At 40.2% G+C, this 62,985-nt stretch overlaps 2 protein-coding genes across 4 annotated transcripts; one reads left to right on the forward strand and one right to left on the reverse strand.

The window, feature by feature from the left end:
- Positions 1-47,160: 47,160 nt before the first annotated feature.
- On the forward strand, positions 47,161-51,332 carry LOC109212735 (nucleosome assembly protein 1;4). Of its 3 annotated transcripts, none has more exons than XM_019376407.1 (12): positions 47,161-47,367; positions 47,488-47,531; positions 47,626-47,721; positions 49,205-49,297; positions 49,470-49,557; positions 49,680-49,741; positions 49,819-50,003; positions 50,087-50,270; positions 50,364-50,407; positions 50,553-50,724; positions 50,833-50,881; positions 50,949-51,332. In XM_019376407.1, exons 1-11 carry the CDS (start codon positions 47,298-47,300, stop codon positions 50,854-50,856), a joined length of 1,062 nt encoding a protein of 353 aa, XP_019231952.1. In that variant the 5' UTR covers positions 47,161-47,297; the 3' UTR covers positions 50,857-50,881; positions 50,949-51,332. The 3 variants fall into 3 exon arrangements, with proteins under 3 accessions (XP_019231952.1, XP_019231950.1, XP_019231951.1); XM_019376405.1 differs by having other exon boundaries at positions 50,833-50,847; XM_019376406.1 differs by lacking the exon at positions 50,833-50,881.
- A 3,953-nt stretch (positions 51,333-55,285) lies between these two features.
- Positions 55,286-59,878, reverse strand: LOC109212739 (beta-fructofuranosidase, insoluble isoenzyme CWINV1-like). Its single transcript, XM_019376412.1, has 7 exons — positions 59,593-59,878; positions 59,427-59,435; positions 58,835-59,008; positions 57,510-58,360; positions 56,273-56,514; positions 56,091-56,190; positions 55,286-55,692 (listed from the first exon to the last, which is right to left on the reverse strand). The coding sequence occupies exons 1-7, from the start codon at positions 59,750-59,752 to the stop codon at positions 55,510-55,512; spliced, it is 1,719 nt and encodes a 572-aa protein (XP_019231957.1). The 5' UTR covers positions 59,753-59,878; the 3' UTR covers positions 55,286-55,509.
- Positions 59,879-62,985: the final 3,107 nt, after the last annotated feature.

The raw sequence follows: 62,985 nt of genomic DNA on the forward strand, positions 1-62,985 counted from the left end.
AAAGAATAGTAGCCTTATGCAATGCAGGTGATGCAGATGGAGACAGTGCTTAGTCTCGGAAGGCAGAATAGTAGCCTTATGCAAGAGATAAATGGTAAAAGTTTTCTTAGATGATTGCGATATTACGGCTGCTGGGGATATTTTGTGCGGATAGCAACTGTGAATAGGTGCGATGGTTCTGAGAGTTGTGTTCCTGAATAATATGAGTGTATAATATGTTTGATGATTTTGCGACTCGGGTGCCTGCATTAAAGAAAATTGTGAGTTTTGTAAAGGGGAAAGGTTAGTTTTTATCCCTGCTGACTTTGCTTGACCTGCTCGGCTCTGTCTCGGTGATATCGGTATGTATCATTGGGGTAGTGTTGCTGAACAAAGCGATTTCGATAATAAACATGCATGAGTTTGTAAAAGATATGACATAAGTATATAGTTAAGAAATAGCTTTTTAGATGAACCGACGATTGTGACGTGGTTCAGGACATTGCCACCTCTCCTGCTACGGAATTTTGAGGGCCCTCCTCAAAATTCTACCCCAGTTTAATGGGTTGACTTTTCTGACTGCTGCTCGCGATGATCGGCTGAAATTACTTTAGAATTTTGAGGGTCCTCCTCAAAATTCTGCCCTAGTTTTCAATTTCGGGGGAAATGAAAATTTTATTAAATTGTGACCGAACCCATAAGGCTGCCTACGTATCCCCTCTTAAACGGGAATCAGGTCAGACGTAGTTCAAATTACATCATATAGGAAAACATAAGATTACACATAGTAGCGCTTGACTGCATCTGAATTGATCGGTTTTGGCCAAACTTCTCCGTCCATTTCTGCAAGTATAAGGGCTCCTCCTGTTAGAACCCGGTGAACCATGTATGGACCCTGCCAGTTAGGAGAGAATTTCCCTTTGGCTTCATCTTGATGCGGGAAAATTTTCTTTAACACCAGCTGCCCCGGTGTGAACTGTCTCGGCTTGACTCTCTTGTTGAAGGCTCTGGACATTCTGTTCTGATAAAGCTGACCGTGGCAAACTGCATTCATTCTCTTCCCATCTATAAGAGCTAGCTGCTCGTAACGACTTTTCACCCACTCTGCATCGTCGAGTTCTGCTTCCTGTATGATCCTTAAGGAGGGAATTTCCACCTCGGCGGGAATGACTGCCTACGTACCATAAACCAGCATATAGGGGGTTGCCCCGATTGATGTGCAGACTGTGGTGCGGTACCCCAATAAAGCAAATGATAGCTTCTCGTGCCACTGCTTATGCTTTTCTATCATTTTCCTTAGTATTTTCTTAATATTCTTGTTGGCGGCCTCTACGGCTCCGTTCATCTGAGGTCTGTAGGCTATAGAATTCTTCTATTTGATCTTGAAGGTTTCACACATGGCCTTCATTAGGTCACTGTTGAGGTTGGAGCCATTATCAGTGATGATTGACTCTGGAATCCCGAATCGACAAACGATGCGGTCGCGGACAAAGTCTGCCACGACCTTCTTGGTTACTGCTTTGTAAGAAGCTGCTTTGACCCATTTGGTGAAAATATCAATTGCCACTAGGATAAACCTATGTCCGTTTGATGCGGCATGTTCGATTGGTCCGATAACATCCATTCCCCAGGCGGCGAACGGCCATGGTGAGCTTGTTGCATTAAGCTCGTTTGGGGTACTTTGATCATGTCTGTATGTATCTGACAGCGATGGCATTTCCGGACATGCTGGATGCAGTCTGTTTCCATAGTCATCCAAAAGTAACCAGCCCGGGGTATCTTCTTTGCTAAAACAAAACCGTTCATATGTGGACCGCAGGTCCCGGCATGAATTTCCTCTAACAGCCTGGATGCTTTCTTTTGCGTCGACACACCTTAATAATCCCAAATCAGGAGTCCTCCTATATAGGATTCCTCCGCTGTGAAAGAAATTATTGGACAACCTTCGAAGTGTGCGCTTCTGAGTAGTGTTTGCAAGTTCTGGGTATTCTCCTTTTGCCAAATATTCCTTGATATAATGAAACCAAGGTTTTCCGTCTGCCTCTTCCTCGACATGAGCACAGTAAGCTGGCTGATCATGGATTTTTACTGGAATGGGATCAATAAAGTTTTTGTCCGGATGTTGTATCATAGATGACAGGGTAGCCAATGCATCGGCAAACTCATTCTGGACTCTGGGAACATGCTGGAACTCTGTCTTTGTGAACCTCTTTCTCAACTCCTGTACATGATGCAGATAAGGGAGTATCTTGGAGTTCTTGGTTGCCCATTCTTCTCGAACCTGATGTATAAGCAAATCTGAATCTCCAATTACTAGCAATTCTTGAATGTTCATGTCAATAGCCATCTTGAGCCCAAGGATGTAGACTTCATACTTGGCCATATTGTTGGTGCACGGGAACCTGAGTTTGGCAGACACCGGATAGTGCTGACCGGTTTCTGATACTAGGACTGCTCCTATGCCAACTCCTTTGAAATTTGGTGCTCCGCCGAAAACATTCTCCAACCATCATAGGATTTTGCAATGTCTTCTCCTATGAATGATACCTCTTCGTCAGGAAAATACGTCTTCAGGGGTTCGTATTCTCCATCCACGGGGTTTTCGGCAAGGTGATCTGCTAGTGCCTGTCCCTTGACTGCTTTCTGAGTTACGTAGACAATGTCGAATTCACTCAACAGGATTTGCCACTTGGCTAGCTTGCCGGTGGGCATGGGCTTCTGAAAGATGTATTTCAAAGGATCCATCCTTGATATGAGGTATGTAGAATAGGCACAGAAGTAGTGCCTCAACTTCTGAGCCACCCAAGTTAGAGCGCAACAGGTGCGTTCTAGCAGAGAATACCGGGCCTCGTACGGAGTGAACTTCTTGCTGAGATAATAGATGGCCTGTTCTTTCTTTCCTGTTTCATCATGCTGCCCCAGGACGCAACCAAAGGCACCATCTAACACTGCGATGTAGAGTAACAGAGGTCTACCTGGTTCAGGCGGGACTAAAACTGGTGGTGTTGACAAGTATTCCTTGATTCTGTCGAAAGCTTTCTGGCAGTCATCAGTCCATTCGGTGGCGGCATCCTTCTTCAACATCTTGAAGATTGGCTCGCAGATAACTGTAGATTGTGCTATGAACCGACTGATGTAGTTCAGTCTCCCCAAGAAACTCATTACGTCCTTCTTGTTCTTTGGCGGTGGCAATTCTTGAATGGCTTTGATCTTTGATGGATCCAGTTCTATTCCCCGGCGACTCACAATAAACCCAAGCAATTTTCCAGCTGGAACCCCAAATGCACACTTTGCGGGATTCAGCTTTAGGTTGTACCTTCGCAGTCTATTGAAGAATTTCCTCAAATCTTCCATATGATCGGTGGCCTTCTTTGACTTAATGATGACGTCGTCTACGTACACCTCAATCTCCTTGTGTATCATATCGTATAAAATGGTAGTCATGGCCCTCATGTAGGTGGCCCCTGCGTTCTTAAGGCCAAACGACATCATCTTGTAGCAGTACATTCCCCACGGCGTAATGAAAGTCGTTTTCTCAACATCTTCTTCATCCATCAGATCTGATGATACCCAACGAAATTATCTACAAATGATTGCAACTCGTGTTTGGCGCAATTGTCAATCAGGATGTGTATGTTCGGCAAGGGGAAATCGTCTTTTAGACTGGCCCGGTTGAGATCCCGGTAGTCGACACAGATTCTGACCTTCCCGTCTTTCTTTGGCACTGGCACAATGTTGGCTAACCATATTGGATATTCCACCACCCTGAGAACTTTGGCTTTGACCTGCTTGGTGACTTCTTCCTTGATTTTCAAACTCATATCAGGTTTGAACTTTCTGAGCTTCTATTTTACCGGTGGACATGTCGGATCAGTTGGTAGTTTGTGTGCCACAATAGATGTACTCAGACCAGTCATGTCGTCGTACGACCAGGCGAATACGTCCTCATATTCTCTTAGAAACTCTGTGTATTCCTTCTTTTCTGATGACAATAGGTGAATGCTGATTCGTGTTTCTTTGACGTTTTTTGCATCTCCCAGGTTAATAATCTCGGTACCGTCCAAGTTGGACTTTGGCCTATTTTCAAAATTCTCGATTTCCTTAACGATCTCTTCCGGTATGTCATCTTCCTCTGAGTCTATGTCTATTTGTTGCGTTGTCTCATTGCATGTCACAGTCATTGGTTCATCGAGGTAAGTAATAGTAATGCTGTAGAAGTACAGTAATGAGAGAAAATAATAAGAGTAAGATTTATAAGAAAACCGAAATGCTTTGGTAAATTCCATAACTGTTTTTGAACATCGGAGCTCTTTCTTGCGAAATTTAAAATGTGAAAGGAAAGTCAACTAGTAAAATAAAAGAAAATAGTGCATGACGCTTGTTCAGCCTTGNTTTCTCGTATCACAACGAGTCATCGAGATCAACCCAGATCAGATCAAGGCAATAGACGCAATACCCGAGATGTTGAACAGCAAAAAACAGGTGCAAAAGCTGACGGGGCGAATAGCCGCCCTATCCAGGTTCATCTCACGATCCTCCGACAAGTGCCATAAATTTTTCAATGTGCTGAGAATGGACAATGGGTTACAGTGGAAGAGGAATGCGTCGAAGCCTTGAGAAAATTGAAAGCATACCTATCTTCGCCACCACTGCTGGCCAAAGCAAGTCCAGGCGAGCCCCCGCTGGTATATTTGGCCGTATCCGAGGTCGCCGTCAGCGCAGTCTTGGTTCGTGGAAACGAAGGTACGCAATCTCCTATTTACTATATTAGCAAAACCTTAGTGGACGCCTAAACACGGTATCCGCACCTCGAAAAATTAGCTTTGGCATTGGTCGTAGCTTCACGGAAGCTCCGACCCTATTTTCAGTGCCATCCCATAAAAGTAGTGACGACCTTCCCCTTAAGAAGCATCCTACATAAGCCTGAGTTATCAGGCAGGCTCGCCAGATGGGCCATAGAGCTCAGCGAGCACGATATCTCATATCACCCAAGAAACGCCATCAAGTCGCAAGTACTTGCCGACTTTATAGCCGACTTCAGCGCAGAGATACTACCAAAGGCGGAACTAGAGGCACGTCATGCCCCCTCCAACACCGACCTATGGACTCTTTACACTGATGGCGCCGCTAATGCCTCGGGATCGGGACTGGGACTCGTTCTCGAGGTCCCCACGGGCGAAATAATTCTCCAGTCCATACGATGCCCCGAGATGACTAACAACGAGGCCGAGTACGAGGTTGTTATTGCAGGTATAAAACTAGCCATCAAGTATGGAGCTCGACGACTCATTCTCCATTGCGACTCCCAACTCGTGGTGAATCAGGTCACTAGGACTTACCAAATCAAGGAGCAGAGTGCAAAAATACCAGTCAGAAATCCACAGATTAATGACGGAGTTCGACGAGTGCCGCTTCGAACAAGTTCCGAGGGCACGGAACGTTGAAGCAGACGGTCTAGCAATATTAGCCGCAGCCACTAAATACTTCAACAAAGACAGCGTGGTCACCCTCCTCCATTCAGCCATTGATCACACTGAGGTACTCTCCTTAAATTTGACTTGGGACTGGCGCAACCAGTTTGTATCCTATCTTCAGGATGGAACACTGCCACCCGACAAAAAAGAAGCCAAGAAGCTCCGCGTACAGGCCGCCCGGTATTGCCTGATAAACCACGAGCTCTACAAAAGAACGTTTGGCGGACCCCTGGCCAAGTGCCTAGGGCCGCACCAAACGAGGCCAGTGCTCGAAGAGGTACACGAAGGTCACTGCGGCGCCCACACAGGTAACCGCGCCCTCGTGCACTGCATAATATGGGCCGGCTATTATTGGCCAACTATGAAGAAAGACGCAACAGAATATGTTCGCCGATGCGAACAGTGCCAAAAGTATGCCCCCATGATACACCAACCAGGAGAACCACTCCACTCAGTCACTTCCCCATGGCCTTTCATCAAATGGGGAATGGACGTAGTCGGTCCACTACCAGCGGGACGAGGAAAGGTACGGTTTCTATTAGTTTTAACTGACTATTTTTCCAAGTGGGTGGAAGCAGGTGCGTACGCCCAAATACGCGAACAGGAAGTCATCACCTTCATATGGAAGAATATCATCTGCCGTTTCGGCATCCCCAAGGAAATCAGCTGCGACAATGGGCGACAGTTCATCGGCCAGAAAACAACAGAGTTCTTCGACAAATGGCATATTAAGCGAATACTCTCCATGCCATATCACCCCGCCGCCAACGGCCAAGCAGAGTCTTCCAATAAAACCATACTGAACATACTGAAGAAGAAACTCGAGGAAGCCAAAGGGCTATGGCCCGAGCTACTGCCGGAAGTGCTGTGGGCGCACCAGACCTTACTAAAATCCTCCACAGGAGAAACATCGTACTCACTGGTCTATGGAACCGACACGGTCATACCAGTCGAAATCGGCGAACCAAGCTTGAGGTATTCACATACCAGCGGAGCAGAGAACGACATAAACAGACTTCAAGACCTCGATGAGGCCGAGGAAAGAAGAGAAATGGCGCACATAAGAATGGTGGCTCAGAAACAACAAGTCGAAAGATACTACAACAAGAGAGCCAAAATAAGACCACTCAAAGTGGGAGACTACGTCCTCAAAGCCAAAACATTGGCATCAAAAGACCCAAGCGAAGGAAAACTAGGCACCAACTGGGACGGACCCTACAAATCACAGCAACAGCAAGTAAAGGAGCTTTTAAATTGGAAACAATGGAAGGAAAAACGCTCCAAAACAATTGGAACGTCGCCCACCTCAAGTATTTCCATTTCTGAAAGGCGTCTCCCGAGTCGCACTCTTTTTCCCTTACCCGAGTTTTGTCCCAATTAGGTTTTCTCGGGGAGGTTTTTAACGAGGCGGCAGAGGGGGCACCCAGAGATATTTGCGGAACAAGTTTATCATACCAGCCACTCCATACGCTCTCCTGACTGACATGACAAAGGGACTGAACTAGCATGATCTCCAATGTATGAACGACTAAGGCCATATCCAATGTATAAATGGCTAAGGCCATCTCCAATGTATAAACGGCTAAGGCCATCTCCAATGTATAAACGGCTAAGGCCATCTCCAATGTATGAACGGCTAAGACCATCTCTAATGTATAAACGGCTAAGGCCATCTCCAATGTATGAACGGCTAAGGCCATCTCCAATGTATGAACGGCTAAGGCCATCTCCAATGTATGAACGGCTAAGGCCATCGACAGTATTATGGCTAAGGCCATCGTCGTCAACAAGTCGACCCAGCTCGACTACGACAAACAAGTAATTCGACGACAGTCGAAGTTACGTACATGGCTAAGGCCATCGATAGTATTATGGCTAAGGCCATCGTCGCCAACAAGTCGACCCAGCTCGACTACGACAAACAAGTAATTTGACGACAGTCGAAGTTACGTACATGGCTAAGGCCATCGACAGTATTATGGCTAAGACCATTGTCGTCAATAAATCGACCCAGCTCGACCACTACAAACAAGTAATTCGACGACAGTCGAAGTTACGTACATGGATAAGGCCATCGATAGTATTATAGCTAAGGCCAATTGGACCTAACAGTCGCCAATCCTGTCTGACTACGACGAAAGGCACTCAACTAACAATTGAAGTGATGCCATTATTAGCTAAAGCTACCACTATTTAGCATCAAAGCCGCATCCTATCGGCGGATAACACAGACAACGTTCGAGAAATACACTGAAAATCCTACAAATGAGCATCCGCTCTGCGGAGACGAGGTACCGAAAATAAAAGATACAAAAGGAAAAGAATGGCAACAAAAGTACGGCTTTCATTATCATTCAAAAAATGCATGTACACCTGACCTTACAAAAGGTCCCATTTACATTCCAAAATACAACAAAATAAAATATATACAAGTCCTAAGAGGCTTCGCCACTTCGCCCGTCACCCCCAGCGTGACCGCCATTCTGCTCTTCGTCCCCCGCCTGACCGACATCTTTTTCATCGCTGCCCCCGGGTTGATAAGTTGCAGAGATCCAAGAGCCGGATTCTAGACGGTTGACGTCTTCGGAGTTATAGCCCGCCCGGTCTTGGGAATCAGAACTATACCCACAAGTTTCACGGGCGACGCGGGCTATGCGCCGTTGCTCCTGAACCTCCGCCTCAGTGGCTGGACCAGCAGCTAAGAACTCCTCGAATACGACCAATCTAGCCTCGGTGTATACCCACATATCATGCGCCTCACGATGCGATCCTCATCAGGCCTTGGTGCAGCAGTCCGCTTAAGGACTTCAATCTCAGCCGCCTTGGCATCGAGTTCGGCGATCAAAGCGGCGACCTTGATCCGCAAATCAGCAGCTTCCGCCGCTACCCCACGGCCAACCTCCAACTCTTCTTCCTTAGACTGGAGAAGAGTCTCCAGCTCAATGTTCCGAGCCAGAGCAGTCATCAGCTGCTCGTCGACCTGCTCCAGCTCGGCCACCCTCCGTTTCAATTGGGCCTCCGACTGTTCGAGCCCCTCACAAAACACCCGAAATTCCGGGTCCTGCTTGAGCAGGTCCGCCAGCGCCCGATGCTTGGTGCGGCACCGTTGGTATTTCTTCGCCATCTTGTTGAAAGTGGCTGCCTTCTTGTGCGCCTGCCGCCTCCTCTCCACCTCCAAAATGAGAGTCTAAAAAGGATAAGAAAAAGAGAAAAGGCAGGTTAGTATGCATCACAGTTAGCCCTACGGCACACAGAGAAAACTGAAAGCTACCTGCAAGGCCGCGCCAGCGACCCTCCGTGATAGGTCCCCGTCGCTAACACCCTCCAACATTTCACGCTCAGCGGCCGCACATAACAGGGTCATATCCGCTGTAGCCTGCTCGCTGTGTTGCAACAGGTTATACCCTCCTGGGATCATAATTCGGCGGTTAGACCTACCCGCCGTCATCTCCACGTGGGCTGGACCCCTCGTCAACCCATCTGCATCTCCACGGGCGGCCTCAGTATCCGCCCTCGCGACACCATCGCCCACTTCTTCAACAGCGGCCGACGAACCGCTCTCCGGAACACGGGCTGGGCTGGCATCGGCAACAGCTCTCCTTTGTGGAGCCGACCTCCCAGAATGGATAGCATCGGCCATAAAAATCAGCCTCGATACTTGACGAGGTTCACTTACCCTCTCGTCTTCAATCGCTATCCCCTTGCCCGTTATCAACCGTCGACTCTTTCTCTCTGGCGGCTCCTCACCTTCGGAAGTCTCCTCCGTAAGCCGCGGGGATGGCACTGAAGGAGTCGCTTCACTTGCAGACGCCGCCATAGGCGCAACCTCCTGCTGAGGAACCTCTGGAGCGCCCTCGCCGAACGAGCCGCAGGGTATGTCTTCGCCATCAGAGTCGGTCTCCGCCCTAGGCGAGGCAACAACGGCCTTCTTCTTCTTGGGGGCGCTCCGACCTGCCAACACGAGTAGGTTAGGTAACAAAATCTAAGGGAGTTTCCAAACCAAGGCCGAAGAATTACCTGACGGGCCATACTGTTGAAGAAATGCAGCCCAGGTACGGCATTCCCCCGCGTAAGGTAGTAATCTTTCCACCCATGATTTAATATCATCAATAAACTGGGGTGGAGAAGCCCTCGCTACAAAAAAAAAAGAGAAAAGAATGAAATCACAGTGGCCAAATGGTCAAGGTCGCGAATAGTCATGAATCCTGCAAATAAAGGTACTCACGATCTGGGTTCCACCTTTCCGAGAATCCTTCAGGCTTAGACACCAGGTGCTCCGTCCTGATGTAGAAGTACCTACGCCAGAAGAGGCGGTTGGCCTTGTCGTCAGCCCTAACTACCAAACCCTTCGTACCACGGCTTTTCAATTGCAACATGGTACCCCTCAGGTAACCAGGGCTGAATAACTGTAAGAGATGGTGAACTGAGACGCCGCACTCAGCCTTAGCCGCGTACGTGGTCAGAATCCTGCACACCTTCAAGGTGTAAGGAGTAAGCTGAGCCGGGCACACATTGTAAAAGCGGCAAAGCTCCTCCGCTAGAGGGAAGATCGGGAGACTATTAGCCAATCAAAAACGGGTACTCGTAAAATGTGCAGTACCCAGGCCTGTGCACATTGGCGTAGTCCATCCCAGCCGGAGCCATTTCCACATGGTCCAGAATGTTGTGTGTCACTCGAAGGTCGTCTAGATGAGATTGCAGTAAAACGCTACGCTTCCCAGAAGGGCTGGACTTTTCGTTTGAAAATCCCTTCGAATATGCATGTCCTTTGGGAGACGTTGTCCACAGAAAGGGGAACGAGGGTCTTTTTTACTTCCTCCCCCTCACCGCCAGAGGAAAGCGGAACCTAGATGGGTCAGTGTCCTTGGTCTTTTTTCCACCTGACTACGTTTTACATGATGATTCTGGTTTGGGAAATAATGCACTAACGACGAGAAATATGACTCCAAAAGAAGTGGAGGAATCCCACACGAAATAACGGTTACAAGAAAGAAAGACAAAGGAGTAAATCAGAAAATGCTTTCCGAAGGTTTGAAAGTTAAATCGAATCGAACCTCTCTCCTATTTATAGGGATAAGTTGCGCAGAAATCGAATAGTCATGATTCAAAACGTGCGCGGGAAACCAAAATGTCACATCATCCTCTGAACCGCCTCGGGGGCAAATATAATGATGACGCATACAGGCGATGACGTCATCCCAAAAAGAAAGCCACGCGTCAGTGGCTCAACAACGTCATACATTTTACCTCATTCATGTTGCCGCCCCTGGTCGAGGTCAAATTCTCCTAAGCCGAGGTTTGCATTTCCGCCCATTGAAGACGCCCACCGAATGCGTCTCCAACGAGCGGAGGGACTAACTGTATATGGTCAAATTTGACCGTCAGCGTCTCTACGCCAATGGGTACGCCCAGTGAGTATACGCCGACTAACGTAAGGGTACGACTCGGACGTGGGGACAAAAGCGACATCGTTTAGGACTCAGTGTCTTCACTAGGAAAACGTTACCTATTTTTGTAACTTTTTGATTATTTCGAGGAAGGTCTCTTATTATATAAGGGAGACCTTCGCATTGTAAAAGGGGGATGATTTTGAAATAATACAACTCTCTCATTTTCTCATACTCTCTCTCCATCGCTATCTCTAACGAATACTTTCTCTTGAGTTCATATTATCACTATTAGATCTACAACAACAACTTCATTTTTCATCTCTAGGTCTATTATATTTGATTACGATTTACCCTTTCTTACTTTTGATTGTTTTTAAGCTTGCAAAGTATATCGATAAATTTTGAGCCAAACAATTTGGATTTTCAGCTTTGAAAATAATGTAATTAAACGTTTTAAATCTTAAGCTTGCAGTGGCTACAGTCAAATAGTCCTTTGCACTTTGCAGCAGCTGTGTTTCCGTTCTCTTCTATAAATACGAAGCTTCGTTTCTCAACGTACCTCCTGACTAATTTCTTTCATTAAATTCTTTTTATGGTAACTACGACTTTCTTTCATTTCCATATTTGTTTTAGTAATATCGTCTTACATTAGAAGTAACTCGATTTGTTATTCTTGGCCTAAAATCGGTGACATACTTTTATTACATTAGACTAAGTCACTAATTACCCTTTAGATTCATTTCATGTACGTATCATGACCTTGCCATTCGAATTAAAGGTGGACACAACAACAAAAGTTGAATTTCAAATTAAAGAGTCCACAAGATCCGAATAAGGCCACTTCGTTCATGGTAATCTCATATTAAATCCAGCTATTATATGCCAAATCCAAATTAAGTGTCGACATTCATAATTAAAAAGAATAATAGTAAGGGAGTCTTTTTTTTTTTTTTTTTCTATTCAGAAAAATGATTTAAGTAGAACCCACAATTTGGAAAAGTTATAAACGCAATCTACGAAAACATATCTCAAATAAAATAATGAACACGTATCAAAGACAAATACAAAGTTACCAAAATTTAGGCAAAATCATAAAGAAATAATTAGCAATCCTTCTTTTAAGGAGAATTTAAACCTATATTTATTATCTTAAAATACGGAAATATTGCAGAAAGTGTCAACCATACAATTGTTTAAAAATTGTGGGATCATGATGCTACGTTTTAACTGACAAATAAATTGTCAGCATATCATAGCGGGACAAACATGCAAAGATACTGTCCTACTTTTATTTGGATTGAATGGAAGCTCCGTTTAAATTCTTCCAATAATGTTAGATTAATTATAATAATCAGCTTATACTTATTGCTGATGTGATTTCCATAATGTAGTAAGAGACTTATGACACTAACACCAGTTGCAAAACTCCGCCCCTCACCCTTTGTATATTTTAACATACAATATGTATCTCTTTTTAACAGTTTAAAACTTTTAAATGAAGCAATTCATAAAATTTAATATGGGATCCTCGGTTCGAGTCTCACGACTATCTATCAATAAAAAATGGAATTTTTACCTTCTATAGTAAAGGTTGATGCCTTATTTATTTTAAATAAATACCTTTTTAAAAAATTATATTCTATAGATACCTTTTGATTTTTATAGCCAAATATCTATTTATGGTTACCTCCTACTCTTAAGCCATAAAATACTCTTTGTATTATTTTTCTCTCTCATTCTTTCAGATTTTTCTCCGCCCTCTCTCTCTCTCTCTCTCAATGCCACTATTTCTCCATGGTTATCTCCTCTCTCTCAACAAATCTGTATGCATTAAAGGGAAAAAACAGATACTGATTCTGATCGGAAAACGAAGTTGGATTTGGTTCAAAATCAAGAAACGGAAAAAAAGTTGGAAATTGATAAAAGACCTGCAAATAGAACTCGTACGGACATCCATCCAAACAATGGCGTTGTAAAGAGGTAGCCCTGTGGATTTGTTCCACACAACAGTGATCTCACGCTGATTTGTAAGCCCAATAGCTTTGAGTCCACTATCCACGTTATGTCCATTAGCAGTAGCCTTATCAAGAGCCTTTGCCATACAGATCCTCACACTCTCCACAATCTCCATTGGGTTGTGTTTTTACTACCGGCTTCCGGTGAACGACGGATTCGCCGGGAATTAGGGTTTGTTCTTGAACAAAGACGACGGAGTTTGGGGCTGAGCAACTTGATTTTCTGTTAATATATTTCAATGTATTTTCATGTATTTCATTGTATTCATTATTTTTTTTCATTGTAATTCAATGTATCTCTTTGTATTCCATGTATTTCATTGTATTCACTGTCTTTTTTTCCATTGTATTTCAATATATCCCGCTGTATTATATGTATTTCATTATATTCACTGTCTCGCTATATGGCATGAATGTATTCATATGTTTTTTTAATTAATATAATTTATGTATTCAGATGTATTATATAATTTCTCTAAAGATTGCTATGTTTTTGGGGTATTTTTTGGTTGAGAATCTTTTTTATAACTGAAAATACAAAATTTGTGTGTTATAATTGAGTTTGTTGAGTTATATTAGGAGTCTATTATGTTAATTGATTCACTTTCCGTTTTAAAAATAGTGTAATCCCCTATTTCACGCCGTGAATACAGTCGAATACAGTCGAATACAATAATTTGTCCAACTGTAATCCCATGTTTCACTCCGTGAATACAGTCAAATACACTCGAATACAACAACTGATTAGCTGGACTTCCCTGATTCATGCCTATTTTTGCTACTGTATTCATGAATACAATAGCTTAAATACATCAAATACATCTTATAACCACACAAAAGGTATCTATAATCCGTAATATAGTAAATGGTATCTATAGATGGCTAATTACTACCAAAAGATAATGCTTTATGAAAATTTCTCATAAAAGATTTATCCGTGTTTAACCCCAAAAAATAGAGTTGTTTCGCACAAAAGGACGCCTTGCAAAAAAGGGGAGGAACAGGTGCACGAAGCATATATCCCGCGTTCATGCGGGGTTCGGAGAAGTGCTATCCACTAAGGATGTGATGTAAGCAGCCTACCCTGATGCAACCAGTCGTGACTGATTCCACGGTTCAAACCCATGACCTATATATTACACGAAGACAAATTTATCATTACTCCAAAACTCCCTTCAAGGGATGTGTTGCAAATAAATAAAAATAAATGAAAATGGTTTCGCTGACAGTTTAATTTTTGAGTCATTCACAAAATTTCTTATACATGTACTTGAAAATTTATATATTTACTTTTAAAAGAAGTGAATAAAATCACAAGCTTAAAAAGGTGAGGCAGTACGGGGAGATTTGGTTAGTTTGATTGACCAAACTTAGGATATGGTATTGAAAATGTTGTTGATGTCATATCAAAATCACATGATTTATACTCTTCAGTTTGATTCTCTGCATATGGAACAAAATAGATTAGAATTAAATCATTAAATAGTTCAAGTCTGCTAAAGTTCTCAGCATGCATCCCAGTGGTCACGTTAATTTCCCACCGCTCAATCGTTCAGCCCACCTACTTTATAATTCGGCAAAAATCTGCTGATGGTTATGGGCCGTTACTCTTCGTAACGAAGCAGCAACTTTGAGGGAAAATAATAGTGAGAAAGGAAATAACGAGAAATTTTAATATTTTTATTCTTCCCTTTTAGTGTTTTATGCTAATGGATTAAGATTTGGAAGTATAGAAGTAGCAAAGTCTGAAATTATTAATATGATTATTTCTATATACACTTTGTAGACCTAAATCACGTAAAGAACTTTCTTGTGAAATCACGGTGAATAAAGGTATTAAAAGGGATGATTATGAACTGTGATAATTCATATAGTCCATCCCAATTTGCTGGGGATTGAGGGGCAATCGATATTGTTACTATTGTTGTTAAACCTTGTAAATCTAAGCGCCATTAATTATTATGTTTTTGGTGACAACAAAATAAAAATGAAGAAAATAAGAGTTGTAACAGAAATTTTTACATTCCTATACACTATATGAAACTATATTATCCCCCTACTCAAGTTTTACTATAATTACATTTTATATACCCAATTGCTATTTATGTACATTTTAAGGGAATTAATGATAATAATTAGTGTTCTAAAATTACTCTATATCTTCCACTCCCCCCACGTTTCTCTCTCCACATCCCACCCCCCCTCCCCCACGTATCTTGCACAAGAGAGCAGCAATTCCACCATTGACAACCATTAAAAAGTTTTGAAGCTTTGAATTCGAATTTGGGTTTTCAAAAAATATTATTTGTTTCAATTGGGTGTTGTTGCAAAGAATTGGGAATTCTCTCTACGTCTCTCTCTATCTCTCAATCCCTAATTTCAGTAATGTAAATCAAAGGAAAAGAGAGCAGCAATTCCACCATTGACAACCATTAAAAAGCTTTGAATTCGAATTTGGGTTTTCAAAAACCATTATTTGTTTGGATTGAGTGTTGTTGCAAACAATTGGGAATATGATTTGGAGTTTTTATCTCAATTTTGAGGGTGTTTTGGTGAAGATTAGACTTGATTTTGGCTGAATTTCTGATTGAAACTCGTCGAAGAAGAAGAAGAAGAAGACATGATATACATTATATTTACGAAATTATAGTAAAATTGTATTCTGTTGTTTATATATATATATATATATATATATATAATTATATATATATATATATATATATATAATATATATATATACTATATAGTTGTATGAAAGTTGAACAATATTGATATAAATTTGTATTTAAGTTGTATGTTATTGTACTGATATTTAACTGGGAGAAATAATGTATGAAAAATGTAGATAAGTAATATAACTATATAATTAGTTGTATGAAATTTATTTTTACTATTTATAAATCAGATACAAAATATACAAAAGACATATTGTTATAAAAATTGTATTTGAGTGGTATGATATTGTAAGATGTATAAACTGGGTAAAAATAATGTGGATAAGTTGTATAAATCTCATCCATATTTGGAATATTATTTCCTCTTAAGAAGAAGCCACATTTATGAGATTTAACACCTCTCTTTGTAGAAGAAGAAAAATCACCTTTGAATCTGTAAAACTTGCCATTATTTTTATTTTCTGCACCACAACAATATGGAACTTTGAGATGCAAAAGCCCCTGAAGTACAATAACACATAAAAATGAAACTCAACTGTTTCTGGCTAAAAACCCAAGTCATGGCTCATGGGAATTTTCAAGAAAAGATCTATATTTTTCCTGACCTATATTTTTCCATCTTTTCTTGAACCTATAAATTGGTCAGTATTTGACAACCATGGAACGTTATGCATTTGACTATGGGTGTCAAACGGGCCGGGTCAGCCCATTTTCGGACCGGCCTAGACCGGTTTAAACCAGAATCGGCCTGGACCGGTACAAGGGGCCGGGTAGGGCTGGGTTATAGGGGTAGGGCTGTTTGTTCCGTTCACATTTGAACCACCGGTTAGCCGGACCGGTCAAACCCGATCAACGAACAACACTGTTCATCCGATTAACCGGCCCGGCCCGGACCGGCCTAGACCGGTTTAACGGTAACAATTTTTTTTTTGTGGGCCTAAATCTGACCGTTGGCAACGGTCCGTTTCCCATTATGCCGTTGCCCAACGCTGAATTGCACAAATAACCCATTTTTTTTTTTTTTTTTTAAATTAACACCCTTTGAAAAACTATAAATAACCCCCATCTTCTTCATTTCTTCACTCATATCTCATTTCTCAATTTCAAATTCTCAATTCAAGTTAAATCATGCCTCGTACTTTTAAAGTTGCGGTCATATGTTTGGGACACTTTGAACGCTGCTGTCACTCTGTGTCATTTAGCCGCGTCGTAGAAAATGAAGAAGTTCAGAAAGTAAAGTGCAAGAACTGTGGTCGAGTCTTAAATCTTCGTCCAAAGTGTGGCACAGGCAGTTTAAGGAGGCATATGTAGAGTTGTCTTGAGCGTCCTCCGGAAATTCGTATTTAAGTTGATTTGAGACAATTTGTGTTATTTTAAAATTATTAGACGTATTTATGCTTAATGTTTTAGTTTGTTAGATTAATTTGAAGTATTATTATGCATGAAAATTTAGTTTTACTATTTTTTTGTTAATTTACTTGTTAAATGCAAACTTCAATTTTGTAATTTTGAAATAAATGTAGCACTTGCAATTTATAAGTGCAATTTTTTTCCATTTTCATTGTATTCTTTATATTTTTACTTTATATTAATATAACTTACAATAGTTATACAAAATACAAAAAAAAAAAAAATTAAAAATTACACTAACCCGGCCCGGCCCCTTGAACCCATAACCCTTACGGTTCAGTTTTACCCGGATGAACCCGAACCCGTTAAACCCGGTATGCCCCAACCCGTAACCGGCCCGGACCACAACCCGTACGGGTACTAAATTTTCCTACCCAGTCCGGCCCGGCCCACCCGTTAGACACCCATACATTTGACTTAATACGTCAGTCCAAACTTAATGCATAAATTAAGTCCCAAATGGGATGAAATTGGTCAGTATTAAACAGCGTGGTGCACATTCAATTGCATCTGGAGAGAAGAGGGGAGAGAAGAGAGAAAAAAGGAAAAGGGTGTAACTAAATCCCTTGATTGAAGGCACAAATAATGAATTTGGGAGCCTTTTAAGATGGATTGTATATATTTTGTAAATAAAACTTGTTTATGCCATGTAATTAATTAAACATAGACATTCAGGGTAATAAAGTTTCTGGATATAAAAATGAAAAAATCCCTTCTTTTTACGTGTATGCACCAAAGAAATGAACAATAAAGCCCGAGAACATAAGTTAATGAACAAAAAAGAAGGGTCAAGTCCGTTTGAAAATGCATCTATCTAAAGAGAGGGCTGTAGTTGCAAATAGAAGCAGAAAACATATCATGGGCCAGACATTGATATTGGGAGATTTGAAGCCCATAAATATTGAACCTTCACGAATAAGTTGAAGAATTTGACAAGATTGAAAAAGACATTAAGAGTCTGTTTGGAAAGTCATCCTGTAACTAGAATTGATGTAATTACTAGGATAGTAATTATACAATTGTGTAATTACGACGATAATTTATTTGTCATAGTGTAATTACATGTTTACTGTTTGGTTGCACCAATGTAATTACACAGTTAGATTAAATTTTAAATTAAATAATTATCAAGACTTAAAAGTTAATATAATAAATATATACCTATAAATTTTTATAAGTATAAATGATATTATATTTTATATTTAAGATGTATATTTTTTCGTGAATATACATTAATTTAGTAATCATGTATTTATAACTAATATTGTAAAATAATTTATATTTAGATACTTACAAAAATAAAATATACGTTTTGTAAGAACATCATGGAATTCATGTTTGATAAAATAAATTAATATTGACAAATATACTATCATAACATTATTCAAATGTTTGACAAAACTAATCTATCTTTCTAACTAAAAAATGAACAACATGCAATGTGAGCCAATGCTACTAAAATAAGTAAATTGAAACCATGAATATAACACAATTTCAAAATTCAAAATTCAAAAAAAAAAAAGTTTAACATATGTCAAATTCCAACATAATAATAGTAGGTTCCATTGCAACTTAATAATTAGAAAACATGATAAGTTTATAATCACATTCAACAACGAAATTTCACTTTAATTGCATCACTCATTATATGTCAAGTTTGTTAATGACTCATTATTTCTAATATTAGGAGGTGTAGTTTAAAAAAATAGAATAATAAAATATATAAAAAATAAAATATAAGCAATTACATGGAATCACAAGAAGTAAATATGGAGAAATAAAAGATAAATAATGTACAAAGAAAAATATATTTAAAATTTCAAAAGAAATTAAAAAGTAAAAATAAAATAAAAAATTAAAATAATAGAAATAAAAATTTATAAAAAAATAAATTAAAATAAAAACAAAAAGGAAAGAAACTAAAAAGCAACCTTGCAATCACACAGTGTAATTACCACCAATTCTCACCTTCCCTTGAAAATTGGAGAGTGTAATTACACCCCTCCAATTACATCCAATTTCACGCTGATAAAGTAATTACTTGGCCAAACAAATATACCAAACTATATAATTACACTCAATTAATCCATTTCCAAGGTGGCTTTCCAAACGAGCTCTAATTAACACTTGATCAAGAGCTAACACTTTTTATGGAGTCTTTACACTATTAACCGGAGGTTTGGAATTCGAACTTTAAAAATATAGAACACCTTTTTGGGAGCGTTTTATCTATACGCAATAAGAATCTGAATTGATTGGTTTCGACTCTAACAGTGTGGATATATCACATCGAGCGAGTAGCACCGTAAATTGTTGCCTCAATTCTTTTAAATTGTCTTCCTTTTCTGTTGTTCTTTTTATGTTATGAATTTATGTCTCTCAACTCGAAATCTTAATATGCTGCATTTCTAGTAATTTTCTGATTTTGTAGTTTATTATTTCTCGCCAATATCCTGTACCTATCATTCTATTATCAACGCTATCTGATTCTTTATGTGAGGTTATGTCACGACCCGGATTTCCCACCCTCGGGGTCGTGATGGCGCCTACTCGTAGAAGCTAGGCAAGCCACAAATCATAAACTTCTAACTCCTTCATTTTAAATCCTTTTATCAATCATAGCAACAAGCATTAAATATTTAAATAACAGCGGAATATGAAATTTAAAGCGGAAGACTTAAATTAAATAAACTGAACAATAATGCGGAAATCGACATGTGCCTCTACCCGAGAACTGGTGTCACAACATCCACGGACTACTAAGAGTGCTACATACAAGTGTCTGAACAACGAAATAAAATCTGTCTCGAGTACAAAAAGGAGACAGTGCATCAAAGTAGATAGAAGAGATGCCGGGCCTGCGGACGCCTGCAGGACTACCTCGGGATCTCGTGGACTGAAGGCTGGTTCCCGAACTACTGCTACGCACCGTATGCTGCTCCGGTATCTGTACATAAGTACAGAGTGTAGTATCAGCACAACCGACCCCATGTGCTGGTATGTGTCTGGCCTAACCCCGGCGAGGTAGTGACGAGGCTAGGACCAGACTCCAGATAAACCTGTGCAGTTATATAATATATGGCGGAAAAATAAACAAGTAATAAACAGTTAAAAGGGAGGGGGTACATGCTTCAGAGAAACAAGTCAATTTAGCAGAAACTAATTAAATATGAAGGAACAGTACCGTATCAAAAACAATATAATAATAATACTGTTGCGGCGTGCAACCCGATCCATATGTATATATATAACTGTTGCGGCGTGCAACCCGATCCAATCAATATAATATATCTGTTGCGGCGTGCAACCCGATCCAACATAATATCTGTTGCGGCGTGCAACCCGATCCAATATATATAATATCTGTTGCGGCGCGCAACCCGTTCCAAACATATAGCTTACAGTGTTCACAACAACAATCCCGGCAAGGGATTAACTATAGATTACACCATCCCGGCAAGGGACAATCAGCTATAACCAATCGCAATTCAACTTCTAATCATCTCTAATACCATCATTCTAACTCATAATTAACTTCCACGCTAAGCCTTTGCTCAATACTACCGATTTACTCATCATAGCATCATTCAAGAATTCAACAAGTATCAATTTAAGACTCACGGTCATGCTCGACTCCAACGTATAGATACTCGTCACCATGCCTATACGTCGTACTCAACAAGAAGCACATAGCAAATATGACTCAACTCCTAATCCCTCAAGCTAGGGTTAGATCGAACACTTACCTCAAACTTTCACGGCTAATTCAATCCTCAATAACCGCCTTTCCTTTCGAATTCGGCTCCAAATTGATGGTATCTATACATAAATGACTTCAATACATCAATAAATGCTAAACAATGCGAACCCAATGCCTAATTATAGCTTTTCCATCATTCTTCCCAAAAACTCAAAACTCGACCCCGGGCCCGCTTGGTCAAAACACAAGGTTCGGACCAAAATCAAATCACCCATTCACCCACGAGCCCAAATATATAATTATTTCCAAATTCGACCCCAAAACAAGGTCTAAATCAAGAAAAATCAAAAAGCCCTAACTCTACCCAAATCCCTAATTTTCTACCCTTAATCATATGTTTTAGGCCTAGAAATTCATTAGATGTTGATGAAAATGGAAGAAAATGAGTTGGAGATTACTTACCCAAGAAGTTTTGATGAAAGAATGCTTCAAAAGTCGCCCTAGAACTTTGGAGAAGAAAGAGTTTGTGAAATTTTGGTGAAACTCCCGTAACGGTTCTGTTTTGGGACTTTAAAATAACTGGGCAAAATTACCCGTTGCGTTCGCGATGGGTCAACTGGGCAGCCTACGCGTTCGCGGACATGGATCGCGTTCGCGAAGTAGGCTCCTCGAGCCTAGCATTCGCGGACCAGTGGTCGCATTCGCGATACACAACTGGTGACCCCTCCCCCACAACCTTACGCGTTCACGTCACACGGCCGCGTTCGCGAAGAGCAACCCCCCTAAGCTCCGCGTTCGCGACAATGCTCGCGTTCGCGAAGAAGAAACTAGGCACCTGGGATCTTTGCCTTACGCGTTCGCGAGTGAGACCACGCGAACGCGTAGAACAAATTCCCTGTGCACTGACTGCAGAAAACCTGCAACTTTTTAAACGCAAAACTTCTGAAACACATCCGAAACACTCCCGAGCCCTCGGGGCTCCTAACCAAATACATGCACCAACTTAACAACATAATACGAACTTATCCGTGCGATCAAATCGCCTAAATAACAAAGACAATGAATCAAACCTCAAAATCAGGAATTTTCCTCAAACTTCATCAAGTTTTAAATTTAGGATTTCAAGTCCGAATCACGTCAAACGACGTCCGTTTTCACCAAATTTTACAGAAGGACTTAAAACATATATAAGACCCGTACCGGGCACCGGAACCAAAATACGGGCCCGATACCATCGCTTTCTAATCAGATTTTATTTCTATTTTCTTAACATTTCAGAAAATATTTTTCAAAAAAAATCATTTCTCGGGGTCGGGACCTCGGAATTCGATTCCGGGCATATACCCAAGTCCCATATTTTTCTACGGACCCTCCAGGACCGTCAAATCAGGGGTCCGGGTCCGTTTACCCAAAACATTGACCAAGGTCAAATTTATTCATTTTAACATCAAAACTTAGCATTTATCACAGAATTTCATATTTAAGCTTTCCGGCTACGCGCCCGGACTGTGCACGCAAATCGAGGCAACTCTAAATGAGGTTTTCAAGGCCTGGGAGTCATAGAATTTAATTTAAAACAAGTGATGACCGTTTGGGTCATGACATTCTCCGCCTCCAAAACAACCGTTCATCCTCGAACGGACAAAAGAAGGAAGTACCTGAGTCGGGGAAAAGATGGGGATAACGGCTCCGCATATCAGACTCGGACTCCCAGGTCGATGCCTCAGGAGGCTGACCTCTCCACTGAACACGAACAGAAGGAAAACTCTTCGATCTCAACCGACGAATCTGCCGGTCTAGAATATCTACCGGTCCTCCTCATAAGACAAGTCCTTGTCCAACTAGACAGTGCTGAAATCTAACACGTAGGCCGGGTCGCCGTGATACCTCCGAAGCATGGACACATGAAACACTGGATGTACGGCTGATAAGCTCGGCGACAAAGCAAGTCTATAAGCCACCTCTCCCACTCGATCAAGAATCTCAAACGGACCAATGAACCTAGGGCTAAGCTTGCCCTTCTTCCCAAACATCATCACGCCCTTCATAGGCGACATCGGAGCAATACCCGCTCACCAACCATAAAAGCCACATCTCGAACCTTGCGTTCTTCATGGCTCTTTTGCCTAGATTGAGCTAAACGAAGCCTATCCTGAATGATCCTGACCTTGTCCAAGGCCTCCTGAACAAGATCCGTACCCAACAACCGAGCCTCTCCCAGCTCAAACCATCCAACCGGAGACCGACACCGCCTACCATATAAAGCCTCATAAGGAGCCATCTGGATGCTCGACTGGTAGCTGTTGTTGTAGGCAAACTCCACTAAAGGCAAAAACTGATCCCACGAGCCTCCAAAGTCAATAACACAAGCTCGGAGCATATCCTCCAAAATCTGAATAGTCCGCTCGGACTGACCGTCCGTCTGGGGATGAAATGATGTGCGCAACTCCACCCGTATGCCCAACTCTCGCTGAACTGCTCTCTAGAAACGCGGTAAACTGCGTACCTTGGTCCGAAATGATAGATACGGGCACACCATGAAGGCGAACAACTTCCCGAATGTAGATCTCAGCTAACCTCTCAGAAGAATAGGAGACTGCCACAGGAATGAAATGCGCTGACTTGGTCAGCCTATCAACAATGAACCATACTGCGTCGAACTTCTTCCGAGTCAGCGGAAGTCCAGTAACAAAGTCCATAGTGATACGCTCCCACTTCCACTCGGGAAGCTCAATCCTCTGAAATAAACCACCGGGCCTCTGATGCTCGTACTTAACCTGCTGACAATTCAAACAACGAGCCACATATGCCACGATATCCTTCTTCATTCTACGCCACCAATAATGCTGCCGCAAATCCTGATACATTTTTGCGGCGCCCAGATGAATAGAGTACCGGGAGCTATGGGCCTCCTCCAAAATAAACTCTCGGAGCCCATCCACATTAGGCACACATACTCGACCCTGCAATCTCAAAACTCCATCATCATCTAAGGTAATCTGCCTGGCACCTCCGCGCTGCACCGTGTCTCTAAGGACACAGGGGATCATCATACTGCCGATCACGGATACGCTCCAATAATGAAGAACGAGCGACCGTGAAAGCTAACACACAACTGGGCTCAAACATCCAGTCTCGAGAACTGATTGGCCAAAGCCTGAACATCCGAAGAAAGCGGCCTCTCACCGACCGGAATATAAGCAAGACTGCCCATACTACCTGACTTCCTACTCAAAGCATCGGCCACCACATTGGCCTTTCCCGGATGATATAAAATGGTGATATCATAATCCTTCAACAACTCCAACCACCTCCTCTGCCTCAGATTCAACTCTTATTGCTTGCATAAGTACTGAAGAGTATTGTGATCCGTGAACACCTCACATGCCACGCCATATAGATAATGCCTCCAAATCTTCAATGCGTGAACTATGACTGCCAACTCCAAATCGTGAACCGGATAGTTCTTCTCATGAATCTTCAACTGCCTCGAAGCATAGGCAATGACTTTGCCATCCTGCATCAACACTGCTCCAAGCCCAACACGGGAAGCATCACAATAGAATGTATAAGGCCCTGAACTTGTGGGCAAAACCAACACCGGTGCCGTAGTCAGAGCTGTCTTGAGCTTCTGAAAGCTCGCCTCACACTCATCCGACCATCTGAATTGGGCACCCTTCTGGGTCAATCTGGTCATCGGGGCTGCAATAGATGAAAACCCCTCCACGAACCGTCGATAGTAGCCTGCCAACCCCAAGAAACTCTGAATCTCTGTAGCTAATGCTGGTCTATGCCAGTTCTTGACTGCCTCAATCTTCTTTGGGTCCACCTGAATACCCTCTGCTGATACAACATGACCCAGAAATGCAACTGAACTCAGTCAGAACTCACACTTAGAGAACTTGGCATATAACCGACTATCCCCTAGAGTTTGAAGAACCACTCTAAGGTGATGCTCGTGCTCCTCCTGGCTGCGGGAATATATCAATATATCGTCAATGAAGACTATCACGAACGAGTCCAAATAAGGCCTGAACACTCGGTTCATCAAGTCCGTGAAAGATGCTGGGGCATTTGTCAACCCGAATGACATAACCAAGAACTCATAATGCCCGTACCGAGTGCGGAAAGCTGTCTTAGGGACATCGGATGCCCTAATCCTCAACTGATGGTAGCCAGATCGCAAGTCAATCTTGGAAAATACCCTGGCACCCTGAAGCTGGTCGAACAAATCATCAATCCTCGGCAGCGGATACTTATTCTTGACTGTAACCTTGTTCAATTGCCGGTAATCAATACACATTCTCATTGACCCATCCTTTTTCTTGACAAATAACACCGACGCACCCCAAGGCGAAACACTAGGTCTAATGAAACCCTTCTCAAGCAAATCCTGCAACTGTTCCTTTAGCTCTTTCAACTCGGGCGGTGCCATACGATACGGCGGGATAGAAATTGGTTGAGTGCCCGGTGCCAGATCTATGCAAAAGTCAATATCCCTGTCGGGTGGAATACCCGGCAGGTCTGAAGGGATAACATCAGGAAACTCACAAACAACGGGCACAGAATCAATAGAGGGAACCTCATCACTAGAATCACGAACATAGGCTAAATAGGCCAAACACCCCTTCTCAACCATACGCCGAGCCTCACATACGATATAACATTGCGGGTAGAATGACCAGGAGTCCCTCTCCACTCTAAACGAGGCATACCCGGTAAAGCTAAGGTCACAATCTTGGCATGACAATCCAAGATAGCGTGGTAAGGTGATACCCAGTCCATCCCCAATATAATATCGAAGTCAACCATGTCTAGAAGCAACAAATCTACGCGAGTCTCAAGACCCCCAATCACCACAACACAAGAACGGTGGACTCGATCTACCACGATAGAATCACCTACCAGTGTAGACACATAAATAGGAATACCCAATGCATCACTAGGCATGACCAAATACGGGGCAAAATAAGATGACACATATGAATACGTAGACCCCGAATCAAACAAAACTGAAGCATCCCTATCACAAACCAGAATCGTACCAATAATAACCGTATCTGAAGCCTCTACCTCGGGTCTGGCCTGAAGAGCATAACATCGGAGCTGGGCCCTACCACTCTGATCTACCACTCTGGGACGGCCTGCTACTGGCTGGCCTCCACCTCTGGCGGTCTAAGCTCCACCTCTAAATCCTCTACCTCCCCCTCTAACACCTCTACCCCCGCCTCTAGCTGGCTGGGCGGCATGTGGAACATCTGGTGCCTGAATCATAGCACGGGGACCCTGCTGCTGCGACTGAGTACCTACCAACCTCGGACAAGCCCTCCGAATATGACCATACTCACCACACTCATAACATCCACCTGAATGTTGCGGCTAAAGAAACTGAGACTAACCCAGGCGGCCTGAATGACCACCCCGAAAGCTTTGGAGCGGCGGTGCACTAATAGGAGCTGGTGGTGCACTGTAAGTCTGCTGATCTGAATACTGCCCGCGAGAACCACGGCCACCTGAAACGTCGTGAGAAACCTGGAGAGCCGATTGAAAAGGCCTGGGAGGATGGCCTCTACCATATGAATCTCTACCTCCAGACGAGGTACCACTGAATCTGCCTGAATGATGGGGCCTCTTGTCTGCCCCGTGACCACTCTCCTGTGATAGTACCATCTCAATCCTCCAGGCCACATTGGCCGTCTCCTGAAAGGTGATATCACTCCCAGCCTCCCTAGCCATCTGAAGACGAATCGGCTGGATAAGGCCGTCAATAAACCTCCTAACCCTCTCTCTCTCGGTAGGGAGTATAACCAGAGCATGGCAAGCCAAGTCAATGAACATGGCCTCATACTGGGTGACCGTCATAGAACCCTGCTGGAGGCGCTCAAACTGCCTCCGATAGGCCTCTCTCTGAGTAATGGGGAGAAACTTCTCTAGAAATAGCTGTGTGAACTGCTCCCATGTCAAGGCTTGTGATCCCGCTGGCCTAGCTAAGCAATAATCCCTCCACCAAGTCTTGGCGGATCCAGACAAACGAAATGTAGCGAAATCAACCCCATTGGTCTCAACAATACCCATGTTCCGAAGAACCTCATGGCAACTATCCAGATAATCCTGGGGATCCTCAGTCGATGCACCGCTGAATGTAGAAGTGAAGAGCTTGGTGAACCTGTCCAATCTCCACAAAGCATCGGCATACATAGCTGCTCCATCACCGGCCTGGGCTACCACGCCTGGCTGAACTGCTGGAGTCTGAGTCTGGGGAGCTACCTGCTCCGGAGTACGAGTAGCATGAGTTTGGGCTCCTCCTCCAGCCTGAGAAGTGGCAGGTGCTACAGGAAGCAAGCCTGCCCGGGTGACACTCTCCATGAGGCCCACTAATCGGACCAGATCATCCTGAAGAACTGGGGTAGAAATAAACCCCTCTGGGACCTGAGCTGGGCCCACCGGAACTGCTGGGGCCGGAACCTCCTCGTCAAAATCAACCTGAGGCTCCGCCACTGGTGCTGCCGCTCGGGGCTGAGCTCTGCCCCTACCTCGGCCTCTAGCACGGCCTCGGCCTCGCCCTCTGCACCTCGTGGGAGCTGCTGCTGGGGGCTCGGGCTGTTGAGCGGTAGATGAGGAAGCGCGTGTTCTCGCCATCTGCGAAAGAACAGAGTAGGAATTCAATTAGCATATGAGAAACAAAATCGCACGACAAGAAAGAACAAATGTGAAGTTTTCCTAACTCCGTAGCCTCTGGGGGATAAATACAGACGTCTCCATACCGATCCCTCAGACTCTACCGAGCTCGTCCGTGAATTGTGAGACCTATGCAACCTAGAGCTCTGATACCAACTTGTCACAACCCGGATTTCCCACCCTCGGGGTCGTGATGGCGCCTACTCGTAGAAGCTAGGCAAGCCACAAATCATAAACTTCTAACTCCTTTATTTTAAATCCTTTTATCAATCATAGCAACAAGCATTAAATATTTTAATAACAGCGGAATATGAAATTAAAGCGGAAGACTTAAATTAAATTAACTGAACAATAATGTGGAAAGCGACATGTGCCTCTACCTAAGAACTGGTGTCACAACATCCACGAACTACTAAGAGTGCTACATACAAGTGTCTGAACAAGGAAATAAAATCTGTCTCGAGTACAAAAGGGAGACAGTGCATCAAAGTAGATAGAAGAGATGCCGGGCCTATGGACGCCCGCAGGACTACCTCGGGATCTCGTGGACTGAAGGCTGGCTCCCGAACTACTGTTGCGCACCGTATGCTGCTCCGGTATCTGTACATAAGTACAGAGTGTAGTATCAGCACAACCGACCCCATGTGCTGGTAAGTGTCTGGCCTAACCCCGGCGAGGTAGTGACGAGGCTAGGACCAGACTCCAGATAAACCTGTGCAGTTATATAATATATGGCAGAAAAATAAAAAAGTAATAAGCAATTAAAAGAGAGGGGGTACATGCTTTGGGGAAACAAGTCAATTTAGCAGAAACTAATTAAATATGAAGGAACAATACGGTATCTAAAACAATATAATAATATTACTGTTGCGGCGCACAACCCGATCCATATGTATATATATAACTATTGCGGCATGCAACCCGATCCAATCTATATAATATATCTGTTGCGGCATGTAACCCGATCCAATATATATAATATTTGTTGCGGCGTGCAACCCGATCCAATATATATAATATCTGTTGCGGCGTGCAACCCGATCCAATATATATAATATATTCATTAATAACAATGTTGCGGCGCGCAACCCGTCCCAAGCATATAGCTTACAGTGTTCACAACAACAATCCCGGCAAGGGATTAACTATAGATTACACTACCCCGGCAAGGGACAATCAGCTATAACCAATCGCAATTCAACTTCTAACCATCTCTAATACCATCATTCTAACTCATAATTAACTTCCACGGGAATAAACTAAGCCTTTGCTCAATACTACCGATTTACTCATTATTTCAACCATAACATCATTCAAGAATTCAACAAGTATCAATTTAAGACTCTCGGTCATGCTCGACTCCAACGTATAGATACTCGTCGCCATGCCTATACGCTGTACTCAACAAGAAGTGCATAGCAAATATGACTCAACTCCTAATCCCTCAAGCTAGGGTTAGACCGAACACTTACCTCAAACTTCCACGACCAATTCAATCCTCAATAACCGCCTTTTCTTTCGAATTCGGCTCCAAATCGATGGTATCTATACACAAATAACTTCAATACATCAATAAATGCTAAACAATGCGAACCCGATGCCTAATTATAGCTTTTCCATCACTCTTCCCAAAAACTCAAAAATCGACCTCGAGCCCGCTTGGTCAAAACACGAGGTTCGGACCAAAATCAAATCACCCATTCATCCACGAGCCTGAATATATAATTTGTTTTCAAATTCGACCCCAAAACGAGGTCTAAATCAAGAAAAATCAAAAAGCCCTAACTCTACCCAAACCCCTAATTTTCTACCCTTAATCATATGTTTTAGGCCTAGAAATTCATTAGATGTTGATGAAAATGGAAGAAAACGAGTTGGAGATTACTTACCCAAGAAGTTTTGATGAAAGAATGCTTCAAAAGTCGCCCTAGAACTTTGGAGAAGAAAGAGTTTGTGAAATTTTGGTGAACTCCCGTAATGGTTCTGTTTTGGGGTTTTAAAAACAACTGGGCGGATTAACTCTACGCGTTCGCGATAGGACCCCCGCGTTCGCGATGGTTCGGTTGGTTAAGCCTACGCGTTCGCATGCATAGGCTCGCGTTCGCGAAGCGTCCACTTCTCGTGCCTCGCGTTCGTGGACCAGTGGTCGCATTCGCGATACACTAACTGGTGACCTCTCCCTCTCAACCTTACGCGTTCGCGATTAGAGGGCTGCGTTCGCGAAGGGTCTCCCCCCTCAGCTTCGTGTTCGCGTCCCAATGCTCGCGTTCGCGATGAAGAAACTGGGCACCTGGGATCTTTGCCTTACGCGTTCGCGAGTGAGACAACGCGAACGCGAAGAACAAATTCCATGTGCACTGACTGCAGAAAACCTGCAACTTTTTACAAGGCTAAAACCATTCCAAAACACCTCCGAAACACTCCCGAGCCCTCGGGGCTCCTAACCAAACACATGCACTAACTCAACAACATCATACGAACTTATCTGTGCGATCAAATCGCCTAAATAACCTCAAAAACAATGAATCAAACCTCAAAATCAAGAATTTTCCTCAAACTTCATCAAGTTTCAAATTTAGGATTTCAAGTTCGAATCACGTCAAACGAAGCCCGTTTTCAACCAAATTTTACAGGAAGGACTTAAAACATATATAAGACCTGTACCGGGCACCGAAACCAAAATACGGGCCCGATATCATTGCTTTCTAATTAGATTTCATTTCCAATTTTCTTAAACATTTCCAGAAAATAATTTTTCAAAAAAATTCATTTCTCGAGCTCGGGACCTCGGAATTCGATTCCGGACATACGGCCAAGTCCCATATTTTCCTACGGACCCTCCGGGACCATTAAATCACAAGTCCGGGTCCGTTTACCCAAAACATTGACCAAGGTCAAATTTATTCATTTTAACATCAAAACTTAGCATTTTTCACAGAATTTCATATTTAAGCTTTCTGGCTATGCGCCCGGACTGCGCACGCAAATTGAGGCAACTCTAAATGAGGTTTTCAAGGCCTCGAAATCATAGAATTTAATTTAAAACAAGTGATGACCGTTTGGGTCACCACAGTATGGAATGGTGTTACTGCCGACATTGCCACTGGAATTGGCGTGGCTATCTTTACTTCGAACGGAGCTTGCACCTTGGGCGGTAAAACTACAATCTCGAATGATATAGGTGCCTTTGCTGGAGACACGAATTCAACCTCAATTGGTGCTGGCGTCTTTGTAGATGGTGGTGCTTCAAACTCAAGTGGCATGGACATATTTACCTCGGCGTCCCCAGAAGGCTGAATCTGGACCACAATCGGATTAAGGGTGACTACTGGCTTCTTTGGATCGTCGCCTTCTGTGATCAAACTGATCGATCCCTTGGGGTCCCAATCATCCTCTATTTCAATCATGTGAACGCCTCCACCCTTGTGGTCTGGCAGAGGGTTATTGCGGACATTCGGAGCAGGCTCCTTTGCTACAATAATCTTGTTATCAATCAAAGTCTGGATCTTATCTTTTAAAGAGCGGCATTCATCAATGGTATGTCCTTTCATGCCGGAATCGTATGCATAGGATTTATTTGGATTGACCCACTGAGAAGGGTTTTCGGGGGTTATAGCAGGGATAGGGGTGACATAACCAGCAGCTTTGAGCCTTTCGTACAGCTGGTCAATTGGTTCAGCAATGGCGGTATACTGTTTGGGAGGCCTGCGGTCAAAATTTGGTCGAGGTATAGGGAAGTTTTGACGTGGGGGGGTGATTGATAGTGGGATGGTTGGGTGTTGTAGGCTTGGTAAACATATGCTGGTTGGGAGTATTTGGGTGAAGTGGGCTGATATGCGGGAGGTAGGGATGACTGATAAGTGGGTGGTGGAGTATGGTAAGAGGGTGAGGGTGCTTGGTAATTCGGAGTAGGTTGATAGGTGAGTGGAGGCACTGGATATGTTTGGTATTTGATAGGAGATTTGGTCCTCTGTGCAACCATTACAACACTTACGTCCCTTATCTTGGACGTACCACCAGACTTTAAAGCCTTATTGGTAGCTTGCAAGGCTTCAAAGTTCGTAACCATACCACTCTTGATGCCTTCCTCGATCCTTTCTCCTAGCTTGATAATGTCAGAAAATTTGTGGCCTTCGATCATCATCAGTCTCTCATAATACTATGGGTCTTAGGCCCGAACGAAGAATTTATTCATTTGCTCTTCTTCCACAGCAGGCCTAACCTTAGGAGCTTCTGATCTCCATCAAGTAGCATACTCATGGAAGGTCTCTGTGGGTTTTTTCTTCAAGTTTTGAATATAGAACACATTTGGTGCATTCTCTGTGTTGAACCTGAATCTGTCCATAAAATCAGACGCCATGCTTACCCAGTTCGACCACTTCTTTGGATCTTGGCTAATGTACCAAGATAAAGCATCTCCCTTCAGGCTCCTCATGAAAAGCTTCATGCGGATTTTCTCGTCTCTTCCCACTCCAACCAGCTTGTCACAGTATGTTCTCAAATGGACCCTTGGATTCCCTGTACCATCAAACATCTCGAACTTAGGAGGTTTGTACCCCTTGGGCAGTTCGACATCGGGCTGTATGCAAAGATCTTCATAGTTTAGCCCCTCAATTCCCCTACTACCTTCAACGCCTTGAATTCTGCCAGTCAACCTTTTAAGCTCTTCGGCCAGATTTTTGATGAGCAAGTCCTTATCATCGGACTCCGGTGTGCTTGAAATGGGCTGGGTGGAGTGTGGCACAGTCTCCACGTAGATGGGGGTATTATGTTGGGCGCAGTAGTGGTCATTTATGGAGTTATGGAGTTATGGAGTTCTGGGATGAGCAGTGGGGTGTTATTTGAGGTGTGGCAGGTATTGCAGTGGTGGCGAGGAGCGGGATGGTTTTATTGCTTTGGGATGTTTTGCGGAGGTACATGATTCTGAGTATTTGGGAAAGTAACCTCTGGAGTAGTGAGGGAAAATAACAGATTTGCCAGATTTCGGACTTGATCAAGTTCTTCCTGAAACTTCAACAGCTTTTGTTCTAGTTGGGATGCATTTTCCTTGGGGACCAGAGTACCATGAGTGACTTCAACCCGTTCAGTTGAGTTGTTCGAATCTTCCATTTTTCCTTTGTTTTTGTGTCTGACAAGACTGGGAGGAGGAGTAGGTGGAGGGCCCCTGGATCTCGTAAAATATGATGATGTTGCCAGAGTTCACGAACTAACCTTTAGGGAGGAGAATAAATAAACAAAAAGTAAAAACAAAAAGGTAACAAGTTAGTGCGGATCATAAGAAGATGTTGCAATATTTAAACACATAGTGCGGAAAAATAATGCGTGTCCTAATTTGGGGGCCTCGTTGTGCCCGAGGTAGGCCTAGCGACAAGTTAATTCGGAGAACTTAGTATGTTAAACGCCTCATTTTATTGATAAAAGTAGACGAATCCCAAAACGACACTAAATAACATGAAATAAAAATGTCACTAGTGGCCATAGACCTTATTACATTTTATAAAGCAGAAATGAAAACTCCTATCTATTTGGTCCCAGAAGGACCTTCCCCGGACTCGGCATTTTTGGCTCCATCAAACAGCTTCACCAGCTCGCAAAGTCCCAGCAACAGGTAGGCTCTGGCTAGGTGCCCGCCCTCGTTTCCTTAAGCATTCTGGCAATCCTCGATCCTTTTAAGAAATTTCCTTTCCAGCTCAACTAAACCCCGCTCCAAGTATCCCAGTCGCTTGTTGGCACTGACAGCCATGTCTTTCCACTCTTCAATCAGCCTTTGGTTGGCTTCTTGTATTTCACGGTGCTCACTTTCACATTCCCGAATCCTCTTGCACAGTTGGTTGTACTTGACCTGTGCTTCAGCCTTTTCATCGATGATCTTGTGACCTCGAACAAACCTGGGTTGACCCAGACCACTGTGATTATCCTCCAACCAACCGGAATGGTAAGGAGTCCAACCAGTGTGGTATCTATCCGGTTCGATTGTATCTCTTCCCATGACGATCTTGCAGTGCCACATATGCTGAGCTTGGCACTTGTAAGGACTATCGTCAGCCCGAAAATGATTCATCTTGTCGACCCTAGGTACAACCTGCTTCCTACCAGCTTGCCTCATAACTCGGAGAGGGACGTAAGGGTACGTTCCTCTCAGACTGATCAATATCAGAAAAGGTGCGTCTCGGGATCGGGCGATGAATTCTTCGGTTGGAAACCATTCGAACATCCATTGTACTTGCTCCTCGGTCAGATTATCAAATAGCTCGAACCATCCTTTGGCATCCTCTGGCTGAGCAAACATATCAGGGATATAATTCATTCGCTTTGGGTGATGGAAAGCGATATGATCGTCCCAGTCCCTTCATTGGATCTCTTGTCAGTATTCACCCTTTTGTAGATGCTCCATGAGCCACAGCTGAAGTAGCAAATTGCAACCCTCGAAGTGACTAGCTCCCCGTTGACATTTCTCTAGGGCTCGGTATATTTCTGCGACGAACATGGGCACAATGCTGAATGGTTGCCCTCCAATTCCTTCCATTAAAGTTTTAGTGACCATGGCTAGTCGGATATGGATTCTTGCTTTCTTCATTGGAAACACAATCATCCCCAGAAAACAGAACATAAATACAAAGACTCTTCGATGGATATGACCCAATGAGGTAATGGCAAACTAATCAGGATAAGTACGGTAAGATTTTCTGTGACCGTACCTTTCGTACAAATAGTCAAAGGGAATGTATGACTCTTTCAAGCATGTCAAGTCTGGATTCTTCTTTAAACCATCATTTTGAGAAAACCTCTACCCTTGCGGTTTTTCGGCATTAACAAACCCGGAGTTTCCCACGGTATACCAGCCAGTCCTCCTATTTCCTCGAGCAGGGGTGTCATCTCAATGTCTCCGAAGCGGAACACAGACCTATCACAATCCCAGAATAGAGTGGCAGCTTCTATGATTTTGTTGTTGGGTTGGATTTCCAGGAGAGAAGGTGGATTTCCTAGGTATTTCCGAACAAGAGTCTGATCGCTGGAATGAAGATCCTCCCACCAGCTTAGCAATTTTGGGTGGATGTTGGTGACGATGCCGAATCTGGGGACTTCGTGCCTCATGTTACTGCAAGACAAAAGGGTTAGGCCCTTACCCCCACCAGACTCGACTATTAAATATCAATAATTGGCATAAAAGCATTTAGTTCTCCAAATAAATGCACAAAACGTGGTAGTGTCTGTTTGGGTTTTAGGGAAACCCAGTGAACTTTGGACAAGGCTGTCTTAAAGAGTCATTATGCGGACAACATAACTGACTTGGCTAGGTTTGACCATGATACATGCACAATTAAACGAAGTAAGGTTTCTATGGGGTATTAGACTGGTACCCTTGAGCGGACAACTCAAGAGGGAAATGCGCGGAACCGTCGACTACACCGTTGATCGACTGGTTTCACCGCAAATATGCCTTTGCCGGATATAGGGGGTGATATATCGGAAGAGCGCAACCACTCATTATAAGCGTTGTTATGGTATTTTGTTTGGCACGAGTGGAATATGATGTTGAAAACATGCAGTTGCAATAATTTAAACAAGTTGTCACGTATTTGCACGTTCATAAAGCAATAATTACAATAATTTAAAACAGTAATAAAGGGAGGCAGTAAAGGAAAGTAGTAAAAGAAATAAGAGAAAGAAACAAAAAGACAAGTTGGTTTTGTAGTAGAAGAAGGAATTAAATACTTGAAGGCATTGAGCAAATAAAGACGTATAAAGAAGCGTAAAGTCACAATAATAGCCTGAAATGGTAAAAGCCTAAAAGAAATCCCCAGCAGAGTCGCCATGCTGTCTCGCCCCCTTTTTCTCGCGAAATCGGGTTTATGACATTTGGGAAGACAACTCGTTCCCTTTTGGGAATTGGGTTTTGAATTGAAGAGTCGTCACCTAATGATTTAAGTACATTAGGACACTAAGAAGGGTTTGATTTAAGTAACCAGAGAATGGGTAAGGGCTTGAAATTATCCCGAAGGGAAGGTGTTAGGCACCCCTCAGGATCCACTAGTGTGGTTCCCGACCAAACTATTGTTGTGAATTAAGTGCAAATAACACATAGGCAAATAAAACTTCAAGTAAGAGGGGATTTTCACATAATGGTTACAAATAAACAAAGTTAGAAAGAACGAAAGGGATACTGGTTTTAGACTTATAGGCGAGTGAAGCGATTCAGACTTGATTAATATCTCCTATAGACATGCTTTCTATGCGTTGTTGACTTTAAACCCTTTTATAGACACTGTAAAATGCAGAAACCCTATAAACATGATATCTAGGTGCTGAATTTTATTTAAAGCCTATGGACATGATATCTAATTGCAGTTGATTAAGACCTATAAATATGATTGCCTAATGAAGAATGGATATACAAGATTCAGAAAGACCTATAGGTATATTCTTTATATGCATATGCAGAATTCAGATTGCCAGGTAATTATGGACATGGTATCTATATGAGAGAATGCAGAATTCATACAGACATGGTATCTATATAAGAGAATGCAGAATTCCTACAGACATGGTATCTATGTGAGAAATGCAGAATCCAGGAATGTCTATAGGCATGTTATCTATGTGAGAGTGCAGAAATTCAGAAGTGACCTATAGGCAGGATATCTGTATAAGAGTGCAGAAATTCAAAAATACACCTATAGACAAGTTATCTACCCTTCGCATACATAGCTATCCCTCCCTTTTTCACTAGCCATCCCCAAGAGTTTATTACAAAATTATTACAGCCCAGAATGAAGATAAAAAAAATACACCAAAAATTAAAAAAAATACAACCAAGGAGAGCCTGATTCAGGCTTCCTGTCTGAAGTGTGAAGTAAACCAACTTCAAAAGATCATGTTCCAAAGCCTTTCTCCCATTTGGATGTGTCAAAGTTCCCTAAGAGCCTCGAAAAGGACTCCGGGCAATGCTCACACCCAAATGCATCACCAGATTAAGACATAGTGCAGTGTGGAAGGGCCAGCCCTCAGGTGTCCAAGTTCAGAGGGAACTCAAGGTCCCAAGGCAAGGCTCACAAGAGGGGGGCAGAACTTAAGGACTAAGAGAGAGTGCAAGTGCAGAAGCAAAATTCTAAAAGGGGAAAGGGAAAAGGAAAACAGCTTAAATCAGTACACATAAGGGTATAGGGGAATGGGGGAGTTGCAAGAGCAAAAACGCAGGCTGATGGGCATACCCAGCGATGGGAGATGTTGGCACACCCTTAGGCATGTTAGAACATATTGTTTAGAGGTTAAGACCCCTATTGGATCAAACTTAATTCATGGACAACAACTTACATTGCCATGCCTTAAGCCATAACTCAAAACACATATGGGGTAATAGGGGAATGGGGGTTCATAACAAACAAACAGAAGGAAATCAGCATGCCACTTTAAGTGCTGAGATATACAGAAATAGCAAGTAAACATGGACACACAAGCAGTAAATACACGTTGTTGTAGTGCTAAAAATTAAATTCGGACATACCAGTTTCAGAGAAACAAACAAAGACAAAGCAGTAGGTCTTGTGAACGGGCCACAGTGAAGACAAGAAGAGAATATTATTGTGTGTGAGTATGAGTTCAGAAGGATTCTCCATTCTCTTGAGTTTGTGAAAGAGTCGTGCATTTATAATGTTGAAAACCATGCAGAAATAAGGTAAGAAAATAGTTAAGAAACTGAGTATCAATTAAGCATTAATTACACAAGACTTCCCTTAATTAAGGGATTTCAATTCAAACGGGTAAAACAATTTAAGGCAAGAATTTGAATAAGCACTTTGTGCACAACATGCAATTAGGGGCGAATACATAAAAGGTTATTTAAGGACAGGGTTTTGAAGTACATGGTTGTACAAATAAGGTAAGAAAAATCAGTAAATAGCCAGTAAATCAATGGTCAGGGATCTTGTAATTACTGATCCATGAATGAACCAAGTCATAAAAACTGAGAAGGGTTTTAACTTAAGTCGAATCATAGGGAAATCATCAAACAAGGAAAGAAAATCAATCAGGCCTATACAGAAGGAAGTCTGAAAACCATTTTAGAGGGGAAGTTCAGCGCATATAAAGAGCATACAAACATGTTAAGAAGAAGTCGTGTTAATGCAAAATCAGTAGATAATATACTATAGGAGCATGGTAGTCACATAGGTTAGCAATGTAGAAGAGAAGTAGCATCTAGTAGCATACAAAAGATCCAGTGTAAAAGACCTTAGAAAAGTTTTAGTGGAAAATCAGAATTGCTTAAAGAGACAGAGGTTGAGACAAAGAATTTCGAGACTCAGTTGAGAAACAAGTTCAGAACCTCGAAATAGTTAGGGTTTCTGAAATCAGACAACTTTAAAGATGAAGAATAAACATATCACATAGCCAATGTTCTCAAACTCGGATGAACCCCTAAATTTTAGGGTTTTACCATCAATCGAGTGCCGAGATGAGAGGGCAAGTAATCAAGAAAGCAAAAGATACTAGTCGAAACAAGTTCAAAGGTCTCATAAAGGAACTGGGACCTTCGACATGTTTTTTTTCAATAACAGAAACTCATGAGAAACAAAGTAAAAGAGTAACATGCGACCCATAGTAGAAGAACTGGTAGAAGAAACAAATAAGAACATGGTAGGAGAAATTTTAACAAGAGCACAGTAGGAGCAATATAATAGAAAAACATGATAGAAGAGTTTTAACAAGAACACAATAGGAGCAATATAATAGAAAAACATGGTAGAAGAGTTTTAACAAGAACACAGTAGGAGCAATATAATAGAAAAATATGGTAGAAGAGATTTAACAAGAACATAGTAGAAAAACACACAAGAGAAGAAGAAAATAAGAGAAACACACAAGAAAATCAGAGAAGCATAACTCAAAACCCTAAATCGGAGAACAAAGGTTTTGAAAGTATAATTTTTGAAAAAATATCAGAAAATCGTTTAAAAGCTTAGGGAAAGCATAAATCTGGAACAAATCTAAAGAGATCAGAAAAACCTCAAAGCTAGGGTTTTCAGAGGAACCCAAACGGTGAGAAAGGCTAGGATCTAAACAGGAGGAGTTGAGGCCAGGCTCGAACAGACACGGCTTGCCGGAGCAAGGCCGGAGATGGCCGTGGAACTTGAATCGACAAAAGTCTGGACCCAACTCTTCGTGGTCGAGTCATGAAGCTTTAGTAACCAAATATGAGGAGCCATAAGTGGCTTTGTGGGTGGTGAAACCACCATGGATTCAGGTCAGAAGGTGACCGGAGAAGATGAAGGGAACTCATCGGAGAGGAGGGGAAGGGGGGAAGGTTCTAGAGAGAACCAGAGGTTAGAGAGATAGAGACGAGTGAGGCAAATAAGGGGTTTGGGGGGGGGTCGTTTGGCTTAATTAGGTAAGCATAAATCTGGACCGTTGATCAAAAATGATCAATGGCCAGGATTTGATCCGAGTTTGGTCGGGTAGATTTAGGATTGGGCTTGGGTATTGGGTTGGTTCAATATGGGCTGGGTATAATTAAGCCAAATTAAGAGGCCAAATGTGGCTATAAGTTAAATAGCCCCTTTTTCCCTATTTAATTTATAAGAAATAGTAAATGAATTTCTAAAAACTAATTAAAAGCAATAAAATGATTTATAATATATAATTATCAATTTAAAAATATAAAATCACATTTTATAAATATGAGACGGATTTAAACCTAAAAATGGCTAATATTGCAATTTTGCAATTTTGTCCTTAAAAATACCAAATAATTTTTAAAAATATGTGAAAAATATCTTAGCTATATTTTAGTATATATAAAAATACAATAAATGAATCACCAAAAATGATAATTTTGGTGACAATTATTGGGTTTTTTTTCCCTGATAAATAGGACAGTAAATTGATTTTAAAAACCCTTGAAAATTAAGAAAAATAGTGCAACCCTGGGATATACTTATATATTCCTATATAGTCTATTTTGAAGGTATTTTGCATATTTAAAATACAGGGAAAAATTGGGTTTCAACACCAACAGTAACCGGTATCATGACGTCAGTCCTGTAGACTAGTGAGTATGGCGTTTCTCCTGTGCTTGTTTTCGGCATGGTGCGGTATGCCCACAGTATCTCTGGAAGTAATTCCGGTCATAGTCCCTTGGCATCCTCAAGTTTTTTCTTCAAGATATTCAGTATTGTTTTGTTGGAGAATTCGGCCTGACCGTTACCGGCAGAGTGATATGGCGTGGAGAGTATTCGCTTGATGTGCCATTTTTCAAAGAACTCGGCGATCGTCTTTCCCATGAATTGGGGTCCAATGCCGAAGCAGCATATGATGTTTCTTCATATGAATGTGATAACTTCCTGTTCGCGTATTTGGGTGAACGCACCTACTTCTACCCATTTGGAGAAATAGTCAGTTAAAACTAAAAGAAAACGTACATTACCTCACCCTGATGGGAGGGGTCCGACGATGTCCATTCCCCATTTGATGAACGGCCTGGCGATAACAAAATAGAGGTGCTCGCCCGCTTGGTGTATCATAGGGGCATATTTTTGGCACTGTTCGCATTTCTTGACATAATCGGCGGCTTCATTCTTCATTGTGGGCCAATAATATCTTGCTCGAATGAGGCAACTGACGAGGGCCCGATTGCCGGTATGGGCACCATAGTGGCCTTTGTTTACTTCCTCGAGTACGTGCCTTGTTTGATTCGACCCTTTCGCTAAGAGGCCTCCAAACATTCTTTTGTATAACTCGTTATTTATGAGGTTGTACCTGGCCGCCTGCATTCGAAACTTTTTGGCTTCTTTTTTGTCTGCTGGGAGTGCTCCTTCCTGCAAATATGTTATAATACGGTTGCGCCAGTCCCAAGTCAAATTTACGGAGTGTACCTCGAGTTAGTCTATCGATGAACTGAGGAGGGTGACCACATTTTCCTTAGTGATGTTCTTGGTGGCCGCTGCTAACTTGGCAAGGCCGTCTGCTTTGATATTTTGTGCTCGAGGTATCTGGTCGAGTTGACATTCGTCGAATTCTGGTAGCAGTTTATGAATTTCTGCCTGGTACCTTTGTAGCCTCTACTCTTTGATTTGGAAAGTCCCCGTGACTTGGTTGACGACGAGCTGTGAGTCGCATCTAAGGACGACTCGTCGTGCTCCGTATTTGAGAGCTAGCTTTAATCCTGCAATTACGGCCTCATTGTTAGTCATATCGGGATGCCGTATGGACTGGCGAATGACTTCGCCCGTTAGGACCTCGAGTACGAGTACGAGTCCAGATCCTGACGCGTTGGATGCGCCGTCAGTATTTAGGACCCATAGGTCGGGTAGACTGGGTGAGGTGTGAGAAGTTTCTTGTTCAACCTCAGTCATTATTTTGGCACTGAAATAGGCGATGAAGTCGGTGAGTACCTGTGATTTTATTGCCGTTCGCGACTGGTATGTTATATCATGTTCGCTTAACTGTATGGACCATTTGGCCAATCTCCCCGATAGCTCGGGTTTATGCAAGATACCTCGTAGGGGAAAGGTTGTCACCACCGATATGGGGTGGCATTGAAAATATGGCCTAAGCTTCCGTGAAGCTATAAGTAACGCCAAGTCCAATTTTTCGACGTGAGGGTACCCCGTTTCGGCGTCGACAAGAGTTTTGCTAATATAATATATCAGAGATTGCGTACCTTTATCTTCGTAGACCAACACTGCGCTTACCGCGACTTCTGATATGGCCAAATATATGAGGAGGCATTCACCGGGTTCTGCCTTGGCGAGTAGCGGGGGAGATGACAAATATGACTTTAGTTCTCTTAAGGCTTTGATTAATTCTTCATTCCATTGGAGACCGTTGTCCTTTTTAAGCACGTTAAAGAACTTGTGACATCTGTCGGAGGATCGTGAGATGAACCTCGATAGGGCAGCTATGCGGCCCGTCAATTTTTGCACCTGTTTCTTGCTAGTTAATATTTCAGGTATTCCCTCAATGGCCTTGATTTGGTCGGGGTTGACTTCGATGCCTCTTTATGAAACCAAGAAACCAATGAGCTTGCTTGAAGTTACGCCGAAGGCGCATTTTTTGGGGTTCAGCTTCATCGTGTATTGCCTCAGCATTCCGAAGGCCTCTATCAGGTGATCGATGTGATATTCCTTCCTTTTCGACTTGACCAACATATCGTCTATGTAAACTTCCATAGTTTTTTCGAGTTGATCCTTGAATATTTTGGTTACTAATATTTGATAAGTCGCCCCTGCGTTCTTTAAGCCAAATGGTATGACTCGATAACAACACATTCCTTGATGGGTGATGAAGGTAGTCTTCTCCTTGTCCTCTTCCTCCATGAGGATTTGGTTGTAACCTGAATAGGCGTCCAAGGAACCTCAACAACTCGTGCCCTACTGTTGCGTCAATTAGCTGATCTATATGAGGCAACGGAAAGGAGTCTTTCGGGCAGGCCTTGTTCAGGTCCGTGAAATCTACGCACATTCGCCATTTCCTGTTTTTCTTTTTTACCATGACTACGTTGCCGACCCATTGATGATATTTTGATTCTCGGATGGAGCCGTTAGCGAGTAATTTACCCACTTTTTCGCTGACGGCCTCGTTGATTGCGGTGTTGAATTTTCTTCTCACTTGTCGTACTGGGGGTAGAAGGGATCGACGTTTAACTTGTGTGTGGCAATGTCTTTTGGAATTCCTAGCATATCTGCGTGGGAAAAGGCAAACAGATCGGCGTTATCAATAAGAAATTTATGAAATATACCTGGCTCGGAGAGCTTATAGCCTATATAAGCCTTTTTTTTGTTGTTGTTGTTGTCTAATTGGACGGGATCAAGGTCTTCTATTGTTGACCCCGTTGCTTCCACAAAGTAAGATACAGTAGGTAAGCTCATTCTCACCTTGTTAAACCGAGCGAGGAAGTCCCTAAGTCCTTTGCGAGGTGATTGCCTAACGACGAATATGTCGTTTACCCTGGCCTCCGCTTTCTTAGCTCCAACGTGGGCGGTGACGAACTTGTCTGCCATTTCCTCGAACGTTGCTATAGACCGGGCTGGTAGCTGTGAGTACCAAGTTAGGACTCCTCTGGTTAAGGTTTCTCCAAACTTTTTTAGTAGTACTAACAGTACTTGCTCCTTTGATAGGTCGTTGTCTTTTACTGCTGTAACGTATTGAATGATGCGATCTTCTAGGTCTGTGGTGCCGTCGTATGTCTTTAAATATGATGGCATTTTGAAGGTCTTGGGTATGGCATGTGGGGCTGCCTCCTCGCTATATGGTTGTTCGACGAATCGGCCGACATCCCGCTTTGGTAGCTGTTTCGGGGCGCCCGGTATCTTATTGACCCTTTCTTGATGTTCTCTCATCTGGTCGCGGAGTGATTTATTTTCGTTTTCCATTTCTTCTATTTTCTTTAAAATGGCTGTCAGTGATTTATTGCCTGCATCAATAATGGTGTGAGTGTTACCTGTTGGGAGAGATGGTTGCTAACTGGTGGTCGTTATGACATCTGCCGGCACGACATTTCGGTTCGTCCTTTGAACGGGTTTGTCGAGTATGTCATTGAGGGTACTTGTCAGCCACTCCTCCAATAACTTCTTCATTGCTGGTGGTGCCTCCTCAGCCGTGGATGTGGAAGCTCCCATTTCGCGTGAGGCAGTTACACTTGCATGAGGGGGAGGTGAATCACTCCGCCTAGGTGTGGTAGTTGGTGTTACATTCCCATCGCCTCCTCTGTTATCCTCGTTGATGGTGTCTAAGATGTTGATAGTTACACTTATTATTGCTTTCTGTCTTTCATCTCCTTTCCCTATCATTGTTAATTTGTGCAAACGAGGAAAAGATGGTTGTCTTTTTTTTTTATCTAGAAGAAACTAAAATTTTAACTAAAAAGTCCCCACAGACGGCGCCAAATTGTTTGACCAAAAAGTATTGAGCCTTTCAGTTAAATCAATTAATAATGAGATGAAGGGTGAATCTAAGTTAAGAATAATAAAATCTAGACCAAATATTATGTGAAGGCGATAAGATAGACAATGTTAATCAGTAAGTTCGTACTGATTAAATGCTCATGAATGCAATATCATAAATGTGCAATAAATGTAGATAATGACAATGAATATAACAAAAAGGAATCTACCACCCAATTATTGTAAGACTTTGGATGGCTCTTTTCCCTGACAGCAGCGTGAAAAGAAGAGAAATAAAGATGGTAGAGGAATCTTTGGATCTTGTGAACAAAGAATAAAAAACGTGTGCTTGGATAAGGTAATCAATGAACAAGACAACCTTTGTATATTCTCTCAAGTCAACCTTTTACAATGTGTTTTTCTCATAAAGTGCAGATCCCCTTTTTTATTCTCTATCTCTTCTTATTTATAAGGGATATTTCCCAGAAACTCTAAAAAAAGTACAAAATAAGGAATATCCAAAGGAATATTCCTTGTGTCCATATCTGAACCTATGCTACCGTTATTTCATCTCAGGTGCCCGTCAGTGGCATCAGTCTTCAGAGAAGGCCTTCAGTTATTACACTGTGGTCGACCCCGTCCTTGGTCTCGCTTATCCATTACTGCCAAGTCGCCAAATTTAGACCAATACAGTTGGCACTTAAAGTTGTACCTAATTGTCATGCCGTTATATAAATTTCTAAATTTCCACATGAATACTTCAACTTGAGCATAAATGAACTAATAAACACCTCCAACTGTTGACTCAATCTACGTGGCATCAGTTATTCCTAGTCAGTTGTTGTGCATGTAAGTCACGCCTGGCAAAAGCGTGAATAAACTTTTTTCAATGCCCATTAGTAATAAACCCAATGCCCCATCTATTTAGAGGGATTCTTCTTCTTCGTTTGGCCTACAACCTCTGTTGTTGACGTATACAAGCTCCGTAGCACATCTTCTCTTCAAATCATTAACAGATTCGAGTCAATTCTTTTCTTCTCTTGGTCGATATTTTATTCTTCAAGTCAAGAATGCGATGGAAAGTCGTGTATTTTATCGTTGTGGAGTTGACATTGTTGTGTGCATAACCTGCAAGCCCACCAATCCAGGTAGAAGGTTCTTAGGATGCTCAAAGATGGTAAAATTAGTTGTTGTATTTTTCCAGGTGGGTGACCCACCTCTTCCGGATCATTACAAACAAGTGATTTCGGGACTGCTATCAAGAATTTGCGTCAATGAGCAGCGAAGGAGTAGGGAAAACAATGTGTAATTGTATTTGTTGTTGTTGCACTGCTCTTTGTAGTATTATTCCTAGCTTAGGATCTTTGTATTGTATGTTTATTCTTAACAAACAATGACAATGTCAAGTGTATGAAGTATTTTGTTGCAATGAAAAATGATGCTTGGTATTAACATCTGAAAATATATTAAACAAGTTCAAAACAACCATCTTGATTGTCAAAAGTAGGCCATCAAATATGCACACTAGCAGAAACCAGTTTATTACCGTGCCTAAACCAAACAAAACAACATTACTTAACTAAGTTCTGAATATTTCAAACTAAATCTTCCACAAAATAACCTACGATTAAGCTCTGATACTAATAGACTTAAACTATCACAAAAAGAAATATTTCTTCAAATCATTATAATTGAGATTGGTTGAAATTGGACTGAGATTGGCTCAGGTTTGATTGAGTTGAAGAAGGGGCTTCAGATTGGCTTAGGGTTGCATGAGTTTGTCACCTTCTAGCCTGTTGTTGAAGCTGCATTTCTGTTACTGCATTTGTTCCTTTCCGCCTTAGTCTAGGTGCTTTGTATCCAAGATCAATATTGCTCTGGCTAACATCAATTATTTGTCTAGGATCATGGGTGACTCTGTCCCTTGACCCAAACTACATTCCAATAGAAATATAATTTCAGAACTTAGTGTAGTAATTAGACACAACTGTTGGACATAATTTCACATACTTACCCTCTCTATGACTGTCCCTGATTCACCAAACAGTATTCCAAATCCAGCAGTCATAAGCCTTCCACATAAAGTTCTAAGAATTTGTTGAGGAGTCCTTGATCTTTCTTCTGTAGTTCCAAATTGTTGTGTTCCTGATCCACCATCAGTAGTAGTTACATGATTCCTTTATGTTGTAGATCTAGTTGTTGTAGTAGTACCAGATTATTGTGCTGCAGATCCACCACCAGCAATAGTACCAGAATGACCTCCCGATGCAGCTGTAGTAGCCCGGGCATTTGCAGTACTACTCCCAGCACTAGCAGTTGACCTTTGGCCTTTCTAAAACATCCAGAATATAAAAAATTCAGCAAAAGACTAAACAACACTTATAGCATAAGGAGTATTTGTTTCTTACCAGGATCACACATCCTTTTTTGTTATGCCCTACTGTCTTGCAATGAGAATATGTCATTGGTGTCCCCTTCCTTGATCTCCTACCAAATTTCTTTGTAGGTTCATCTTGAGCCTTCATTCTACGTTTCTTATGTCTACCAGGCATCTTAGTAATTACAAGAGGCTTAACAATGGGGTTTTGAGTTGGAGGCCACATCTCCATGTTGGTCATAGATTGAATGTAACAATTGAATGCCTTGAGGTATGTTTCCTTCTTATACCAATGCTCAATATACTCAGTAGTGTCATATCTTTTAAAAAATATTACACAAAGCGTATGGGAGTAGGGTATGCCTTTCAGCTGCCACATTTTACATGTGCACTCTTTCTTTACAAAATCAACTATGTGTTTGCAAATTTCATCTTGGATCTCAATTCCAATGTCCCCATCCCATTTATATTCATGCTTGGTGGATCTTATAGATTGCTCTTCAATATACCCCATTGTCATAGGAGATACATCAGAATTCCACTTTGTAGCAAATTCTCTCATATTAGTCATCCTCTCTATTACCTTCACTCTGATCTCTTCCAACATAATTATGATTGACTTGTGCCTAAAAGTAAGTATCCAACTGTTGAAGGTCTCACACATGTTGTTCTCCACAACATCACACTTACTACAGTTTTTCAAAAAGGCCCTGCACCATGACTGTTTGGGATATCTAAGCAAGTATTCTATTATCTTATTCCCATCCAATTTTGGCAACTCATCTAGTTTAACCTTCATAAATGCTTTAAATGAAGCTTTTGCACAACCCCGAAGTTTCTTCCTTCTTTCCTCACCACTTCAGGTTTTCTTCCAGTTGCTCCATATGTGCCCTTGCACACATTCTATGCTTAGTATTGGCATCAATTCATTTACGTGTATTAGAGTGGGTTAATTTTACCAATTGCCATTGTATAAGTGTTATAGTTATCTTATTTCTAAACCTCGGAAAATTATGTGAGAGGAGTTCGAAAAATAAATTTCACTACCTTGAGTAAAAATTTACTCATATCTATATTAAATAAATACACATAATATATGTCTTGTACATAGGCATTTATTACTTAACTACAATTAATTATTATATATTTTTACTAGAATATAGACTTAAATTTTTTAACTAATATTATTTAAAGTAAACATCGAATATGAGTAAGTTTTTTAGTAAATTTTCTTATTGCTATTCTAGTATTGTATGAGCAAGAGGTGCATTGAATCAAAATTCAATACAATCTTGAGAATGATTTTTTTTAACAAAAAAGGTTAGTTTTCAATGAACATTTACTATACACTGAATCAAAGTTTAATACGATCTTAAAAATGGAAATTTTGTTAATAGAAGAGCTTTTTTCCCGACAAACACTATGCTATACGAATTTGCATTAGTCTTATTGTCCGAATATTTTCCAAGAGTTTCAAAATCCAATGATTAATATAGTAAAAAAAAAAAAGGAATATCCGATGACCCACTTGAGATTGAGACGCACGAGCGGGGCACCGCCCGAGGTGGCTTTACAAACTTGGGAATTTACTTATACCAATCAAAACTGCTCGCACCAAAAACCCTTACTATTTCCCTCCTCCCCGCTTCGCTTCTCTCACTTCAAAACGCCTATTGAAATTATTCAATCTTTCTCCAGCTAGGGTTTCTAATCCGTCCGCTATGAGTAATTCCAATAAAGATCAGTTTGACATGTCCGATCTAGGCGCTTCTCTCCCTGCCGCTGCCGCCGGTAAAACCCCTAATCTTTCCCCTAAGCCAATTTGCTTGTTAATTGATTCCTCTTTTTCTTTTTTTGGATGAGGTAATTGATTCCTATCATTTTGTTATTGCATCTGTTGTTTCTGTATAGCTTTGAGTGCTGAAGATCGTGCTGGCTTGGTGAATGCGCTCAAGGTTCGGTTTTATCTTTATATTTATTTGTTTCACATATTTTTAATTTAATACTATCACCTGTTTTATCTTTGTCTCTTTTATGTGAAATGTGTAGAATAAGCTTCAGAATTTGGCTGGGCAGCATTCGGATATACTCGAAACTTTGACGCCACAAGTTAGGAAGCGTGTAGATGTTTTAAGAGAGCTTCAGGTGCGTTTATTCATGGCTGAGATGTTCTGGAATTTATACTTGCTTCTTCTTTTTCAAAGAATTTGCATTTGGCATAGAGATGCAATAAGAAAATTAAATAATCCTATTTTTGGTAGTTTTGTGGGTCCTATCCTGAGTTAAAGTTGCTTCATGATTCAATTTACAGTTCGAATTGTAATGTCTAGGTTGATAAATTTCATGAACAATGTGATCTAGTGATTTTGGTAGGTTTTTTTGAGTCAACTATTTTCTGAAAGCTAATGTTGTGTTTTTGGAAGCAGAGGCTAAGCCAGGATTTTGAGTTTATGGGTTCTAGATGTAAGAAAATGCAGCTTACCGGGTTTTGGATAAATTATTTATACATATTAAGTGTACTTTTAATACAAATACAGGGTCTGGGCAAAAGCTACTAGATTCTGCAGAACCCGTAAATCAAGGCTAGCTCCGCCCCCTGATTGGGAGTTTAAAATTTCCCTTTCCATGCCATTTATTGGCATTTGGAAATAAAGTTACTGTTGTATAGGGTTGCTGCTGAGTTGTTTCATCTCGTATACCCCCCCCCCCCCCCCCCCTCCCCTCTCATTTTAGTCATTTTGGACTTCTAACTTATTGCCTATGTCTTTACCATGGGAACAAGTGGCTTACTGCTTGTTGAATCAACCGAGGAAAGAGAAAAGAACAATGGGGTGATGGCTTAATTCCATGCTTGAAGCATAAGAAATTCAAAGGTGTTTCCACTGCGGGATAATGCATTATCAATCTAGTTCCAAATAGTATCTGATAAATACATTAAGATAGCGCCATGGATATCTATTGTACTTTTGTGTACCATCTTGGTACTTATTTAATGAAACCTTTACATTATCAAAAACAAAAAGCACCTTGGATATCTGTCCGATTAAAGAGTCGTTCTTTCACTAGCCATAGTTTAGGTCTTTAAAGGATTGAGTATTTCAAAAAAGGCACTCCACAATATAATACAATACCAGGCTGTTAGGGATGTCTGTATGACAGATAACAATGAAGAACATGGTGTGCTACTAGTCATGCATGATTTTTCAATTACATTTAAATTGAAGCAAGACACAGTGACATGATGAATATACCAATGTTTTTGGTGATTGTGCCCTGCTACAGCTGCTTGTTTTTATTTACATAGCTTGGTGTAAGCTGTGCCCATCAAGAAAGACATGCTGCTTTGCATGACAAATATGCTGTACTTGTGACGACCTCGCACACGTATTCCGCAATGCCTAATTTCTTTGCCAGTAATGCTTAACTTGGAGTAATATGCTCGCAGAGGAACAGTTTCTTAATTTTATGATTAATTGAGGGATCCATTCTCATTTTCTTCGACCGGAAATTTTTTTGATAGTGCATTAGCTTTTTTACTTTATGCTGGCGTACTAATATGCTTGTGTGAATTCCAATTGCTCCCCCTGTAAATGAAAGAAAAAGGCTTAACATGATTTTCTAAATATAGAGCCAACATGATGAGCTGGAATCACAGTTTTTCGAGGAGAGGGCTGCACTGGAAGCTAAATACCAGAAGCTGTATGAACCTTTGTATACAAAGGTGAGACAAATAATTCCAAGCCGTTCCACGTTTGCATGTTGCAATTGAAATTAGCCTTCCCCCCCCCCCCCCGACACCACCAACCCAAAAAAAAAAAAGAAAAAGAAAAAGAGGAAATGAGATATGGTTTTGTTATCCTTCCGTGTTATATGATTTTGTGGATGTGTTGCAGAGATATGAAATAGTAAATGGGGTTGTCGAAGTGGAGGGTGTTAAGGAAGCCCCGATGAACCAGGGAGAGGATAAAGAGGCTGAAAATGGTAAAGCTTATTCATTGGATATTTTCTTTCATCCATGCATTTTTTTTGACGAGGATCATCCATCCATGCAGATTGATCTTAACATGTGCTTTAATTTTTCATGGTGTTACATTTTGGTGCAGAGAAAGGTGTTCCCAACTTCTGGCTGACTGCAATGAAGACTAATGAAATATTGGCGGAGGAGGTAAATAACAAATGTGATAAATATTTCTTGGTTTAAAATACTGATTGTTTAACCAAGTGCAAATGATGGTGCTGTAGATCTCAGAGCGTGATGAGGAAGCTTTAAAGTACCTCAAGGATATCAAGTGCTGCAAGATTGATGATCGAAAGGGTTTTAAGCTTGAGTTCTTCTTTGATACAAACCCTTTCTTCACGAATTCTGTCTTGACTAAAACCTATCACATGATTGATGATGATGATCCTATATTGGAGAAGGCCATAGGGTAAGTTTTAACTTATATAGGTTTTGGTTTTACATATTGTGATCTTAATTTTTGTTTATTTGCTTGATGTGGGTGTCTTGTAGGACCAAGATTGATTGGTGTCCTGGTAAATGCTTGACGCAAAAGATCCTAAAAAAGAAGCCAAAGAAGGGGTCAAAAAATGCTAAACCCATAATCAAGACTGAGACCTGCGAGAGCTTTTTCAATTTCTTTAAGCCACCACAAGTACCTGAAGATGATGATGATGACGACATAGATGAAGATGCTGTAGGTTCAACAACTTTTATTTTGTTCATTTACGCTGTAATTCAGAATGTTTCGTGATCTTGTTTGGTGACTTTGTCTAATATATCTTGACAGGCTGAAGAACTTCAGAATCTAATGGAACAAGATTACGATATTGGGTCAGTTGCAGCTTTCCTCGTAGCTTTGGGATTCCTTTTGAATTGATGTTTGGATTTGCTTTGAACTTGGTCCCAACAACTTCTACATCTTCTATGAATTGAAAGAGTGAAACTGATGTTTCTTTTGGGGCTTCCATGTTTGCAGCTCGACAATTCGGGACAAAATCATCCCCCATGCTGTGTCATGGTTTACTGGTGAGGCTGCTGAAGGGGATGAATTTGAAGATATTGAAGATGCTGATGATGACGATGAAGATGAGGACGAAGAAGATGAAGAAGATGAGGATGATGAAGAAGAGGAGAAGAGCAAAAAGAAGGTAAAAATTTGTTTTGCCTTACATCTACAAAGTGATAATATTATTTCCCTTATTTTTTTGCTGATTTTTCCTTGTATGTCCATATGATTTATTCGATTGTCCTTGTAGTCTTCAGCACTAAAGGTGGAATGAGCAGCTATGATGGCAGTTATTTTAGGTGATATCGTAAATCGCCTTCCATTTTCTTTAGTGCGTGACTTTGTATTTATTTGATAAAAATGTAGAAGAGGTCGAAAGCACAAGTCGGAGAAGGTCAGCAGGGGGAACGTCCTCCAGAGTGCAAGCAGCAGTAGTTTGTTTTTTTGCCCTTAGCAGCTGATGGAACTCCTACCGTGCCATTGGTATTTAATTTTGCGTTGATCATGTTAGTATGTCTGCTCATTATTTTTTTTGTTTATTCATTTTCCGGTCTTCCGTATGTAAAATCTAGTGGGGCGTACTGTGTTTGCTTGGGTTTAGCTTTTGCTTTTCATGAAAATTTCACATTTATATCCTGACCTTATCTACCTCCCCTTTCAAGCTTTCTCTGTGGTCGTTGTGTTTCAGTTACAACCTACACTACTGCAAAAACTGAAGAGTACAAGATGCATTGAAATTTGTTTATTCTGCAATGCGTGTGAAGATAAGTTGTCAGATCCGTACACATTTTAACCACGCTTAAGAATGATGCACGTTCTATTTCCCATTTCTTCCCTGTGCTGCCAGGGCATAGGTTTTTGTAAGTTGACTAAAAGGTCACTGTTGTGTGTTTTCGTTTTATCTGACGTTACTCCCCCATTGTTATCGTGACTTTTGGTTTCATTTCCTCCATCAAAGAACTGAACGAGAACTTGGCTGAAAATGTTGCGATCGGAGACACCTTCACCAAAACGAAGCCCGCGCCTAGTTTTGCTGAAACAATTGAAACCGAAAGTATCCCATCAGCAGAACACAAAAATTACAAACAGAAAACGTAAGTTGGAGGAATTTGCCAACTTTTGAAAACTTGAGGAACGTTTCTTGTACAATGAAATAGCATAAAGCTATAATTAAATTCAAGTGACACTAGGAATGATAATGGTGAAAAACTCATCGGCTTCTGCTGTTCTCACTACTACCTTGGGCTGAGCATAGTTTTGGCAAATTCAAAATCCAAACCGATATTTGAATTTTTTGTACTTTTGGTTTGGATTTTGGATTTAATTTTGAATTGTTTGGATAATGGATTTGGTATTACGGATTTTTGGACATCCGAAAATCTGAAATTTTGTATTTTATATTTAGTCCATTATCCATATGTTGATAGTAATAAATTCAACACCTACCCATTAGTTATTATGTCATATATTTAAAATTAATTATTAAGTTACTGTTAGAATACTTTCTATTTGGACATGATTTTACTATTGTTACTTCCTATCGGCTCTGTTGTATTTTTTTAATGATAATTTTATCTCTTGAATACTTTATTTGTATGATTGTATGATTGCGGCAAGAATGAGGGACTTTTCATGCAATTTAATATGAGTATTTCATTTGGATATTCATTTTTGTATAAAGTAGAAACATCTCAACTTATACGCTCAGAACCAAATATCCGTAATATCCAATCGATTAGTCCGAAACCGAACTTAAAAAATCCGATCAAATCGAACTTGTTTGGATTGGATTTGGATTGTCATTTCTTCAATCCAAAAATTGAAAATTCAAACCGAAATTCTCACATTCAATCCAAATTGCCCGAGCGCGCACCCTACTGCCACGCGGCTTCACATATAAAGTAAGTTCTGCTCAGAAAAAAAAATCAAAATTATGTCTTATATTTTATACTGTCTAATTAATGGGTTCTCCAAGTGCGCAGTCTACTCTTAGGGGATCGTTGGTGCACTTGACAGTATAGTGAACATTTCCTAGCAAGTGAAGAACAGAAAATAAAAAGAGTTTTAAAAGGTAAGTAAGCGGATTTATACTGAAAAGCCCCGATTATTCTATTCTATTGAAGTGAGAAACGGAATGTCAAAAGCCTTATTGTAGTAGAATGTTTAAACGAATTTTTAGAATCAAATATAACACATGAATTATTATAAAATCTTTAGAAAATACACATGACAAAAGTTTGAGTGTCGTAACTAGATTATTGCCGATAAAAGGATCCCCATTATCCTTTCCGAATTAAAGCCGACTCTAAAGCCTTTCTAATAATTTAGGACTTTACTTATCCTTTTCCAACTTAAAAAGGTTTCCTTTTGCTGCCATGCACCCGTTTTAATAATTTATATATAGTACTACTAGAACTTGCCATGCAGTAATCACCCTGTAGTCCGAGCAGCAAACAACCAACAACTTAAACTTTACATCATTTTAATGGATTATGCGCCAGTGGTAGTGAATGATATTTGTTATGCCTACGAAGATGAGAGTCTCGACATAAGCTGCGTTGAACCAACACCTTACGACCAGTTCTTCATCAAGATTGAAGTTGAATTTCGGAAGTTGCCGGACAAGATGAAAATAATGGTGAACCGGTTTTCTCCCGGTTAGAGATCACAAGAAAAACCGAAATATTTCTGGAGCGATATCATGTAGCCGATTGCCATGCAACTACTTATCGTGGCACAGAGTTATAAGAATGTTGGATATAATGGGAGTGCCGTATATGATCATGAATATATGTTTTATCGTATGTGGTTATGTGCAGATAAAATTGTCAATGAACCTCACAACAGGAACAAGAAAATACTCCCAATGAAGGTTTTTATTAGTATCGCTGTCAATTACTCTTTAGAAGAACCTGACGATTCCTTTATTTGTTTTGGTTCATATGAATACAGTTGAATTCAAAGCAATTCCAGCTGGGAATAAATATGTTGAGCGTTTAGAGAAAGTGAAAATAGAAGAAACAAAGTTCGGAAGTGAATGTGTACCATGGAAATTGTTTGATGAACTGGTTAGCTGTGAAGAGGGTTTGTCCTCTTTGCCGGGTTGTGTTGCCCTATTAGCCGCGAGCAGATGCGAATTCAGAATTTAGAATAGGTGAGTTTAGAATAAGTGTGATCATCGGTATTATATATTTTGAATCTTATTTTTTAAATATATATATGCATAGTTTGTGCAAAAAGCAATTGTTCAGTTGAAATCACATATCCCTAATTCCTAGTTTGTTTAAGAAAGTACTATGATTTTTTGGTCCTTTGGTGCATCGTAGACTACTAGATCTCTGGCAAATAGTGGAAAGTTTTGAAGCTTTTTATACTGTTTAACAGTCATTAATTAAGATAATTTACTTATATTGATTAATCTCTCCAATGTTGAGTTACGTTTATCGATTGACAAATCCAAACCAATTAAAGTTCAATATCCCCCAAAAAGAAAAAATGAACAGCATTGCCCGAAACCTTAATTACACTTCTAACAATTTTATTTTGTCAAAGGATCATAAGATCATGTTCTTTTGGGGAATCTTAGTAGCTCAGTTGGTTGGCTACCTACCTAAACTTTCACCTGGTTACCTAAGGTTTGATTTCCCATTTTGTAAACCGCTCTCCCATTCACCCCCGAATCTTAGTAGCTCAGTTGGTTGGCTACCTACCTGAACTTTCACCTGGTTACCTAAGGTTTGATTCCCCATTTTGTAATCCCCTCTCCCATTCACCCCCTTTGCTGTGATGCAATGGAATTAGGAGAAGACAAATAAAATTGTTATTGTGATTATGTTGCTAAATAGTGAACAATCCCAGGGCTTTGTGTCACTAGTAATAGCGCAATACGTGATGTATGATTTAGGTTCATGTCAGGGGTTCAATTGAACTCTGCAAGCCAAAAAAGTCTAATATTTAAGTGAAGGAGGATTGAGAGGTGCACGAGTTGGCTCTCAGGAATTTTTCAGTACAATAATAACAATAACAATATACCCACTGTATTCCCGCAGTATGGGGTCTTGGGAGGGTAGTATCTACGCAAATATTACCTTTACCTTATGAAGGTGGAGAGGAATTTTTTAGTAAAAACAAAAGAATGAATAGCACAAGGGGTTCGGAGCAAAATAGACCACATGTTTGATAATTCTGAAGAAAACTGCTGTGTGTTCTTTCAAGTCCTTTTACTGATGCACTCTTTTGGCTACATAAAGCTTGTGGGTACAAGTGCCTCTGCTTTTTGTTAAAGTCTGATGCATTCAGTAGTTAAGATGCTATTTCTACATCTGTTGGAACCTAAAAGCTCCATGTTGTGAAGTTTCTATGGTATAGTCAGACCTCTGTACAACATTATCTTTATATAACAGCCATTCACTATAATAGTCAAGTTTTTTTTGGAATCGATTTTTATGTTATGTTATGTTATAATATATGTCCTATATAACACCACATTACTATAGCAATCAAAAAATATTGGAACAAATGAGGCTGTTATAGAGAGGTGTGACTATATAATGCAACTTGCGAGAAACAAACACAGTTTATTTAAGTATATATGTCACGTGGCATGTAGTGTTTGAGCTACGGCTAAAACCCATATTTTTTATATGGAACAAAAATATATAAGTGAAAAACAACGAAATCTCAATAAAGATTAGATTAAGAAATTATAATTTCAAAAGTACCGTGAGTTCATTGCTACAACTAAACCATCAAGATCAAGTTGTGAATCCATCTCTACATATGCCTGTGCATAGATGGATTATTATTATTAATAATAATAATAATAATAATAATAATAATAATAATAATAATAATAATAATAATAATAATAATAATAATAATAATAATAATAATAATAATAATCTCAAGAAGATCTATGTTGGTTGTTTTAATTGATCTGCGCTGATTTCATGCTCCAAGCAGTCAAGCCTAAAATATCAACATTCTCGGAACCATTGTTGAAGACATACAAATGAGTTCCACCATCCACTGCTAAATTAGTTGGATAAACTCTTGCTGTAATGAGAGTTTTTCCCTCTCCACCAAAGCTCTCCACTATTGAGTGATCAATCTACAAAAAAAAGAAAAAAGAAAAAAAAAAAGAACACGATATAAATAATAATATTCTCATTAATCCATTATATTTTGGGTGCATTTGATATTACATAAGTCATTTTCAGGGAAAATATTTTTTGCAAAATGACTTATATGTTGGAAAATGTTATCCAATGTTTAGTTTGAATAATATTTGTGAAATAGAGAGTGTTTCGATAAATTTTTGAATATTAAACACTGATATTAATGTCTAGGTGTGATTAAGAAAAATAATTGTGAAAGAAAATGATTCCTGCCCAAAAGTATAAGAAGGTAGTTTGCCACTTTTGGTGGAAATTATGTTTTCGCATTTTTTCCTGACCATCAAACATCAGAAAATAATTTATTTCATAAAAAATATTTTTTTAATCGTACCAAAGTCCTTAGCGACAATTTTTCTAGAACAGGATCCACATTCAAGAAGGCTCCATAAGTAGTTTTGTCATAATCACTAGAAGGCAAGTGTAAGGAAGACCTACACAACATGAAAAAAAAAAAATTTAATTAAGGAAAAAAATTAAATTAATTAGGAAAAAAAAAAGAGAGATTAAATATACCTGCTCTGGTCACTACACATGAGCACTATAAAATTGTTATTTTCTCTTTTGAAAATTCTGAAGAAAATTGCAGTATATTCTTGCATGTCATCGGATGCCAAGACTAGCAATCCAAATGGTCCTATCCCACCTTTTACTGATGCACCTTTTATGCTACAAACTTCTTGTGGATTTGTCCAATTTGCTTCCCATATTTCTGCTTTTTCCAAAGTTTTCGCTGCAAAAGAAATTTCTACATCTGCCTGTAAAGAGTATAATAATTATAATTAGTTAATAACAGAAGGAGCCGAGGATCTATCGGAAACCGTTTTCTCTATCCTTCCAGGTAGAGGTAAGGCTGCGTACATTCTATCCTCAGAGGCGGATCCAGGATTTTAAGTTTATGGGTTCCTGTCGCAATTTCAAATTAATATACAATAATAATTGAGTTCACAAATAGATATTTATAGATATTTAATAATTTTTTTGGACAAAAATACAGGGTCTACGCAAAAGTTACTGGGTTCCCGGGAACCCGTATATTACACCCTAGATCCGCCCCTGTCTATCCTCCCCAGACCCCAATTGTGAGATTATACCGGGTTGTTGTTGTTGTTGTTGTTGTTGTAATACAAGAAGGAAGGCATGGTTTTAACTTTTATCATTATTGTATGCTGATAAATCGTAGGTTTAGCCGAGGGTATCCCAGAAACAGTCTCTCTATCTCCACAAGCTAAGGTAGGGGTAAGATTTATATATACTTTACCAGTTTATCCTCCCCAAACCCTATAATGTGGGAATACACTAGGTTTGTTATTGTTGTTGTTGTTGTGTTATATAGTAGGTTTAACACAAATGGATTTAAGTTTTAGCACTGACGGTCAGTAAGATATTTACGCGATCAAGTTACTTATAATGTAATTATAGCTAAATCTCGATGATAAATATTTTTTAGGATTAGCTCATATATACCGAGATGTAGAAGAATTTTATACACGGTATGTTTTAACTTGTTTTATTAGCTGGTAATCTCTTTTATTTTTCAGGTAACTAATCCAGCTTTTTATGAACAACTTTTATTTATCTTTTAAGTAACTTGATGCGTAAAAGTTCTTTTCCATTGTATATAAGTCAAACTCTAATTAGAAATATGATATGTAATAGATAATAACAAAACCAACTATAATAGGTTAAACTATATATATAAATAATATAAAAAATATTACGTCAATGTATACAACTTAAATAATTAAATTACCTGTGTAGTTGTGACTCGGGATAATTCACGTACTGATCCAGCCATGAGCACAGTATTACCTTCAACAACTGGATTATTCATTCTAAGCTTTTCAATTTCAACAATTGGCCATTGCAACAATTGATTTCCAGATTTTTGAAGCCAAATTCTTCTAGGAATTCCTTGAAGACCAGCCCAACCTCTAATACTATTTATATCAAGATTATTTACTGATTCATTTACCCATCCAAATAAAATTCTCCTATTAGTAGCACTATCAAAAAATGTTTTTGAAGCATAATACTTCCCATAATCATATCTAAATCCTAATCCAATATCCAAGGATTCATTATCTGGAATAAAAATATCTTTATTTGGATTATAAATTCCAATTGTATAATAATCAGAATTTGCTACACTTGCTTTAAATATATGTTTTATATTTGGACCCATAATTGAAGTGTCTAAACCAATTTGACTAATTGTTGAAACTGGGAAAAAATCAGGACATTCCCACATTCCAGAATTGTTTAAAAAATGTAAAGGTTGTTCAGTTTGAATCCAATTAATAAAATTCTTGCTTCTGTATAATAAACCAATTCCTGTGTCATTTTTTTTCTTTCCAACTACCATTCTCCAATTACCATCTGTAGGATTTAACCAAGCAGTAGTTGGATCTCTGAAATTTTGACCATCAATTTTGTTCACTGAATTAGGTGTTATTAGTGGATTATAAGGTGATTTTACCCATTCTATAAGGTAAGGGTCCAATAAATTTTTGGGCACGGCTAGATTTTGAACTTGGATATCGGAAAAGTCTACTCCGGTATAGAGAATTGCCGGTTTTCCGCCGGAGAGAATTGTTGTAGAACCTGAAAATAACAATATCAATTAAGCCTCAATTTCAAATAGGTCCGAGTCAATCATATAAATCTTCACCAATCATGTTGCTTCAATTAAGTTTATCTTAAACGTATAACAACAACAACAACAACTTAATAAGGGAAAAGGTCCAGGATGTGCCACTATACTATTGTAAATAGTCATTTTTATCATCTGTTATACTTTATGTCTAAATTTACCCCTACCGCACTAAGGAAGTAAATAAATTTGCACAGTGGCACCCGACCTAAGATGTGCCACGTAAGCGTCCATGTCAGCATTTTTATAATACTTTTTAAAGTATAAAGAAAGATAAATGTAGACTATTTAATCATCATCATAACAACAACAACAACAACAACAACAACAACAATAATAATAATAATAATAATAATAATAATAAGAGAATTTTATATTTTATATTGGCATATAAATCTCTAAGCGATTTCAAAAAATTGTAGAACCTGAAAAACAGCCTTTAAAATCATAAGGCTCTGATCGGAGTAGTGCCGGCGGCTGAGGAGTCCAGTTGACGAGATCAGTTGATGTAGAATGTCCCCAAACTATGTTTCCAAATTGTGCATCATAAGGATTGTATTGGTAGAAGAAATGGTAAATTCCCATGTATATCATTGGCCCTGCATGCATAATTTTTTATAAAGATAAATTGGTCTAAGCAATTTGATTAATCAACCATGCATTTATAAAGTTACTTTTGGTACTATGGAAGTTATTTTTGAGGAAAATATTAAAATGACTTCATTCACTTATGAGTGAAGATTAGTTTTCTTACAACTATCTTAACTCATACTATTATTTATAGGTACTCCAATTTCCAACTAACACTCTACAACACTCGAAATTTCAGTCAAAACATTCTCTGATTTGCTAATATTATTGTTAATTTTCACCATAATTTTTTTTAGAAAAATATTTTTCATTCAACAACAACACTGAAAAATATTTTTCGTGGATAATATTATTATGAATGGAGAGTAATTTACATCGTAACTAAGATTAAAATGATCAAAGAGGTAATTAACTTGAGAAACTTACCATTAGGATCTGTGGAATCAAAACCAAAGGTTGTGTATTTGATCACCATAAAGTCGTACGTAAACAACAGAAAAAGAAAAAAACAAGGATTAGGATAAATAAATTAGTAGCAGAAATTCAAGCTATCAATGGCTAATTTACTTAAGAAAAGTTAAAAGCAGTTTACCGTTCATCCAATACTTAGCAGGTTGAAAATGAAAAGCAGTCCTGTATATTTGATCGGGTGTCTCTATTTCATGAGAAGCAGCTTCAAATAGCCAAATTCCATAGCCATGAATTGAAATTAGTATTAAAACTGGAATATAAAGTCTGAGGTAATTGGCCATTCTTGGAATTTGGTTTTGCTATGAAATATGAAAGGAATGTACGTTTCAGAATTTTAACATATATTGATCTGATGTTTCATGCAAACAATATAACGTTCTGAAATTCAAACTGGTTGTGTCCTCTGAAATTGTTGAAACATAGTAGCTGATTTATAACTTTGCCATGTGCAAGGTTGGAATTGATATTATCTTTTCGTCATAATTATAATAATAATTGGACCATCCTTCTTGGCATGCGTTAATGATGGGGAAGAATCATAACCGCCGTTCCCAGACGCCATATCTCCACTTGGGCCTCATTGGGTAAACGGAAAGAGAAAAAACTGGACCATTGACCAAGGGGCAAGCTACACATTTGGCCTGTATTCCAAAAATAATTACAACTGATTATTATGTATAAAATATATATTATACAAATCATATACATGCTGCCCACTGTTTATTGGGAGCAGCTATAGAATAAGGGGGAAGTGCACGGTTAGCCACTAATAACACATGTATTTATTTTTAAGTCACTTTTTAAAATGTCTTTAGTCTTTAGCCATTGCTTTAATAAACTTTACATGTCCGGACGAAAACACCCTTCTGCTCATAAAGTTTAGGACCAAGTGTCCTTAACTTTTGAACTTGCAACTCTAAGTTGAGGACTTCAGGACTACATTCCTTAACTTTTGAACTTGTAACTCGAAGTTCAGGGCCCCATGTCCTTAATTTCTGTGCTTGTAACTCTAAGTTAAGGACTACTTGTCCTTAACTTTTGAACTTGTAAGTCTAAGTTCAGGACCTATTGTCGTTTACTTTTGAGCTTGTTAGTCTAAGTTCAGGACCAAGTGTCCTTAACTTTTGAACTTGTAACTGTAAGTTCAGGACCAAGTGTCCTTAACTTTTGAACTTGTAACTGTAAGTTCAGGACCAAGTGTCCTTAGCTTTTGAGCTTGTTAGTCTAAGTTCAGGACCTATTGTCTTTAACTTTTGAGCTTGTTAGTCTAAGTTAAGGACCTATTGTCCTTAACTTTTGGGCTTGTTAGCCTAAGTTCAGGACTTCAGGACCTATTATCCTTAACTTTTGAATTTGTAACTGTAAGTTCAGGACCTATTGTCCTTAACGTTTGAGCTTGTTAGTCTAAGTTCAGGACCAAGTGTCCTTAACTTTTGAACTTGGAACTCGAAGTTCAGGACCAAGTGTCCTTAACTTTTGAACTTGTAATGAAAAGTTCAAAAGTAGAGAAACTATTACCTGCTATATGCGGGACAGACAGTTATCACCATCTTCAAAATAAAAAGTTCTAGTTTATCCTTTAAATTAGTTGCCAAGTGTATTTCCCATGCGGGTGCTTCGTTCAAACTATCTTAAGAGGAAATAGTTCTAATCTGTCCTAGAAAGGTACCAACTTCTGCTAATGAATCTTTTCTACCAAGTGTCTTATGCACACACTATCAAATAGCAGTATGCAAAACGAAGATGTTTGTCATCAGTGTATCCTTTATAAACCCACTAATTATATGAGAAATTATCATCAGAGTCGGAGACACCTTACAAAAGGAGAATCCAATGGAGTCCACGGCAGTCGTCTTCTCACAGACGGTGGCACAGTTCTTCTTCCTAACATGAAAAAGATAGAAGAAAGGGTAACACAGTCTTTTCATATTAATTTTAATAAACTAGTGGCTATTATTGCTAAGCATTGAAAATGTTGGATAAAAAGTAAATACCACTTTAAAAAGTGACTACCCCACGCAATTTTTACTGTAGTTTCCTCTTGACTTTAGGCCCAATCTACGAGCGAATGGACAGACCTACCCTTACACCTCTTGGTCAACAGTTTGCCCATGACTTTATTTCCAAGTTGTAACTGTGCCCATGACAAACTTGTTTGAATTTGTTATCTGAGAGCATGCCGTGTGAGCTGAATTATAATAACTCGAGATCATAGCATACGAACATCATAAGAATAAGAAAAAAATCCGTGTAAATCCGTTCCTTCTCCTTCTCATGTATATATCAGCATAATGTGTTTTAACGGAATATTTGTCAATGCCAGGAGCGAAAAGATGACCTAGCCATATATGTGAAGTTTTAAAAGTCATGGCCTAAATGAGTCCTTCTATTACGGGTTCATAGCTCCATAACAATAAAATATTAGACACAGTGACAGAGATAAAATTATCACCAAGGGGTTAGACAACTACTAAAATATACATTAAAACAATTTGACCTTGTATATACAATGTAACTTTTAAGCGGAAGGGAATTCATCTTGGAGAAAGGGGTCATCACCTTCTGCCCTCTTACCTTTGCCTCTGATTAGTCATATATGCCCCAGGGGCAGCTCAAGTATATGTGGGTGTTGGCCAAGTAAATGTTAGTTTTGAAGATTGACAAAGGAACTCAGGCATGAACCAGGTCCATCCCCTGTGTGCATATAAATGGACAGATTCGAGCATGTGGGATGCACGTGAAGGAGATAAGCTTAACTTGGTATACTTGGTATCTCCTGATCAAAAATGTTGCATAATTGTTAAGGAGAAGGACTCCTTAATCAAAGAGAACACTATCCAAGATAGGGAAGGAGTTAGAAGTTGAAATCAACTAAAACTCTTCCACCAAGGAAGAGTAGCATCAGAATTCTAGTTAATCTTTATTTACTAACTCTATAAATATCAGTGTTGTTCTCTTTTATAGGTGTTGCACAAACGCAGAAGTTAAACGTGAATTGAGAGCAAAATAGCAAGGCAATTTTGCAAGCATTTCATGTGTAATTCAAGTGTGCAAACCTGAAGCTACATGAATCAGATAGAAGAATCAGCATCAACTGTCTGTCTTTTATTCTAGTTCAATTGTAATAGGTGTTTTCATATTGTACCTTTCAGCGTTATCTAGAGGCAATTGTAATAGGTACTCAGAGTTTTCAAGTTAGAGTTAACTTGAAGTTGTCGCAATAGTTAGAGGTTGTGTGCTACAACGTGATTAGAGTTAATCCTAGGTTTATAAAAGAATTTTTGTAAATGCAGTTTTTGGCTCAGTGGTTTTAGTGGAGAGTTTGGAAAAATCCTACTGGAAAGTAGGTCGTAGTTTTTTCACCTTTTGATCTAGGTGTTTTCCATGTAAAATACTTATGTTCTTTACCGCATTTAATATTTCTGCAATAGTAGGTTAAGGAACACTTAGAAGAACCAGGTCCTTCCATAATCAGTTTAAGCAAAAAAATTGGACACCACACAAATCACCCCCC

This window comes from Nicotiana attenuata, unplaced genomic scaffold (genome assembly GCF_001879085.1).
Source record: "Nicotiana attenuata strain UT unplaced genomic scaffold, NIATTr2, whole genome shotgun sequence".
Taxonomy (NCBI): domain Eukaryota; kingdom Viridiplantae; phylum Streptophyta; class Magnoliopsida; order Solanales; family Solanaceae; genus Nicotiana; species Nicotiana attenuata.

Coding starts and splice junctions, on each gene's coding strand:
- LOC109212735 (XM_019376405.1), top strand. CDS start 47,298: ATGAGTAATTCCAATAAAGATCAGTTTGACATGTCCGATCTAGGCGCT. Junction 47,532..47,625: donor GCTTGGTGAATGCGCTCAAG/GTTCGGTTTTAT, acceptor TGAAATGTGTAG/AATAAGCTTCAGAATTTGGC. Junction 50,408..50,552: donor GAACAAGATTACGATATTGG/GTCAGTTGCAGC, acceptor CCATGTTTGCAG/CTCGACAATTCGGGACAAAA.
- LOC109212739 (XM_019376412.1), bottom strand. CDS start 59,752: ATGGCCAATTACCTCAGACTTTATATTCCAGTTTTAATACTAATTTCA. Junction 56,191..56,272: donor ATGTGTAGTGACCAGAGCAG/GTATATTTAATC, acceptor CATGTTGTGTAG/GTCTTCCTTACACTTGCCTT. Junction 55,693..56,090: donor AATTGTCGCTAAGGACTTTG/GTACGATTAAAA, acceptor TTTTTTTTGTAG/ATTGATCACTCAATAGTGGA.